Below are 71188 nucleotides of genomic sequence, written 5' to 3'. Positions count from 1 at the left end.
AAACCTTCTAGAATCTAGGGTAGTGTATGGCCGGTCATGGCACCTTAGATTTAGATTTAATTTTTGGTTTTATTTTCTTTAGAAAGGTGGCTTAACATTTACGTCCACCTAGCCTATAAATAGGGAGGCTATTTCATTGTATTGGACAAGTTTATTTGAGTATTGTTATGCTGCCCATTTTGTGCACTAGCTATACTTCTCCTAGAAATCTAGGCTATAAACTTCACTCCCTTCACCTTTCTTCATAGAGCTGGCCGAACCTCTCTAATTCATACTCATCATGCACCTTCAAAGCCATCACAACTCCTAGGAGGGCTTTGTTTCACTCACCCATTGCTTTCGCATCCATTTTACTACTTTGATTCAAGAAGAACACATGAAATGCCATCAGGACATCCACCCTATTATCTGCCACAAACGTTCGTGGCGCCTTGAGGGTCTCCTGGATGACCGTCCTCTGCCTTCCCCCCTTGCCTGAGTAGGCCAGCTTAGCGAGCAGGTCAGCTCTGACATTCTGCTCCCTTGGGACGTGGACCAACTCAAATGCCACGAATGCTCCCTTCAGGACCTGGACGTACTTCAAATATGCCGCCATCTGCGGGTCCTTAGCTTGGTACCCCCTAGTTACCTGCCCTGTGACCAACTATGAGTCGCTCTTCACCAACAGACTCCGCGCGCCCATCTCCTTAGTTAAGAGCATCCCAGCTATGAGAGCTTCGTACTCTGCTTGGTTGTTGTTGGCTTTGAATGCAAACCTCAAGGCCTGCTCAATCAGCAAACCCTTTGGCCCCTCCAGGACCACGCCGGCTCCACTTCCTTGCTGATTGGATGACCCATCCACCGAAAGCATCCACTGCGAGCCTACCTCCACCTCTTGCTGTGTGCTTCCTGGCGAGAGTTCTACCAAGAAGTCAATGTATACTTGTCCCTTGATGGGGCCCCTGGGCTCGTACTGAACGTCAAACTCAGACAGCTCTACCGCCCAACGAACCATCCTTCCTGCGACGTCTGACTTCTGCAACACCTTTTGGATAGGGAGGTTCGTCATCACCACTACCGTAAAGCTTTGGAAATAATGGTGGAGCCTCCTAGCCGAGAACACCGCCAGAGCCGCCTTCTCCAATGATTGATACCTCGTCTTCGGCCCCTGCAAGACCTTACTGACGAAGTATATGGGCTTTTGAGTCTGGTCTTGCTCTTGAACCAGCACTGCACTAATCGCCCACTCAGTCACTACGAAATACAACCTCAAGGGCACCCCCTCCCGTGGCTTGCAGAGCACAGGAGGAGCCGCCAGATATTCTTTGAGCTTGAGGAATGTCGCCTCGCACTCCTCGGTCCATACGAACCTACTATTTTGCTTGAGGCATTGGAAGTAAGGATGCCCCTTGTCTCCTCCAGCTGAGACGAATCTAGATAGTGCGGTCATCCGCCTTGTCAGCTGCTGTACCTCTTTCACCGAGGCGGGACTCCTCATGACTAGGATCACCGCACACTTGTCGGGGTTCACCTCTATATCCCGCTCGGTGAGCATGAATCCTAAGAACTTTCCCGCCTTGACCCCAAAAACGCACTTCTCCGGATTCAGCTTGAGGCGGTACTTAGCTATCATGGTGAACAGCTCTTCCAAGTCAGCTGTGTGTCGCCCCTTCTCCTGGGAGGTCACTACCATGTCGTCGACGTAGGCCTGCACGTTTCTACCCAACATAGGTGCAAGGATCTTATCCATCAATCTCTGGTAGGTGGCGCCTGCATTCTTCAACCCGAACGGCATGACCTTGTAGCAGTAACTACACGTTTCAGTCATAAACGTCGTTTTGCTCTCATCACGTGGATGCATCTTGATCTGATTGTACCCCGAGAATGCATCCAAGAAGCTCAGCATTTTGCAACCCGAGGCGCTGTCCACTAACGCGTCGATGCTGGGCAAAGGATACGAATCCTTGGGGCACGCCTTATTCAAGTCCATAGTGAGATGGTGGCACAAAAAGTCGGGGTCGATGCCTGGCATGTCCGAGGCGGACCATGCAAATGCGTCCAAGTGACGCGAGATTACCGCTGCCACCTCGTCTTGCTCCTCCTGACTCAGCAGTCACCCCAGCTTGAAGACCTTACCCCCAATTTTCCTCGCCACCACATTCTCCACAGGCTCGGGTCGCCTATCTCGAGCGCTCTCTGCGCGAGACTCACTTCTGCGGCCTTCTCTTATAGGCATCGCCTCAGCAAGCCCTTCCTCCGGGGGCGAGGCTTCCCCGGGTACTTCTTCCATGGGCGAGGCCTCCCCGGGTACTTCCTCCACGGGCACGGCCTTGACAGGCGTCTCCCCCGCGGGTACCGCCTCCTCTAAGGGCTCCACCTCCATAGGCGTGTCCGTACTGGGCAGGCGTTCCCACACCATAAACACTCCCCTCTATGTCTTAAGGCTATTCTCGTAGCACTTTTTCGCCTCTTGCTAACCGGATTTGATCACGATCACTCTGCCACTGAGGTCGGGCAGCTTCTTCTTCATGTGGCGTGTCGAAGACACCCCCCTTAACCTGTTCAAAGCTGGCCTCCCCAGCAGGATGTTATACGCCGAGTTAGCGTTCCCAACTAGGTATCGAATGCTCTCGGTACGTGACGTCGTTCCATCTGTAAATGTCGTCCTTAGCTCCAGGTAGCCACATACCTCCACTTGGTCCCCTGCGAACCCATACAGACATCTCGTGTATGGTCTCAATAGATTAGGGGACAACTGTAGCTTGTTGAATGTGGACTAGAACATGACGTCTGCGGAGCTGCCCTTGTCCACGAGGACTCGGTGTACCCTTCTCCCAGCTGTGACGACCGAAATGACCACAAGGTCATTATCATGGGGGACGATATCGCGTAGGTCAGCCTTTGTAAACACAAGGTCTGTTTCCCACGGGTCATCCATTCCTTCTTCAGTTACTGAGTTCACTGATCGCACGTACCTCTTGCGCTGAGAGGCAGTGCATCCTCCTCCTAAGAAGCCACCAGAAATGTTGTGCACTTCCCCATGGATCGGCATCTCGTGTGCCTGATCCTCTTCTGGTACTTCCAGGGCCGCGGCCATAGAAGACCCAGCCAGATAGTCCTTCAGAAACCCATTTTTCACCAGCTCATCCAACTGATGGCCCAGTGCTAAGCAGTTGTTGATGTGATGCCCGAACGCTTGATGGAACTCGCACCATGCGTCCTTGTGAGATCCTAGTACTTTGTCAGTCTTCGCTGGTGCCCTCAGCCTGTCTGCTATGTTGGGCACGGTGATCAAGTCTTTCAACTCCACCACAAAATTATGCCTCATCGGCCTATTCCCTTCCGTTCGCCCCCTCGCCTCGTACGGGCGCTTCCTTTCTTGACTTTTCCTTCCAGTCACGGCCTCGTTCACCCTGGCGGGTTCTGCTCGGGACGGCGCTCTGGGGTGTGCTAGCAACACTCGTGCGCTTCTCGCACTCCTTGCCCTCTGTTGCGATGTGCTCCACCGCGCGACACCTGATTTCTGCAAAGGTTCGGGGGCGGCTTCGGATGATTGATTCGCAGAATGGTCCAGGGCACATCCCTTTCCTGAACGTATAGACAGTCATCGGTTCCTCCGTGGTACCAACCTTCACCACCTACGCCCCGAAGCGGTTGATATACTCTTTCAAGGTCTCGCCTTGATACTGCTTCACATTAAATAGATCATACGACACCGGTGGAGGAGCCTGGTTCGCTGTGTACTGCTCCCGGAATAGCTGTGAGAGTTGTGCGAAGGAGGTTTTGTGGCCATCTGGAAGGCTGATAAACCAATCCATTGCCATTCCTGTTAACGTGCTCATGAAGAGCTTGCATCTCACGGCGTCAGAGTCGCCAACCAATATCATCTGCGTGTGGAACGCAGTGAGGTGTGCCTCGGGGTCCTCCATCCCCGTAAACGTCACCTTCGGACCTACGAACGTGTGAGGAATTACCGCCTCCATGATCGACTGCGAGAACGGCATGGGAAACTCCCTAGGTGGCGTGTAACACTCGCGGTCTTCTGCTTCACGACTCCCAGGGTGATTGCGCAACCTGCAGCGCAACTCCTCGTTCACGCGACATAACTCTTCATTCCTTGCCTGCGACGCCGCCAGATCCGCCTGTATACGCTCTTGCTCAGCCTTTGATGCCGCCATCGCTTCCTGCAGACCTTGTATCATCTCCATGACCTGCTGCATGGTCATGTCATCACTCTCAGCGCGCGTTGAACTCTGCCTTGTCGTCCTCATTCTGCGTAATTTCTTGGAGAACTTCGAACTGTAACCGTGATTCTTGAAAAATCTTTCGGTGAAAACCGAGCGAAAACACTAACGAACAAAAGAAACTTGGTGAAACTGAGCAAGATCGAAGAGAAACGGTAGAAACTAAGCCAAACTGAAAAACGATCGGTGAAACTGAGCAAAACCACGAACAAACGGTGGAACTGAGCGAAACTCCAAAGACGAACGGCGAAAACTTGAACGAGACCGAAAACAATCGGTGAAACTTCGTGAACTTCAAGATGAACGATGAATCTTGCAAGATTCTTGAAAATCCTCCATAGAGCTCGCTACTGAACCTCCAACAACTTGCGGTGGGACAATCGTTTTAGAACGGGCCCCACGATGGGCGCCAAATGTTCCTGCCGGTTGACCAGATCGTGCTTCGTGCGCAGCTAAGACTTCGCGTATCAATGACTCCTTCTTCTTTGTTCCAGATCACCACCCTTCGCCGCCGTGAGTACCTGAAACAGAGGGAACAAAGGGCGCCCTAGCGGCCGTTTGCACTCCGACGCTCAAGTCAGTAGGCAGAAAACACTATGCACCACCGTATCGGAACACCGTAACTGTGGTGCTCTGAAGGCGCGTAACTGTATTCTAATGAACTTTTCTCAAGTGCTCAAATCACTCGTGTGTACAATGTGTAAGCTCACAAATGATTCAAGTGTGTGTAAGAATGTGAGAACGTACCTCTTTAAGCTTTCAGGAAAGCTTATATACCTTGGGTTTCAGTGCTACTGCCACGTGTCACTTATGACTTAAGCGCAACTCCATGCGGAAGGCCTTACGACGCTGTAACCCAACTTAGGGAAATCCCAGCGCGTAAGTTTTCCCTCCTCGAAGTGCATTCGACGCAGGGGGTGACTACCTGGGTGCCAATTCATGCGCCCCAGCCTCTAGTCATTCGCCCTGGGAGTATCTCAGCCTTCCTCTCACACCATGCACGTAGATCACCCTTGGGACGTGGCCCTCTCCCGGGTCGTGTCTGTCCCAGCAGTTCTCCAAAGGTGGGATGGGTACTTCATGAGTCAGGTCGCTCCCTGCTGGTACTGGAAATATGGCCTTGAAGCCACCTTTCTCTTCTCTTTATTACTGTTCTTATGTGCCAAGGCCTGAGGCCTCTACGCCCGTACCGTGGCCTCTCACTGTTTCGTCCCCTCCACGATCTTCCCTACCCGTGGGTATCGGGGGGTGGCACCATCTGGCCCAACCCACACTCTCAGAATAATGGGTCACGTCTTTAAAGGTGGGCGATGCCTAAACTTGCCGACGCCCAAAGCTGGCGACGCCCATACCTGGCGACGCCCAAGGCGGTCAACACTAACTTTCCTCCTTGGATCCCCTTGGTGGGTCCCATCGTATGTTTGACTTTGGTCAACGCCCGAGGACGAGTCGGTACAGTTTTTGTTTGAATCTGAAAAATTTGTTGATTTGTATAGTTGATATAGTGTAAGTTACTTTTGAAGTGAAATGACTTATTGAAATTGTTTTTGTTTGACTATGAATGATGAAATTAGGCATAGTTATGCATATTTCTCGGCATATCTCGCTTAGGCGAGCTAATTCTCGCTCAAGTGAGAATATAATGGAAATATGAGGTGCTCTCGGGTTCAATCTTGCTTAAGCAAGAGAATTTTTGCTTGAGCGAGACCCATTCTCGTCCAAGTGAGTAAATTTTCGCTGAAGGTGGACTTTGTTAAAAAAAACTTAAAATTTTTATTTTTGTTTTTGCAAGCTAATTTTATTGTTGCTTATTGTTTTTAAGTGAAAATTCTAAATTGTATTTAAAAATATGATTAAATAAACTTAGTTATGTATTTAAGTGAAATTTGAGATATATTTGGATTTTTTTAGAAAGTTTAAAACATGTTGTGATTGAATGGTGTATTGATGTGTTAAATGAAGTGTGCAATGATGTGAAAGTGTGATCAGAACATAGTATTTTCAGGATAGGAAATACCGTGTTGAGATTGTTATTAGGGTGTATTGATCTGTCAGGTCCTATTAATGAGACGATCTTGACTCTACTGATATAATGGAATCACATAGATGAAGTTATTCAATTGGTGAAAGTCGAAGGAGGTTTATATGACTTTGTTTGCAGTTTGAAATATAATATGGTCTTTCAAGTCATATGAATTTATCCTATCATACCAGATGATGAAATGATGAGATATTGAAATGTTTATGCGCATGGTTGTGTGGATTTACAGCAAGTAGTATGATATGTGCAGGTCTCAGGATGCTAATTTCAATACACGAGTCTTATGGAAGAAGGATCAAGTATCTGTTGAACAAAATGCTTTGATGTCTCCAAATCCTAGTGGAAAGCTTGAAGACCTTGTTGTTGTTGTTGTGTGTGTGTGTCTAGTTGTTTAAAACTTGTTAATTCACTCCTTAAGTTGATCCAAGCTCAATTGAATCTTTAACATTTTGAAAAGATGGATTTTCTAAAAGGAAGTGAAATTTCAACAGGTTGAAATTCCGATTTAACAGGTTGTTTGACACAGTGGATTTTAAGCTTTGTCTTTGCCTTTGCTGTCAAACAAATTTCAACAAGTTGAAATTTCGTTTTAACAGGTTGTTTGACACTTAGTAGATTTCAAACTTATTTGGAAAAGCTTTGTCTTTGCCTTTGTTGTCAAACAAATTTTAACAGATTAAAATTTCGAAACAACAGGTTATTTGACACTTAATGATTTTGAATGCTGTCAAAAAAACATTAAATCGGTTATTTCGAAAAATCAACCGACTGTTTTGCTGAAAACCTTAACAGAATGTTGTTAGGTGGTTTTTTTGTTTTGAATGATTCCAACTGCTTTTGGGCTTTTGTTGTAAAATGTTTTAACCATTTGATTGAAAGATAAAAAGGTGTTTTTTACGCTCCTAGGTTTGAACTAAGAAAAAGAGATCAATCAAAAACAGTTTTGTAGTTTTGAAAGAGCTTTGGATCATCTCAAGTGTGGAATAGGATTGGGTCTCGTATTCTGATCTTTGATCTTGTGATTTACCTAGGTGTTTTCTATTCCCTTCCTTCTTAATATTTGTATTTTTGTACTGGTGTTTCCAAAAGGTGTTGTGTGTTCTTGAGGGGATCAAGATCAACATTCTTGGAGTGTGAAATCCTGTAAAGTCAGTGGGATTCTGGCTTGAGGTGTGTGGTGTTGCAAAGAGGGTGAGTGGGCTTTGTGGGATTCAAAGTCACCTCTTTGTGGTTGTGTAATTTGTAATCTGTGATTGATTACATAGTGAATTCTCAGTGGTTTCTGAGGACTGGATGTAGATCAGGTGTTGAGTGAACCAGTATAAACATTCTGTGTGAATCTCTCTATCCTTACACTCTTTAAATTTGTTTTGATTAAACTGCTGATAAAAACAACCGGTTATTTCGTAAAAACAATAGGTTGAATTTCTGCATCAAACTTAAAACAGTTTTATATTTGGCTGAACAGTTTTTCCATTGATTAATTTTTCATAGCCTTTCACTGTACCTTCAATACTTGCGAAAATCTTTCAAAAAGGAATTCACCCCTGTACCGCGTAAGGTGGATCCCACGAGCGCCATGGGTCAGTGTCTCGCGAGGCACGTGTGCCAAGGTACCGAAGAGTGGTCAGACATCGATCACCAGGATGTGTCGATGTGTCAGTAGAGAGGTCGGACATCGGTGACTCGAACAACAAATCTGGGCCACGAGAGTTGGATCCCAGACCGCAAACGAGTTATCAGTTAGGGAGAAGCCAAGGACACGAGAGTCCATGCATGTGGTGAGGATGACGTAACACAAGTAAAGAGCCATTGGAAGAGATACGACTTGTAAGGGTCACATTCTAGGGGTGAAGCTGCACGCATGGCACGTGAGCAGCTAGAATGCTCCTAGGACGGGTGACCCCAGAGATCAGGTGCACGAGGTGGCATCCAGATGGTCATCCCGTCAGAGGTCGCACTCCAGTTAGGGAGCCCTACGCGTTAGGTTGTCCTAAGAGTGGGTAATAGCGGCACTAGGGCCCACCCTCAGAAAGCCTATTTTGGGTAGTGGAAACAGTAGAAACCCTGGACTATATAAAGGGAAGTAACAAACCTAGTAAGGTACGTTATTCATTTGCGCCACTTCACGCATACAAATTACACGGGAGCCTTTTACAGCTTACTTTGGTGTTTCCTAGCCCCACACTGACTTTAGCGTCGGAGTGCAAATGGCCTTTAGGGCGCCCTTTGTCTTTGAGGTTTCAGGTGTTTGAACGAAAGAAAAGCATGAACGAAGGCATAGAGAATCGGGTGTGGGAGTATCGTGAGACGTACGAAGGCCCTCGAGTCAACCGGCGGGAACAAGCCCCCCTCTTGTTTTAGTCCTATAATTCTAACAATTGGCATCAAGAGCAAGGTACTTGAAAGTTATTCAAGTTTTGATCCTAAACCTTTTTTAAATGGCTGAAAAATTACCCTTTGGGGAAGGTGCTTCAATAAACCGACCACCTTTGTTTTGTGGATTGGATTATCAATTCTTGAAGGTTAGAATGAAAATCTTTGTTGAATCAATTGATAGAGGAATTTGGGATGCTATTGTAAATGGACCTTTTGTTCCTAAAATTGAAAAAGATGATATTTTCATTGAAAAACCTTGGTCCCAATGGACTGAGAGTGAAACTAAAAAGGCTCAATATGATTGCATTGCTAAGAATATCATCTCTTCTGCCTCAAATTCCAATGTGTTTTTCAGGATCTCAAAATGTGTTTTTGCAAAGGAGATGTGGGACATCCTTGAGGATTTCCATGAATGTGCAATTGATGTGAAGAATAGCAAGGAAAAAAACCAGCCATCAAATAGGTACAATACCAAGAATGTTAATGAATTTAATTCTACAAACTGCACTTGTTTTGGATGTGGTAAACAGGGACACATCAAGGTTGAATGTCCAAGCAATGTGAGCAAAGAGAAAGGGAGTTACAAGAAGTATAAGATGAAAGGCAAATCAAGAAGATCATACAATGATGATTCATCTTCAAGTTCTTCATCAAAACATGATGAGGAAGCCAATCTGTGTTTCATGGAAATGGAAGAAATCTGAATCAAGCAATGTAAGTTCAAGCTCCTCCATTAATATTGAAAATTACAATGAACTTCTAGAGGCCTTCAATGAGACTCATGAAGAAGCTAATAGGTTAGTCCTTTTGAACAATCGGTTGAAAGGTTTAAACAACTAGTTGAAAAACAGAGTCAAAACTTTGGAAGAAGAGTTGAACAATTCAAAAACAGATTTTGAAACTTTGGAAATGATTTACAATAATTCTTCTTGCAAGTGTGATTCTAGCTTTTGTGAAAATTGTGAATCACTTGAAAAGAAAGTGCACTACCTTTTAAAAACCATGGACAAGTTTTCCAAAGGCCAATCCAATCTTGAAACTGTTCTTGCTTCTCAAAAATGTGTTTTTGGTAGGGTTGGGTTGGGGTTTAATCCAAACAACAAGAACAGATCTGTTTCAAAACCCTTTTCAAGTTTCTTTGAAAAACAACTTGTTGTTTTTTCGAAACAACCGGTTAAAACTTGCTTTTACTGCATGAAAAAGGGTCATACTTGCTTTTACTCCATGTTTGTCGTATGTCTTTGTGCAAGATATCAATCAAATCCAAAGGAATCTCACTTCAAAGATGCAAAGAGGATTCTTAAATATCTCAAAGGAACAACCAATGTTGGTTTATGGTATTCTTCTCACTTTCCTATACACTGAATTGGTTATTCAAATTCTGATTTTGCAGAGTGTAAGCTAGATAGAAAAAGCACAAGTGGCACTTGTCATCTTCTTGGATCAAGCCTCATCTCTTGGCATAGTAAGAAGCAAGCTTGTGTGGCTCTTTCTACTGCAGAGGCTGAATACATTGTTGCTGTGCACAAATTCTTTGGCTTAAAGAGCAACTTGCAGATTTTGGATAGAAGATCAGCAAGGTTCCTTTGCTTTGTGACAACACAAGTGCTATAAATCTCACCAAAAATCAGATTCAACATTCAAGAACTAAGCACATTGAGATTCACCATCACTTCATACGAGATCATGTGAACAATGGAGATTGTGAAGTGAAATTCATTGAAACAAAACTGCAACTGGCTGATATCTTCACGAAACCACTACCAAAAGAAAGGTTTTTCTTCTTAAGAAATGATTTAGGTATTCTTGACTCCCAAAATCTCTCTTAAAACAGTGCTTCAATTCTATTTGTGAAGGGGGAGAATTGGTTGGTGTTTGTGTTGTATGTTCTTTACAACATGTTTCAAACTGTTAAAACTCTCAAAACTCTGAAATTAAAACTATTTTCTGCTTCTGCTGACAGAAACAATCGATTGAATCAAAGAAACAACCGATTGTTTGTCTGATACAGTGCTTAGTAATATTGCTTTTCTAACCTGCTGCCATAGATGCTGTATATTGCTTAAAGATTGTTTTGCAGGAACTGCTTCATATTCAAACAAGTCCAACACAAGCAACCAGGGATTTGTCTTCATCAAATAGGGGGAGAATGTTGAATCAAGTGTGTTCAAAAGCTTTGAAGATTCCAAATCCTGTGTTTGATGGAAGGTTGAAGTTGCTTGGAGTTGTTGTTGTGTTTTAGAGTAGGATCTGGGTAGTTATCTTTGTAATCCACTCTTTGTTGAATCTAAAGCTTAAGTGTTTTCAAATCTTTTAAGTTTAAAGTGTTTTTCAAACTAAGTGAAAAACAACATGTTGTTTTGTCGAAACAACCGATTGTTTTACACTTAGGTGTTTTTGAAAAGGTTGAAAACTGTTTTGGTTGGTTGACTTGCTGTCAAACCAAAACAATCGATTGTTTCGTGAAATCAATCGATTGTTTGTTTGAAAATCTTAACCGAATTTGTTTTGTTAGTTAAGTGTGCCTTAAATGATTTTCAAATTGAATGTGCTCCTGTTTTAAATGCTTTGACCAATATTTGAAAGCTATAAATAGTTTGTTAATGTTTTATAACAAGCAAGAAAAGAGAAAAACAATTTTGAGTTTTTCAAAGATTGCTTTCAAGATTTGAGTTTTCACCTTTGAGCTTTGGTTTTCTCAAGAGAGAGTGGAATAAGATTACATCTGTATTGATTTCAGTTCATTCTGTAACAAGTGTAATTCGTTCTGAATACTTTGTACATTGTGGTGTTGTAAAGCCAAGAAGGGTTGTGTGCTCTTGAGGTTGTCAAGATCAACATTATTGGTGGGTGTGCTGAGCCAAAGGAAGTGTGTTTCTTTAGGGGATCAAGGTCACTTCTTTGGTGGTGTTTGTGTGTAATCTGTAATTGATTGCTTAGTGGATTGCCCAATGGATTCTGGGGACTGGATGTAACTCTTGGTTTAAGAGTGAACCAATATAAATTGTTTGTGTATCTCTTTCTTCTCTTAAACTCATTTAAATTCAATTGTTATTGTTTTACTAGTATAAACAACTGATTGTTTCGCAGAAACAACCGATTGTTTTTTTGGTGCTTTGCTGTTTTGAGCTTTGTTTCTTGGCTAACTGAAATCCTAATTTGGTTTCTTGCAAAGAATTTCATTCTAGCTTAAAAAGTTCGCAAAAATCCTCTTTAAACAACATGTGATAAAGCTCCTCAACGAGAAGTTGGAGGATGAAAATGCTTATTTTCTTTTGAATATTTGTTTTAATTTTATGTAAATATTTAAAGTCCTATAAAGATATATATATATATATATATATATATTTTGAAACAGTATATAAAAGAGTTATAAACATATTTTTATTATGTTTATATATTTATTTTGATATTTTCATGCAGATTATGGCTATTAGATATGAGAAAAATATAGGATTGTTACAATGAATTTGTGAGGAGGATCAGAGAGAATGTGTGAGGTTGTTTGAATCGAGAGATGTTAGAATGAATTTGTGAGATGATTTATTGAAATTTGTGAGTTATTTGATAGTTGAGATATAATTTAAAAAATTATTTTAAAGATATAAAATGTAAGTTTACAAATTTATCCTTATTATTAAAAAATATTTGAATTATGATTTTTTTTTTGTAAGTTTGAGTTAATTAAATTTTTTGTAGTATATAATACCTCTAATTACTTGTATTTTTTAATAAAAAATTAAAAAATAATATAAAATAATTTTGTATTAAATTAAAATAATATTATTAAATATATTAAAATTTATGAAAATAAAATTTATTGTTATATTTTTTTTAATTCATATAATTATATACTTTTTATTGATATTATAATTTTATTTTATTAATTTCATTATTTATATTATATGTTATTATTAATAGTATAATTAAATATTTTTAAATTTGTTAAATAAATTTATTAATATTTAATATTTTAATTATGTACGTTGTATATAGTATATATATAATTATAATAGTAATAAAAAATAATTAATTCAGGGTACAAAGGGTGATGTCACATTATGTAAACCCTTGTTGAAACGATGGAACAATAAAAGATAATGATAATTGAAAGAAAAAAGTGACAGAGAAGAGAAGAGAAGAGGAGGGCATGGCAGAGATTCTAAACCTAGGAGCCCCCCCAAGCTTAAGTACGAGGAAACACTCATGCCGTTCGCATTCCCATTTCATTAAGCATGAGTCCATCAGCCAAAGCTGGTCTTCTTTGCAGCACAGCCTCAAGTGCAAAGGCAGATTCCTCTGTCTTTTCTCCGATAACAGAAAAGAGGTATTTCTCACAATTTTTCTTTCTTCCCCATTTCTTATTCGTCTTCTGCATCTCTGCATTACAATTCAACCCTTTTACTGTTTGTTTTGCCTTATCCATGCGTCTTCTAATTGGTTTCCACAACACTTGCTGAATTCTCTTTCTCATAATGCATAATATGCCGGGCACTGCACAATTCAAACTATTTATTTTCTGTCATCATTTTCTGTCCTTTTTGAATGCTCATTTCTCTATCTTAATATACTTATTTCTACTATAACGTCCACCATTCACAACTATAGACTATAATTGATTGTATAGTAATATGTTAAAACTTCTTTTTCAACTTGTTAGATACTTTGCGGTCACAAATGACGCTTATTACCTTTCTCCATTTTAACTACCTGGCTTGTATCCTGTGTATGACCTCTTCATTAATTTCCTCATTGTTTTATAATATCCATCCTCCATACTTAAATATAGAAACCTGTGGCTTCTCCAATTTTACCTCTCTAAGTCATTTTCTTTTTGTTTCTTGCTAAAATTGCAATGTATATATTCTGTTTGCAAAAAAATCTTTCATTTCAATGTTTGTCTCCAAAGCACGGGTTTTAGAGTTAATCTTTATCATTAATATCTCTATATCATCGACACACAAAATAACATTTAGGGATAATCTTTGACTTAATTGCTCTTTGGTTGCACTCCTTTCTCACTTCACGAATTTTGCACCAGTTTTTTTCCATGAATTTAATGCCCCCACTATTTTAATCGTACAAAAATGAATACACAAAAATAATCTAATATTTAACAAAATCTAATACGATAACTCAATCTAATATTTAACAAAAATGTTGACATGACACATCAACACATCCATGACCTGACACTCTATTGCAATGCTACACTTGCATTTCTGTTAAATATGGATACAAATTACATAATTAAAATAGTGGGGATCAAATTTGCACCATGCCAAATATAGTTTAGTCTTACTTCCAAGAATTCTCACTCTAATTTTATTGTTTTGTCTTGTATGACTTAGATACAAATCACCTGAATTCCTTTCTTCTCGAAAACCTTCTGTGCTTTTATTTGCAATTCTCAGTAGCCCACGAGAAAAAGGCCACCTTGCAACTCATTGCTAGCACCAGTCAAATGTGAAACCAGAGAAGTGATCTCCAACCATCTAAACCCAGTCTTTGTTCTCTTCTCTTTATCAGTAAACAGGCTACAGATGTGAAACAGGATTTTAATGGTGCCCAACATCCACTTGCCATCATGAGCAACTTTAATACGGATTGGCAACCCAAGTCACAGAAGAGTTAGTCTCAGCTGGCCTTGTTGATGTCTCCGAGTACAACATCTTCTTGAACATGGACCCTTTTTGTGCGACCAGTTTCAGTGATTGCAAAGCATTGAAAATTGACAATTGACAAAACCATTTTTCTTCTATTGCTGTCTCCCATTGGTAGAGCCTATTATTAGCCAAACCCAACAAAGTGGATATTGAAGAATCGAACAATGATCTCTTTTGTCGTTGGTGCTATTCCTTATTCTGTTCAGCAAGCTCCATCTGGTCTCAATGTTAATTTGGTGAAGCTTCAAAATGTGGTTGTATGTGAGTAGTTAACCCAAGACATGATATAAAAAACCAAAAAATTTTCCCTTTCGTTTTCCTAGACAAGCCTTTCAACATCTTGTTTTTCTTCTTTGTTTTTTCTCCCTCCACATATCTTCTAAAGTGCTGAATAAAATCTTGGTGTGTTGGAAATAAATTTAATTTTCCAAATAAATAAAGATGGAAAGTCAAGAGATACAGTCCAAGAGGTGGTGCATGTATCTTGACTTTTGGAAAAACCCACTAAGGGCATCTCGATTGTATGGATCATACTCAGAGTTGTATGTTTATAACCGGGTCTTATAAGGTCCTTCCATTGAAGCGTGCTGACCTGACATGAACTTAAATAAGACCTTGGGTCATAAGAATAAAAAAATACCTTTGTCTTAAAAGAAAAGCAACTCTTTTCCCAAGTGAGGGCTTATAAGACTCTTGAATTGGAGCAAAAGTTAGAATGTAATGGGATCTTAAAATTTATGTGGCACATTGGGACTCACAAAAGGTAAATTAAGACCTCCCGTGACCATTGCAATGGAGATGACCTAACATAATGAAAGACTATGTTGAAATGTGAGACAAGTGATAAGGACCCCCAAGTCATATTCATGAATGGAACCTTGGATCTTTTCATATATAAAAGGGTCATGTGAAGAAGATGAATCATCTCTAGAAAAGCAAGAGAAGATAGACAGTGTATTAGATTCTCTGGTAGTGAGAGTGTGCTATCATTTTCTTGTAACTTTTATTAGGGTTACTGTAGTTACTAGAGTGATACACAATTCAGGGTGAGTTACAAATTTGTAATTATATTTGATATAGCAAAATAGTTTTGAGATGGTTTCAAGGAGGCAAGAGGTGCCAAACCATGTCAATTATTGTGGGCGATTTCATTGGTGTATGTTATTTTCCCCAACATCAATTTGAGTATTGAATAATAATTGGGCATTGAACCCAATCATGTTGTGTACTTGTGGTCTGAGTGTGCCAAGGTTTTGAAAGCTTAAATCCATCTTGAAGGCCTTGCCTTCAAGCATTTTGATATCTTCATTGTCAAGCTTCTTTCTACCTTTTCAGTGTTTTTAAATCCTTCAACCTTGGTCCAGTCAATGCTCTAAAATATTATCAAGCTTTGCCCACTCTCAGCCTCTAGGTTCCTCATTTTTTCTTCATCTGAATCTGCTGTGAACTTTTTTCTTGCACAAGTGAAGCATCACTTCTTGGCTCCTAATCAAGATAGACACTTCTTTAAACTGTAACTCTGCCGATGTTATATCTTCAACCACAGTCTCAGCCTTTCTCCTGTCATCTTCAGCTGTAGAATCATTGTTCTCTACACGAGATATTTGATAATATGTCAATTTGGTTCAGGATACAAATGATCCTCAGTTGTTGAGGCCAAAGATTATAAATCTCAGAACAAGAGAGTGGTTCCGCAGAAGTAACTCGGAATATTGAAAGAACAAAAAATGCTGATATAAGAATGATTTACATATATTTATAAAATACAATGGAAGCTAAACTATAACAGAATAATGCATGCAGTTACAATTAATTGGCTTGAGCTTATGCGAGTTAGTTTCTATTACTTGTCACGTGACTATTAGATGTCAAGGTGGTTCTATAATGAAATGCTGTTTTTCAATTCCTTTTTCTTTTGGATAACATTTGGAAGATGCCTTAATTAACATAAATTGTTTTATTTGTTATTTAGTGTCATTATTCTGCTGGCCTCGTCATGTTGTGCAGGTACAATTTTCATGAAAAGTATAAAAATTGAATCATACTCTCTTGTTTGTGAAAGAAAATTATATTCTCACTATCAGCTTATATTGATATAATAATAAAATTTTGACCTCAAATTATCCATGGAAACAGTTTATCACTAAAATGAGTAAAATCTATTTTGAATCTTTAGATGATGAACTATGTTTAGTCCTTGATGCCTCACAAAACTGGTATGAGAGGGAATACAAAACTGAAAGGGAATTTGGATTGCAGGAGCAAGCTAGAAAAGCATTGGAAGGTGCATTAAGTGGTAAGAAAAATGAATTTGACAAGTGGGATAAGGAAATTAAAAGAAGAGAAGAGCTGGGAGGTGGGGGTGATTCCGGTGGAGGTGGTTGGTTTGGGTGGGGTAGACGGTTTGGCTGGTCTAACGATGATAATTTTTGGCAAGAAGCAAAACAAGCTGGTCTTACTATACTTGCTCTCTTTCTAGTAGTAAGAAGTTTCCTCATTCCTGTCTTAACTCACTTTCTAATATTCAGAATTCATAATTTATGATAAGTACCACGGACCCTACAATAAAAATTCTACTTTTCCTTCTCTGTTTTTCAGTATCTCCTAGTTGCAAAAGGTGATTTGTTCCTTGCTATCATTCTCAATCCATTGCTATATGCACTTCGGGGAGTGAGAAATGGATTTAGTTTCATAACATCTAAAGTCTTGAAAAATACTTCTACCAGCAATCAGGCTGATTTTGATGGACTTTCAAAGAAGAAATCTTATCAGCAAACTTCTGCCAAGGAGAAAGTTGTGAGAAAATGGGGTAGTGACTAACGAGTCACTCATCCTTTAAAGGTTTGGCATTACCCCCTTGATGCATAATGTTATTTACATCACGTTTGCTCCATGCAAATATTAGTGCAGCGATTTTTGTTGTAACTTAGTTTGTTTATTTCCTTTGCACCTAAACAATGGTTAAATTTTGTTTTCCTCTTTCATTATCCTGAGAAGTTAGTTAGGATTGAAAGTGTGGTTACTTTTAAATTTTATTAGCAGCTGCTGCTTGATTAGTTTCATATTGCATAAAAAATTTTAAAAGCACGTCGTGAAAGTTTAAAATTAAGAAAACAGGTTTTCCGTTGGCTCGAACACTAGTTTACTGTTCATTCAAACACCTGAAAAATGGTCCCCAAAAAAGATGCCTGGTGCATCTTCAGTTCTCTGTAAACCTGTGTTTTTATGATTATTATTGTTTTTCTTGATTATTTAGAATACAGTCCTTACATTGTATGGCCTGTAATTGAATCATTTGCTCATTTCATTTTCATATGAGCTGTATCTCACAATATCATAATACAAGCATTTAAGACCCACCTTCTGCCTGTGGTTAATTTCTGTCTCAATCAACCACTGAGGGATTCATGAGAACAGGAATATACTAAGTTAGGGTTTAGGATGACCTGTGAGCCTGGACATCCCAGATCTTGAAAACCGGACTGTAGGTAATGAATTATTTTTTTTCTTCCAAAGTTTCAGTTAATAGAAGGTAAATTCACATGAATATTTTTTTACTTTTATATTAACTTTTTAAGACTGTAGATGCAAGAATTGATTGTCTTCATCATAGAATCTATGCTTCCTTTGATAATTTTATCCCGTGAATAATACTTTTTATATAAGCAAAATAAACCAGTTTAACACTTGTTAACAATGGTAATTAGGTCCATTTGATATTCTTGATTTTATACCATATAAGAGCATAGTTCTAACTTATCCTCGATCATATTTATTAGATATTATCCCTATTATTAAATAGAAAGTTATTTTTGAATAACAACATTAAATAAAGCTTTGAGAACTGAAATTGACCCCAGAGGTAGAACTGCATACGTACATAATGAATTTAGCTCATGAAGTTTTGAAACCACCTCTCTCCAATCTCTGGCAAGCTAGACTGCAGAAGACTTTTCATTGTTATTACCAACCTGATTAGCAAATAGAATATTTTTAGTTTGAGTCCTTTTTTATTAAGCATATTTTATTTAACCAAAAAAAGTCCATAGATTATTGTGTACGGTTGCATTAAATTCTCTACGTGAATATTAAATCAACTGATGAAATTGTAGTTGATTTTGTGACAATTTTGAATTGCTGATTTTTAATCAGCAATTTTAGTAGAGCCAAATGCAGATAATTTTAACCTCAATAATTTCAGAACCCGATTTCAGCCACCTAATTCTAATCATAAGCACGATGATACCCATTCTGGTGAGATCGTGTGCTTTCTAAGGAATCAGAATAATTGTAAGTGCATTTGAATGTGCGTCCCAAAGGTAATACATGCAAGCAAGACTATGTCAGTTCTATGTTTTCTTTCTGCCCTTAACAGCGTGTGTGAATGTGTGTGAGGAGCTTAGTCTGTGTTTAAGGTTTTTGGAGAAAAAGTGACCACGACCACCTATTTGTGGGAATATTGTGAAACGAACGTGTTTTTCACAATCTTTATTCGATGAACGTGATGAACTTGAATACTTGATGTTTCCGAACTTCAATAAATAAATCTGTTAAAAAATAATTATGGAAAAATTTTATTCCTTTGAATAGTTGTAATACATTGTTTAATTCATGTTTTCAGCGAAATGTAAGATTGCACGCAATCATCTGCAATACTGGGAATATCTTGCCCATATATGTCATCTGCAATAATGTCATGTTTTAATTTTTTAAATGGGTTGTATTAGAAAAAGTTATTACATGAAAATATGACACGTGTAAAATTATATGCAATGCTTTTTTTTTTCTATTATTAATAAAAAGAATTACACGTTAAAAGAATCATTATCACTTGTAAAGCATTGACTTCAACTTTTAACAGTGGCGATAAATCCATTTTGAGATATTGGACTATCAAACAAGCTTGCCTTGACAAACCTACATCTTAATTGTATAAATTTAAACTTTAAAAGGAATTTATAAGAAATTGTTAACATGAAGATCATCCGCACAAGTTTTGAAATACTGGAGTTAAGAAAGAAATTAAAGTTATTTCTAAATCTGTACATAAAGCTCATGGAAATTTTATAATATATAAGCTTTTTATCCGACATTTTATTAGCAATGAGATAGGTAGAGCGATTTTTTTTTAATTAGCTTTTTATTTCTGCCTAAGTATGTAATTTGGTAGGAGAAATACAAAGACTTTATTTTTCTTAAGTTCCAAAAGCCAGCCATATTTAAATTATACTGGTATAATTTTCTGTTTGAAAGTTTCTTCCATATAGATGATATATAACAATTGATATAATGCATATTTTAAAAAAATAAATTAAAAAATGAATAATTTGATCATATGTTTGTTATTAGATTTTTATCATAGTATCATGCTTTCTAATTTTTAAAAATAGAGTGGTCTATTAATCGTGGGTGAGTTGATTGTGAATTTTGTGAACACGTCTTTACAATAATACAAGGATCGTTTTGCCCTTTCTCTGAACCTGTTTTTTTCTTCATCATATAACAACATTGCGTATTAAAAGTGAGAGTTTAGAAATTGAGACACAAAACATTGTTATACTTATTTTTATATCATGCCATAAACTCTAAATGAGTAATGATACTTATTTTGTTGATGTGATGTAAAAACAATATGGTAATGAGTGAAATTATGACCAAGAAAGGGAAGATGGAAAAAGGAAGCCAACAATTTAGTTTTAATTAAGGTTTTTTTTATTAAAAGCTTTTATTATTTTTAATTTTAATCTAACTAATGTAATAGTTTGTCTCATTTTTCTCTAGAAGAGTTATGTCCATCTAAAACATAATATATAATAGTAAAATAATAAATTATTATTATTATAAGTGATTTTTTTAAACAAAAGATAATACTTTAACTGTCCTGATGATACACAATTTGACTTGACAGTTTTAAAAAAATATAATAAAAAATAAATTTATAATTAAATAATATAAAAATTATTAAAATAATAATATTAAGAGTTAAATGGAGTGAAGAACTCCATGTTAACTTCTTCACCCAAGTAAAACTAAAACCAAAACTCAATACTCAAAACTCATTCGATTTTTTAAAATAAAGTTTCTAAAAGGGTATCATATATCACTCTTTTTTTTGGTTTGTTTTATATATGCTTGGTTGGATTTGTTGGTTACTATCTTGGGTTTTAGTGGTATTTAAAAATAAAATAAAAAATATTTTGAGTTAGTGCTAGAAGAGTGACCTTCACGATGGTGATGATGATGAAGAGGAGGAGGAGGAAGAGTCTCTCCCATTTTTGTCGTTGAATATTTGTGATTTTCGGATCACCACACGACCATTTCCTTCTCTTTCACCTCTCTTCTTTGCCTTCTTGCTGCAACACTCATTTTTTCAATCAACCCTTTCTTCTTCAACGCTCCTCACTCCTCTCTCTCTCTCTCTACCTTAACACAACCCTTTTGCAAGTTGGAGCGGATTTCAATTCTCTCTGATCCTGTGTCTCTAGCTAGCTAGCTAGGTGGTGGTTCTTGTGAAGCTGCCATCTGGGTTTCGCCACCGTTGATGTCTTTGGCCATTGGGGTGGTTTCCAACGGCAAAAGCATGGGTTTTGATGAGAAAGGCAAGGAGGGTGCAGCAGACGTTCCTGAAACGCAGCACGCCGGAAAAACGGCTCATGGGGAGGAAAGTGGCGATGAACGAGGGACGAGTCTCAGTAGACACATGAGTGAAGGTTCCATTGCTGTCACCGAGGATGAAGAAGAGGATGTCGAGAGGAGGATTGACTTGGGTCCCCAGTGCACTTTGAAAGAGCAACTCGAAAAGGATAAGGTTGGCTCTTATTCCCATTGCTTCTCTTACTTCTCTGAAACCTCTATGCTTTTTGTTTATTCCTTCCATACAACTTACATGCAATTCTGAGAGGCTCATTATGATTCTTTCACTTTTATTTTTCAAGATAAAGATTTTCATTACGATTCTACGTAAAATTTTCCTTATTTTGATCTCCTGCGTATCATTTATGCGTGTGCTGTGTTTTCTGCTTGAGATCTTAGGACGATGAGAGCTTGAGGAGGTGGAAGGAACAGCTTCTTGGAAGCGTTGACATTAACTCTGTTGGTGGTAATTACTTGTTCAATTGCTACCCTTTAAAGTTAAACCGCGTTCAGTTTCTTTCTGTTTTGTCCAGATTATCTTGAGACAAAACATGCGTTGAGTATTCAGAAATTATCATTACATGGAATTAATATCCATGTCATATATCATTGAATCTTAGACAACGTGATGTAAAAAATTTATTCATGTTAATGTAAAAACTTATTTATCATAACCATATGATTATCTCAGACAATGTAATAATTTTCCAATGCACGATAAAAAAAAACAAAAAGGGAACAATTCGTGTATGTTTTACTGTGAATTGATAGAGACGAACAAAGAATCCGTGGCATCTCTAGACACATGACTAATTCATTTCAGTTGTTACTAAAAGTTTGAAATGGGTTCTTTATACTGTTAAGTGGTGTTTTTTTATTTTTGGTTTTAGGAATAACTTTTGTAAGCTGTAACATTTTGTTTGTCTGATCAATTTCTAGTTAAAGCCTAGTGTTCCATGTTTTGTTTCTTCCTTAGGCTATATAATTTTATTAATCAGTTATAGACTTAACTCTTGACATGTTTTTATGAATGTGATTAAGAATCTCTGGAGCCAGAAGTGAAGATCCTGAGCCTTGCAATCAAGGCAGCTGGTAGAGAAGACATTGTTCTTCCCATACCAGAGTCAGGAAATCCCGAGGGTTTATGGTTTACTCTGAAAGAAGGAAGCCGTTACAGTCTGATGTTCACTTTCCAGGTCAGCCATAATATTGTTTCAGGTCTCAAATACACAAACAATGTATGGAAAACCGGCCTCAAGGGTAAGCTCTCTCCCTCAAATCATGCCAACCAAATGCTTCAATTTGAATAAATCCTCAATTTCATCCCTTAAACTGCTACTTTTTCCCATAAAAATTCCTCTGAAAAAAATTGTGAGGTGGTAAAAGTATGAATCATTATCCAATTTTTAACTTGATCTGCATATCTTGTTACAGTTGACAGCACTAAAGAGATGATTGGAACATTCAGCCCTCAAGCAGAACCTTACACACATGAGATGCCTGAAGAGACAACCCCATCAGGGCTCTTTGCTAGAGGAACATATTCAGCTAGATCCAAGGTAATGTTAATATTTCTACATATTGTTTAGTAAAGAGGGTTTCAAAATTGCTTTTTCGCGACTTCATGATACAAGCCTGCATTGGTCACGAGATCCAGTACCAGTGCATTAAATAACCAAAACTTAGCCTATCCTAAATTCTTGTCTGTCTACAACTGTCAGAATTGATGTTGTGACTTGTTTTGGAAATGAAGTGAGCACAAATTAATCTCTTTGGCATCAATCATCTCACCAATAAATGCTCTCATAAATTTGTTGCCAGATTTCATGTGTACTCATTTAATCACTCACTACTAATTATAAATTCAAATTCAGGAAACACATTTCAATCTAGTCCTCAAAGTTATACATGACTGAGACATTCTAACTTCTGAGATTAATTTAAAAACTTTTTTCGCTTAATTCTTAAATTTACAAAACAGTAATGGCTTTAGCTTATGTTGAACATAGGAAGATGTTAAAATGTTGACATATATGTGTACAATATCTCATGAATTCTCAACTCAAGGAGTAGTAATTTCATTTCTTTAGTTACAGTTTCATATGGGTTGATGCATTATTTGACCTTCTATTTTGTGTGACGTTTTTCAGTTTGTTGATGACGATAACAAGTTGTATTTGGAGATCAACTACACTTTTGATATTAGGAAGGAGTGGCTTTAGGAGTAAACTCACCTCTTCCACGAGTGATGCTTAATCCGTAGTTATTGTTATTTGAGCTGAAATCGCCTTCACTGTTTACTTGTTTCTTTCTTCATTGTTTATTTATCTCTAATCCTGTTTAAAACCAGTAATTTTAGCAATAACAAAAGGATTTAGTTTGGAGGAAGAAATTGATATTCATTTGGCGGATAATTTTGTCAATAACATGTAGTTTGCCTCTTTATTGCTTGCACAATTATGCTCAGTTAATTGTTTTCAGTCTCGCTCTTTGTAATTACGAAGCTAATAAGGAGCATTTTTCTTAATTTGTTTGTGTCCCTATGTCTTGTCATGTTCTTCGAATTTTAATGTGTTTCGGTAATATTTTAGAAAACAAACGTTAGGAAGACTGTGACAACTTTAACTTAACCTTCACATGTTGCTCTGGTTAATTTGTGTTTGTTATTGCTTTTTTTCTCAAGAAATTGGAACTTTAAATAGTATGATGAAAAATGATGGTTTAACAATTTTTTAAAGATAATATAATAATAATAACATTTGAATTAACTATCTTTATATAAACAATATTGGTTATAAATATATAGGCATTATTCAAGCAATCAAAGCAATGACTTGGAAGTGTTTTCATGAAGAATGTCTTTTATCTAATGATGGTGGTGTTTCTCAAGAGAGTTGTCATGGTACAAGTACAACAACATCAACACACACCACTTAGAAAATGTCCCAATAGAGTAACAATATTAAGAGCAAGTATATGTTAGCGACATTTGTTTTCAAATGTTATTATACAAGTACATTATTCATGATCATTGTCTAAACTTTACTTAATCTTGCAACTGTCATCTCACGTTATCTTAGTTTTAATTTTCTAATATTATGTACATTTGGGAGTTATAAAATGAGCAAAAAGATCTTAGCTTATATTTGTATAGAGTATTTTAAAGAAAAAATTTCTTTGACATCTCATACACTAAAAACATACACTTGACAGCATATTATAATATTTAAAATTAAAAAAAAAAATACACTTGACAGCATATTATAAGATTTAAAATTAAAAAATAAATTAAATATAATTAAAATATTATTTTATTGATTTGTGAAGTGTATGTTTTTTAATGTTTATGGTTTTAACATATCACCACCCTATTTTAAAAGGGTAATTCACTTTATTTTATAGAGAATTTAAAATGCTTTATGATAAAATATTTTGTTTGGATAACAAATTTTGGAATTTTATTAGAGTAATTGGATTACTTAAAATTAAAGACTTTCAAATTACATTTAAAATCAAATAATTTAAACTCTTCATACTCAAATTCATATTTTAGTCTTTCTAGTTTTGGTTGATATGAGCACAAGTTGATTCGGCTCAACCTGAGTTTGGGTAGACTAGACTCAACTTGTCATAAGATGATCCAACATAGTTTGACATGGTTGTGACAAATGTCTCACCCCAAAATATGTCCAACTTGACTTGGTCAAGCCTGATGGAAACCAAGTAGAGGAAGCCCAAACCCAAAGGATCACTAGGAGCATGGCTAGAGCATTGGGTGAAGAGCATCATTTCATGACTCTTCTTGTAATTACTCTTGTATAGTTGTAGGAGGTGTGGATATTAAATAAAGGAGTGTGAATATACAAAATAAAGTCACATTGTCCATGTGACTTGGTCAAGCCTGCCCAATTTGTCTCGGTCCCACCTAGGTCCAGCCCGACCTGTACTTCACTACAAGAAAAATGCGAATTATATACGGAATTTTGTTCTCGATTCATGGCGCCAAAATTACATACGAAAAAATCCGTATGTAAACCAAAGGTAATTACGATCCGTATGTAACTCTGGCACTATGAAGTAGAAATTAAAAAAAAAATAAACAATGGATGGGATTCAAACTCAATTTCCTTCGATGACTAAAGAAACTTTAACCACTACATTAAACAAATTCTTTAGTATTATTATGATTTTTATTATACTTATTATTATTAATAATATGAATAGTATGAAGAGTATTAATAATACTAATAATACTATTAGTATTATTAATATGAATAATATGAATATAATATTAATATTATTATTATTGTTATAATTTATATTATTATTAATATAATTTATATTATTATTATTAACATAATTTATATTATTATTATTAATATAATTTATATTATTATTATTAATATAATTTTATTATTATTATTAATATAATTATTATTATTATTATTAATATAATTTTATTATTATTATTATTAATATAATTTTTATTATTATTATTATTAATATAATTTTATTATTATTATTATTAATATAATTTTATTATTATTATTATTAATATAATTTTACTATTATTATTATTATTAATATAATTTTATTATTATTATTAATATAATTTTATTATTATTATTAATATTAATATAATTTTATTATTATTATTAATATTAATATAATTTTATTATTATTATTAATATAATTTTATTATTATTATTAATATAATTTTATTATTATTATTAATATAATTTTATTATTATTAGTATAATTTTATTATTATTATTAATATAATTTTATTATTATTAATATAATTTTATTATTTTTATTATTATTATTATTAATATAATTTTATTATTTTTATTATTATTATTATTAATATAATTTTTATAATTATTATTATTATTATTATTCAACTCAGTTTGGCTTGGCTCAAACTGACTTGACTCGACCCAACTTGACTTGATCTTGATCGGGCTAGGGTCGAGTTGGCCTTTATCGAACTACGATTGACCTGAGCCTAGCTTAACTCGATTGAACGTGGTTGGCCCCAACTCGGATGAACGTGGACTCACCTCGACTTGATTGAATGTGGGACTAATTGACTTATCTCTATCTTGGCTTAGGTTGACTTAGCTCAACTAGACTCAGATTGACTACACTCAACTTGGTGTTGAGTGTGAAGTCAGGACCAATTGGGTTGGGCTGACTAGACACCATGTTTTAGTGAATGAGCTTAATTATTGTTTGCCCTCTATAATCTTTATTTAAGAGATCTTTGTGCTTGTAATAAAATTGTAACAAATAGAATGAAAACCTAATTAGTTGTCCGTGGACGTAGGTTGCAAATTGGTGACCGAACCACGTTAAATCCTGTGTTGTTTATTTTCTGCAGTTGATTCGTGATTGTGTGTGTTGTTTCCACGTGCGTTTTTTTTCCATCACTTGGGACCAGGCAAATTCGAATCGATCAAGCTTGACTTGGCCTTGATCGGGCGAAGCTAACCTGATCTTGATCGGACTATAACAAACACCAACCTAGTTCAACTTGGTTGAACATGGATCAGCCATTACTTCACTGGATATGTTTTTTTCGACTCGACTTGACTTGGGTTCACTTGACCTAAGCCTAGACTCACTCAACTCAACCTAGGCGTTAGCCTAGTTGACTCAACCTAGATGTATACCGACTCAACTCAACTTGAATTCAAGTCGACTTGGCTTGACTCTAACCTAAATTGACTCAGTGTTATCTTACTTAGTTCTGACCCGATCTAGCAATTCATAAATTAATAATAATCTTATTCATATAAATTGAGAAAATCTTTTAAAAATATAAAATGAAAAATCTTAAAAAACTTTTACCAAAGAACAACATCAATCATCATCTACTATAAAAGATTATTAATATTGATATTTTTGAATTTTAAATAATTATTTAATATTCAAATAATTTTTAAAATTTAGTAATAATTAAAATACTTTATCTAAACAATAAATTTAAAATTACTAATTTAAACGGTATTATCTAAAAAAACATTTACAAAATAAAATAATTTGAAATGAAAATAATTTAAATTTATTGTATTTAAATATTTTAGAAATTATAAAATTTTCTTAAAAAAGGTTAGAGAGGTCATCATGACCCTCATCCAACTTTCTAAGATCAACCATCGAATTTTGACCTTTTTTTAAAAGAGTTTCCAAATTGATAGTATTAATAACTAAAATCACATTTAATTCCTTTTTTATCTTTTAAATGCAACCAAAAATTTATTGTTTAACCATTATTTTAATGCAAAGCCTCATTAATTAAGTGTAAAAGTAAAAATAAGAATTTTGATTGAAATTAAAGACAAATAGTTTTGTACAGAATTTTCACATCCCATAAATTTTTACGAATAAATGTTTTTCTATTTGTATTATTAGTGAGTGAAGGTTTTCGTGACACTACTTTACATTTTTAGATAAATAAGGAGTTAATGGGGTGTCCGCTATCCAACTTTTAAAAATATGAATATAAATCAAACTTCGTCTAATTCGTTTTATTTTTGCAAAAGTAACGTGCATTTTTTCTAGATTACCAAAATAGAAATTCTTTTAAAGGTAAGTGATATTTGGAAATTCAAATTTATAAAAAATAGTCATATTTTCAAATTTTTTATTTTTTATTTTCATTAAAAAGTCGTATGTGTATATGTAAATTTTTTTATTTTAATCTTTTAAACCCATACCTGGTGTTGTAATATTTATTAATTTACTGAAATGAAATCGTGTTTTAATGAAGGACTTCGGTTATTTTATTTATATTAAAATTATGCTCACACCTTTTTTCATTTTTTAAATTAAATGTTGATAATTTAGAAATTTTTTATATTAAAAGTAAAATAAACTTTAGTAAAAATATTTCAACATATATTCATTATTTACATAGAATATTATCATAGTTATAATTTTCAATTTGAGAGAATGAACATTTTTAAAATTATTTGGAACTACTTAATTAATTTCATTTTGAATGAGAATACCGATAATTTTTTTTATGGAGGTTATTTTTTTAATGAAATTGATCATTTTTTTTTTAATTTAAACAAAGCAAAAGTTAAATACGATTCCTAAATTACCAAAATTTAAATAAATAAAAAAACAAAAGTTCTGCTTTTTAGTATATATAAATAACCTAAAATTGTGCTTACCAAGTCATTGCAATCACAAACAATTTAAAACAGTAAAGTTATATATACATTGATCCACTTTTATATGCAATGGTTACAAAAATTACAATAAATAAAGTCATGTATTATGTTTTAACAAAATTAAGAAAAAACTAAGATCCTATTTGAAAACACGACTCTCTTTTTTAGGTCAATACCTAAATACATATTTTTAATATATATATATATATATATATATATATATATATAATATCCGGAAGGAAGATAATCTTTCTAACAAATCATAGAATGAGGCATTTATAAGTTGAAAAAATCACTGGTATTTTTTTATAAATAAATAAGAAACATGGCATAAATGTTGACAATGTTGTGTATGCATCTTCTTAACATAACATTTATTTTCCTAAAAAATATGACTTTTATTACATATAATTTTTTTATTGCGTATTATTTACTACTTTGAATGTTTCATTCTTTTAAAATGTTTATCATTTTAAAAATATAAATTAATTTACACATCAATGTCTTAATTTATTATTTTTTAATTTTCTAATAAGGATATATTTATCAAATCGGTTAAGGATTATTACTTAAGATGTTGGGAGAAATAAAAAGACAAATTTAAATTTTTACTTCCCTTCTCATTATGTTATAAATAAAGAACTAAGATAAAATAAAGAGAATTGAGATATTATACTTGTAGGTTTAGTTAAAGAGAACTAATGTAAAATAAAAGTAAATAAAGAATATAAAACAAAAAATATTAGCTTTCTTCTAAATGTATTGTATCCATATCTTTTATTACATGAACTTCTGATTCTTAATCTATTTCATTTCTTTTCAACTGTCATGTATTTACGGAATTCCAAAAAATATAAAAAATAACATATTGAAACAGGACCATACATGTTCAACCTCTTCAAGGTGATTTGAAGCACAAAACTAGCATAATTGAAACACAAAACTAGCGAATATCTCCTTAATCGTGAATATCTCCTTAATTATACATCATAATCAAATGGACAATGAAATAAACAAGTTTTAAGGCATTGCATCTTTATGTTATGCTTATAGGATTAGAAAGATTGTAGGTTTTTTTACTTATAAAGATGGTATAATTTTATTTATAATTTATTGGAAATAGATAATTTTATTTTTAAAATATAAAAAAGGATATGGAAAATTTAAAAACAAAAATTCAATATACAATTTTACTTTCAATGTATTTATTTTTTTTAAATTAAGTAAAGAAGTAACGTATGGAAACACGATTTTTTTTTTTTTTAAATAAATTGCAGTTTCATACACGACTTTTTTTTAATATTTTTAAGTAAAAATTAAACTTACTTGCAAGATATATATGTGTATATATATATATTATTTTTTTCTTTACATTCTCTTATACTTTTATACACGTCTAATATTTAGTTTTGAGTTTCATTTTAATTACAACTCTCTTTGTTATTTTCATGAGTTATCCTGACACCGATTATATTTATTTTATATTTAAGGTAAACCCGGCATTTATAAACATGACTGCAACAAAGATGCTGGTTATTTTCAGTTATTGAAATGAACCGATGTCAATGAGCTTGATTTTTCGACGAACCATTTTATAGTTTAAAATTTTGAATAGAGGCTGGTTACTAGGTAAAATCGTTGTCTATAATTTTGTTTTTGAATCCTAAATAGAACCTGTGCCATTTTCGCAAACTTCTTCCCTGCACCTTCACGGCCTGCGTTCTTCCTCCATTGTTGTTCCATTGGTTCTCCATTTCTGCTCTATTCATTCTTCCTCCATTGCTACTCCATTTTCGCAAACATTACAAGGTATTTTCAAAGTTGCAGCGTTCTCCATTACTCCTCCGCTTCTGCTCCGCCGCCACTACTCCTTCATCTCTGCGCCTCTTGAGCAACTGCCCACCATCACAATTTTTTTTTTGGTTATATATTTATTTATTATTAGTAGAAATTAAAATTTATTTATTGTTATATATTTTTTAATATTTTTATATATTTATTTATTTTTAATAGAAATTAAGATTTATTTATTGTTAGTAGAAATTTATTTATTGTTATATATTTATTTATTGTTACTAAATTATGGAAGAATTGTGACATTTGAAAAAGTCAAGGACATGATTAATTAGATTTAATTGGGTAGTAGCCATTGCATTACATGATATATTTTGAATTGGATGTATTATTTATTAGAGTTGTTTATTTATTAAATTGCATGTATAATTATATATATTTGTTAATGTTTTTGAATTGCATGTATATTTATAATTCTTTAATATGTGTTGGTATTGAGTTTGAAGGGTGTTCGACCCTCGAAAAAATGTTAGATTTTGGACTGGATCCAAATTTAGTAAACTTTCATTGACAAATCATTATAGAACATACATATGGATCGAGATTGAATTAATTTATTTCACATAAGTGATGAGTATGAAAGAGGAGTAAAAGAATTTATACAATTTGTGCAACATAATGTCAACCGGGTGATGGAGTAAAATTTAGGTGTTCGTGCTTTAATTATTTGAATTGGAGGAGATTGAATGTTAACAAAATCAGGGAGCACCTTCTATGTGATGAGTTTCTACGACCTTATACAACTTGGACATGTGAATTATTACATTTACCAAGTGTGACTGTATCCCAAGAATATGTTCAATCCATCATGAATGATGTACATGATGATCAATTGGAGGACATGATTCGTAATGTTGGAGTTGAGTCTTTTGCAAAAGCGCATGGATACAAAAGTATGTCAAGCGATGTACTGATAAATGGATCAACTAACTTCACACGATTGTCAGCAGTGTTAAGATTGATGAATTCAAAGACAATAAATAGATGAACTGATAAAAGCTTCACGGGATTATGACATTAATAGTCATCACCTATACCCTTTTATGAGTATATTATGATATAATTTTACGTATGAAATAAGCATCGGTTATTGAAATAATTGGCGCCTTTATGACATTAATAGACTACGGTGCATAATCATCGTCTATAAGTCAAAACTATAGACGACATGCTCATAAACTATCGTTGTAAAACTAGTGCTTAAGGGCTTTAAAAACTGTTGTCTAAGAGCATTTTTACACTAGTGGAGTGACAAACAAACTTTATTTTATTTCTATTAAGTTGGATTTATATTAGGAGCAATAACCTTTGCCAACTGTGCTTGTTTGGACTTATGCTCTTTTGCTTGAGCTTCTCTAAATTCACTCAGCATGAGTCAAAGTAAAAATAATAGAAGAAATACAAGACAATTCATAATAATTAAGTAAAAAAGGTAAGTATTAGAAAATAGAAGAGTAAAAGCATGTAAAACCCTTCTCACTTTCATTATTTATCTTTTTCTTCTCTCTCCTTCCAATTTTCTCTTTCTTTTCCTCTAAATTCTTTTTACTTTGGTTCATTCATAACAAGTCTCTTTTAGAATTTGATCACACTTTTTAATAGTAGGGGAGTTAATGATCATTTTCAACTTATCATTTTTTTTAAATAAAGTAAGTTTCTATTTACTTTGAAGATTCTTTATTTACTTTATTTCTCTTGAAATTGTCATCAATCATAGTAGAGTTGGTTGAGAAAAGTTATAATCGTTAAATTTACATTGAATTTTTATTATATTTTGATACTTTACTTTAGATATCTAGATTTTAAGTTATTCTCTTGCTTGAGCAAAACTTTATTTAGAACAAGAGATTATAGGTAAAGGAACTATTTATATTTTTTTATAGAACCTTAAGATAAATTATCCGAATTTGAATGTGACTTGGTCACAAGATCTTAATTTCTATGCAAATATCATGTTTTGATTTGAAAATAATTTGAATGCTATTTGAGTTTTTGGTTGATATAGAATTGTTTTAAATGTTTTGAATTTGTACTCTTGTTGAGATGTTGATATAATGTTTAAATTATGCATCTTAAAGTATAAAGTTTCTTTGAGGGTTGAATATAGTTTAAATGAGTAAAGTTACTTTCCTGTAGTCATATGTTTGTTTATGAGTTTGATGTAAATATATATATATATATATATATATATATATATATATATTTTGAATGATTAAAGTTGAATTGAAATAAACATACGATGATATTTCAATAAATTATGGTTGTATTGGTCATTTGAATTTGTTTGAAAATTGTAGTTATTAAAATGGTTTTGAGAAAAGCTTTTGAAGACAAATTTGGTTCTGCTACTGCATTTTCTTATATTTTAGTTAAAATGAAGGATTTAATAAAGCAACTCAACCTTTATTTTTGGCCATATTTTACTCAAACAAAAAATAAAGTTGTAACTCAACCCTTCTCTCGACTAAATTTTTGTTAAAATGAAGAAATTTTCACTCAAGCGAGACAATTTTTTATTAAACTATATTTTTTCTTTAATGGATTTGATGTGATTGTTAAATACAAATGTAAATAAAATTTTAATTTGTATATTTAATTAATTCGTGGTTTTGTTTAAATAAGTTATGTTGTATGAAAATGATTTTTGAGAATGATAATAATTGTATGAATTTGGGGTCACACACTTTGGATGATGTGTGAACCAATGCTTGATTTGTGTATTAAGAAAAGACAACTATGTTGTAACAAATATCTAAGTCATTTACTTCACTTATAATCCAAGTCATATATGCACTAAGATATCAAGTGTCGAGAAGTTGAGAGAGGAGTTCTTGCACACTCCGCCATGTGTAGATGTGCAACTTGGATTGTAATGACCTTACCTTGATCCATTATTCTTAGGTTCGTTGGTTAATCTAAGTCTTGATTTGGAGCATATTTTAAGGTAGGATATGATTAATATGAGTCTTTTGAGAGGTGTCAATTGATATTCTATTTGTTGAATATCTTTTGAGATATAAATTCATATGATATCTATATTGTTTTTGTATATTCGTGTTTGATGGAATTAAATTGTTAGTCAAAAGATATGTCCTTTTATATACATTTTTTTTCACATTTGAAATTTTATAAGGGGCAACATCTATAAGATATTGGAGTTCTATTTAAGAATTTAAAAAAAAAAATTGTATTTGTGTAGGTTCAAGTTGTATTATAAAATACTTAATACTTTGTATGAATCCTTTGTTAGGTTTATAATAAAGATTATAGTTTCGTGAGGTTATTACAAAGAACACATAATAAAAAAAATTAAAAGAGAAATTTGATTATTAAAAAATATTATTTTAAATTTTTAATAAATTTAAATATTTTCAATTAAGTTATTATTAAAGATTTACATTATACTGAATATTAAAAAATTTATGTTTTTTAATTGAGTTTTATCCACAATTGCAGTGATATAATCATTTGATTTGCCTTCTAAAATCAATTAAAATTTTCATATAATTTTTCTTCCTTTTTTTCTACTATTCAAACATCCTATTTTTATTTTACTCCTTCTCTTCATCGTTACAAGATTTTTGGGATCGAAGATGAAACTTCATTTTTAATAACAACATTCTATATCTTGCTGTGTTTTTCGAGCCTCTCCAACAAGTTGCACTTCATGTATTTGGGTTTTTTTTTCTATTAAATAAAAAACAGTTGTTATTAACTTTTTAAAATAAATAAATTTAAATAAAGTCACAATTTCTTTTTTTAAATAGTTTGTTATATTCTCGCATTCTCATACTTTTCTAGTGCAATATTTTAAAAAAAATAGTTTCTTCCTTTTAATGTGTTTAAGAGAGTTGAGAAGAAAATTTGTTATATTATTACTATTTTTTTAATTTTGTACTTCAATTTTGCGTATTGTTATTTTTTGGGTTTTGTAACTTCTAAAAAATATAAAAAAAATTACCACTCAAAAATATCACAAAACTTATTTTAACCACTAATCAACCACCACAACTACTTGAAAATGAAGAAAAATGCACCAACAACCACATTCTCCATCATACTTAACAATGTATTATTGAAATTAAAAGAAAAATGTTCTTACAAAGGCCTAGAAGCAAACTTCTTCTTCTTGGATTTGCTAACTTCTTGGTCCCCCTTCTCGATTTTGGGCTCTCAGTCTCCTCTCACGGGTATGTGTGTGTACCTACAAAGCGCTCCAATGTCAAAGTCAGAATCAGTTTAAATAGTTATCAAATAAAATTACTTTGCTTACCTCTTGAGTTGATCATCTATTTATAATGTTCTTTTATTGGGCTCAGATCCTGTTTAGGCCTTTTCTTTTTGTACCTAATATTTATTAAACGCACACTTGTACATTTGGGCTTGTTTTATGGGCTTTGCTACAATAATTAATTTAATATTATTTATTTATTCTTTGCATATAGACTTGCGGCCTAACCTTTCGGTTTGACCTTTCGGCCTAGACAACCTTTCAGTTTTACTTTTCGGCCTAAACAGTACACTAGCCCCCAAGCATGATGATTTGGAAAAGACGTTATGCCTATTAAGAAATGAAAAGTTGTACTTAATGCTTGTGATAAGAAAACATTTTTTGAAAATGGTTTTATCATTCAACGAACAACGAAGATTGTAATGTTCTTGCAGTACTCGGTCACTTATCCCATAAGATTCCTACTCACGCTTTGTTACAACTGTACACTTCTAAAAGGCCACGAAAAGATTTCATTGGTAGGTAATTTTTTCAAGTTATTTCTTTTTTCAACAAGAGAATTTTAACTTTGCTAAATCTTTTGTTGATTTTCAGGTTTAATGATGGCTACTAACCTAAAAGTACGTGCTTACTTCTAAAAAATTCTTAGCAAAACTGGAGGTAAAAGACTTGAATCTTTAACTACACGAGTTAGAGAATTATCAAATGTGAATGCTCAACACAAGGCCAAGAAGGAATTACTAAAAGATGAGATTGCTAGTTTGATTGCCGAGAGATTGAAACTTCATGATGAAAATCAACAACTGAAAGAAGGCTTATCTGACTTGTCTTCCGCAAAACAAGCTGATGTTGAGAATATTCATCATTTGCAAATGGATATAAGTCAGCTAAAATCAAACGTGTTAAAGGTTGAGGGCTACGTTATTGATCAACATAAGTTTGGTTTCGAGAAAGCTCTTCAGCAAGTCAAGTACTTTTACAAGATTTCTTTAGATGAAGGAAACTTTGATGTCGGCAAAGATTTTTATAATGGTGAGCTGATCCCAGTTGACGAAATCCCTTATGATGATACACCAGAAGAAGGAAATGTGCATGACCATGATCGTGTTGATGCCGAGAAATGAGTCGGCTTTTTCTTTGATTTTTTGTAATAGCTCCCCGTTATAAGTTATCGGTTATTTTACATGTTTCATCTTGGTCTTTAATGTCATTTTTGGTAGTACGAAATTGAAATATGTATAATGTCCCTTTCGGTTTTACTTTTCGGCTACCTTTTTTATCATTTAATTTTGAAGTTTAACTTTTCGGTTTATATAATAATGAGTGTGTTTTAAATTTATACATTGAAATTATAATAAGTTTCAAATTAAGATTGAAAGAAAAAATTGATTTGTATATAATATTTTTGCATATATTCGAAGATTTTGACTTTAGTTTGTTTAATATATTTCAAAAAATTTGAACATCTTCATCAATGTTTCAGTTTTACCTTTTGGCCTAGACAACCTTCTCGCCTCACCTCTAGGTGCAACCTTGGCCCAACCTTTCATTTTGACCTTTCGGTCTCACTTCTAGGTGCAACCTTGGCTCAACCTTTTGGTTTGACCTTTCGGTCTTACTTCTAGGTGCAACCTTGGCTCAACCTTTCGGTTCAGCTGACGTATTAGCTAACCTATCAAAATTATTATCTTATGAAACGTTTATCTCTCGTTGTTAAGTCATACCTGCGTTGGTCGTCTTTTAAAAATTTATGCTATTAAAGATGTGAGAAGTAAAAAACAAATGTAATTTCGTTTGGAATTTCTCTTGGAGTAAAGATGTCCCCGAGAATTTTATAATTTATATGCAATAAACTCCCGGGAAGGATTTCACCTAGAGTGAAAGCATCTTAGGCCGAGAGGTTTTGTAATTTAAACGAGACATTCTCGGGAGGGATTTCACCTAGAGTGAAAGCATTCTGGGCCAAGAGATTGTTAGAATGGATGGCTTTAAACTATAGGGGGTGAATGGTTTAAAGAGGGTTTTCACAAACTTTTTAAGTCAAGAATGAAATTATCTCAAGAAACAATTGATAAGGAATCCAGTTTGCCAAAACAATAAGACAAAACAACGGCACCAGAAAAACAATCGGTTGTTTCGCGGAAACAATCGGTTGTTTATACCAGTTTACACAATCAAAACTGAATTTAAAGAGTTAACGATAGAGAGAATGTACACAGATGTTTATACTGGTTCACTCTAAACCCAGAGCTACATCCAGTCTTTTCATAAACCACTGAGGAATTCCACTAAGCAATCAAACCTAGATCACTTACAACACAACCAAGAAAGGGACCTTGATCCCCTCAAGACACACACTTCTCTTGGCCAACACACCAACACTAAGAATGCTGATCTTGATCCCTTCAAGAACACACAACACTTCTCAGCAAGCACACAGAAGAAACTTGTTCAACAGATACAAGGATTACACTTGTTACAGAAGTAAATCTGAAATCAATACAAGCAGAAATCCTATCTCACACTTTTTGATCAATCTCAATCTCTAAGCAATCTCAACTCTTTGAAAATCATAATCTTGTTGTTCTCAAAAGATTATTATTTCTTAAATCTGTTTTTCTGAATTTATTCAAAGATGTTTGTTATCAAATCTTAACAAACTTATTCATTGCATTTAAAGATTGGTCAAAGCATTAAAGACTGAAGCGTAATCAGTTAAAATCATTTAATGCTCAGTCAAAGCACAAAATAGTTTTTCTGTTATGGTACCAAAACAAACAATCGGTTGTTTCCTCGAATCAATCGGTTGTTTTGGTTTTAACAGCTCAACCATTTGAAAAACAGTTTTCAATCTTTTCTAAAAACATCTAAGTATAAAACAATCGGTTGTTTTGACAAAACAATCGGTTGTTTTGACAAAACAATCGGTTGTTTTGACAAAACAATCGGTTGTTTTTCACTTAGTTTGAAAAACACTTTTCTTTTAAAAAGATTGAGAATGCCTATGCTTTGGATTCAATCAAAGAGTGGATTACAAAACTCAAACTACCCCAGATCCTAACTAAGACAGCTCAGCAACAGCAAGCACAACCAAGCCTTCAACATCCTTCAAAGGGGTTTGGATTCTTCAAAGCTTGAACACCACTTGGTTCAACAATCTCCCCCTATTTGATGAAGACAAATCCCTGATGCTTGTGTTGTACCTGATTGAATCTGAAGCAGTTCCTGCAAGATACAATTTTAAGCAAAGCATAGAACTTCTGATATTTGGTTAGCACAGAAACAAGTATAGAAATTCAGAGCATAATATCAGAGTAAACAACAAATAAATATAGGAGCAAAAACGTATAAGGTTTCACTCATCCAAACTGTTTTGCAGGTAGAAAATAAAAACTGAAATCAAACACAACATATATCTCCCCCTATTTGTCTTCACAAATAGACGAAGAGAAGAGATAACACAATATAATTGTTTTGAATACATCAGAATTAAACAACAAAAGCAGCAAAAAGAAAAACTGATACATCCACCAAAAAAATAATTGGTTGTTTCGATACATCAATCAGTTGTTTTTCTTCATTCATCATCATCAGCATATTGAAGATCAAAGATTTGATTCTGTACAACCTCGATCTGTTCATCTAGAGTCATGAAGCGTGCATCCATGTTGTCAAACCTGTTATCAATCCTCTGGAAATTGCTGACACAGAGATCATGGAGATTCCTTTGATTCTCCTCAAAGCTATCAAGCCTATTCATCATGAGTCTCTCAAACATGGTTTGCATCCTTTCTTCTTGATTCCCAGCACCAGCACTAGGTCCAACATCTTGATGTGCGTCAGGTAGATCTTCATGTTGAAAATCCATATCAGCAGGTTCATCTTGTTCATGATCAGCAGCAACATTAGATGAGGCACCAAAGTCACCATCTTTGCTAATCCATTTGCTACCTACTTTGGTAAAACCCATTTTGCTGAGTGATCCATTGTTCAACTCTTGAGTTAACTTGACCAACTCAGATGTTTCATCCTCTAGGTTCACTTCAAAATAGAGTAGAAATTTAGATACCAAAACAGCATATGGATATTGATAGTCATTTAACCTCATTGCCTTTTGCATGTGCTCTTTGATGATGTGGATCCAATTGATTTTGATCTTCTTCATAATGCAAAAGATGTACACCAGATCTTCCTCAGTAAGAACTGAATGATTGCTCCCCCTTGGTGTTAGAATCCAAGTCACAATGAGGGCTAACAACCTTTCATCAAGCTTTAGGCCTCCAACCGAGCAAGTCCTAACTTGAGCATGTTGGTTCTTCAAGCAACTCTTGTAGTATTGGATTTTGTTGAAATCCTCCACTACTCCAAGGTTTCCCTTGTTAATCCTGAGGCCTAAGTACTTTAGACCAGCAACAACAGCCCATACCTCATGGGTTATCTCCATATCTACACCTTTTACATGAGAAACTAGGTTGTTTCCCTCAAACTTGAGATTTGTGTAGAACACCCTTATTAAATCTGGGTAGATGTTTCCCTTCATCTCCAGGAACTTTCTGAGAGATTGATCTTTGAGCAGCCTCCTTACATTGTCCAGCTTTTGGCTTTTCAGCCAATCAAAGCACACAACCTTGGGGTTGTTTATCACTTTGGTGCTTGTTTCAAACCTATATCTCTCAATTAGATCATTGTCTCCAGAAAACCATCCTTCTAGCCTTCCTCCAGACCTTACAGCTCTGGTTTTGACTCTTTTTGAGGTGGGAGGAGTCGAGTCCATGATGGCAGAGAAGAAAACAGAGAAAAGCTCACTCACAGATTTTGCAAGAGATGTTGTAAGAGATGTTGCAATTGGTTGTTCTTATGGAAGAGATCAGCTGCAACAGATTTTATAACTGTAATAGAATTAAAAAACATTCAATGTCATGAGTGGGTACCGGATTTTCAGAGAGAGAGGACTTGACCCTGCCCTGCACAGAAAACGTCAGAAAAAGCTGAAAATCACACGGTCTTCACATGTGATCTTTGACTAGTCATTAAGGCTCTTGAATTTCCAAGATTTTGGAATATATTCCTTTATGACTGTTGTAACTTCTCTCTAAACGTGATCAACTTTCAACACAAGTTCATTGACCAAGGATTCTCTCTTTAAATTGATCTGCAACGAATAGAAATTCAAAATAGAAATTAAATTGATTTCTTTACAATGCTGTCAGGCTCAAAACAATCGGTTGTTTCGAAGAAACAATCGGTTGTTTTTCTGCAGCAGTTAAAACTGATTTTGAATTTTAACCATGAGCAGAAAGAGTTCAAAGCAAATGAAGTTAAGCATGTTAAAAAAAGATATTTAACCATGAGAAAGAACTTTAAAACAGAAATTAAGAACAGAGAAAGGAAGGTCTTATCCTTTATGTTGTTCTTTCAATGAGCCATGTGCTTTGTGATCAAGAAGCCTATTTTAACTGTTGAGGGCCTTTGGACAGATGCATAACATTGATTCAACTTCAATGTTGGTCTTTTTCTTCCAAAAAACTTGATCAGATGACTCAGTCCTTCACACTTCTTTAGAATTCCTGCACAAGCATGAGTTCAAGCAACAAGATTTGGTCCCTTCACAAATGTGGGTCCAATTGATTTCTTTTTCTCATTTGGAACCTCACATCCTTTAGGAATCCATTTCATGTAGCCTCTAGGAACAACGAACTTTCTTATTTTGCAAAATCTAACTGAATGGCCCTTCTTCATGCAATAAAAGCATGTAACAACCGGTTGTTTCGATTTAACAATCGGTTGTTTTACTGGCTTTCTTAATTTTTTTTTGAAAACTTATCTTGTTGGTTTTGTGGATTGAAACCTAAACCAGCCTTTCCAAAAACACAGCTTTGAGATGCCAAGACATTCTCAAAGTTAGATTTCCCTTTTGAAAGCTTGTCCACGGTTTCAATAAGATAATGAACCTTTTTCTCAAGATTTTCACAATTTTCGCAAATGAGAGTGTCACACTTGCAAGAAGAATTTTTGAAATGATTTTCCAGATTTTTGAAATCATTTTTAGATTTTTCAATCTCATCTTCAAGTGATTTCACTCTCTTTTCCAGCAGTTGTTAAGTTCTTTCAATCGGTTGTTTGAAAGAACCAATCGATTAACTTCATCATGAGTTTCTTGAAAAGCTTCAAGCAATTCACTATAATTTTTTTCATTTAAAGAAGCACATGAACTTACCTCACTTGAGCTACAAGATTCATCATCTTCTTCAGCTATCAAGCAGATGCTTGCTTTCTCATCTTCACTTGATGAAGAACTTGATGATGATACCTCATTTTCATCCCAAGCTATGTAGGCTCTCTTTGTCTTGCCTTTCTTTTCCTTGTTGCTAGGCTTTTTCTCCTTGCTCTTGTTTGGACAATCTGCCTTTATATGACCTTGCTCACCACAGCTAAAACAAGTATAGTTATTGGAATTAAAATCATTTGATTTCTTGTTTCCATACCTATCTTTGTTGTTGTCCTTGTTGCGATTCCTCTTCGAGAATTTGTTGAACTTTCTTGACAGCAAGCTAAGGTTTTCCTCATCACTATCACCACTGGATTCTTGTTTTCCTTTGTGCTTGGAAGCTTTTAAGGCTATGCTCCTTACGTGCTTGTCTTCGCTTTCTTGAACATTGAGTTGATTCATCTCTAACTCATGTTCCCTAAGCTTACCAAACAAAGAAGCCATACTCAAGGATGTTAGATCTTTAGACTCGGAAATAGCAGTTACCTTGGGTTGCCATGCTCTATCAAGACATTTCAAGATCTTGATGTTTAGCTCTTCCTTTTCAAAGGTCTTGTCAAGGCTCATGAGATGATTGATGATGTGCGTGAATCTTTTCTGCACCTCAGCAATTGTTTCACCTTTGAGCATTCTGAACATCTCATACTCTTGGATTAGAGTATGCTTCCTAGCTTTCTTTACCTCATTTGTACCTTCATGAGTTACTTCCAAGGTGTCCCACATTTCTTTTGATGATTTGCATTGAGAGACCCTGAAAAACTCATCAGAATTTAAAGCAGAGGTTATTATATTTTTGGCAATGCAATCGAATTTGGCCTTCTTGCTTTCTGAATCAGTCCATTGAGACCAAGGCTTTTCAGTGAAAGATCCATCTTTTTTAAACTTTGGGACAAAAGGACCATTTTCAATTGCATCCCAAATTCCTTTGTCAAGTGATTCCATAAAGATTTTCATTCTTCCTTTCCAAAATTGGTAGTTCAAACCACAAAACAGAGGTGGTCTGTTGATTGAAGCTCCTTCCCCAAAAGGTAATCTATCAGCCATTTAAAAACAGTTTTAGGATCAACTTGAATAAATTTCAAGAACCAAACTCTTGATGCCAATTGTTAGAATGGATGACTTTAAACTAGAAGGGGTGAATGGTTTAAAGAGGGTTTTCGCAAACTTTTTAAGTCAATAATGAAATTATCTCAAGAAACAATTGATAAGGAATCCAGTTTGCCAAAACAATAAGCAAAAACAACATCACCAAAAAAATAATCGGTTGTTTCGCAGAAACAATCGGTTGTTTATACCAGTTTACAAAATCAAAACTGAATTTAAAGAGTTAAGGATAGAGAGAATGCACACAGATGTTTATACTGGTTCACTCTAAACCCAGAGCTACATCCAGTCTTCTCAGAAACCACTGAGGAATTCCACTAAGCAATCAAACCTAGATCACTTACAACACAACCAAGAAAGTGGCCTTGATCCCCTCAAGACACACACTTCTCTTGGCCAGTACACCAACACTAAGAATGTTGATCTTGATCCCTTCAAGAACACACAACACTTCTCAGCAAACACACAGAAGAAACTTGTTCAACAGATACAAGGATTACACTTGTTACAGAAGTAAATCTGAAATCAATACAAGCAGAAATCCTATCTCACACTCTTTGATCAATCTCAATCTCTAAGCAATCCCAACTCTTTGAAAATCAGAATCTTGTTGTTCTCAAAAGATTGTTATTTCTTAAATCTGTTTTTCTGAATTTATTCAAAGATGTTTGTTATCAAATCTTAACAAACTTATTCATTGCATTTAAAGATTGGTCAAAGCATTAAAGACTGGAGCGTAATGAGTTAAAATCATTTAATGCTCAATCAAAGCACAAAATAGTTTTTCTGTTATGGTACCAAAACAAACAATCGATTGTTTCCTCGAATCAATCGGTTGTTTTGGTTTTAACAGCTCAACCATTTGAAAAACAGTTTTCAATCTTTTCTAAAAACATCTAAGTATAAAAAAATCAGTTGTTTCGACAAAACAATCAGTTGTTTTTCACTTAGTTTGAAAAACACTTTTCTTTTAAAAAGATTGAGAATGCCTATGCTTTGGATTCAATCAAAGAGTGGATTACAAAACTCAAACTACCCCAGATCCTAACTAAGACAGCTCAGCAACAGCAAGCACAACCAAGCGTTCAACATCCTTCAAAGGGGTTTGGATTCTTCAAAGCTTGAACACCACTTGGTTCAGCGGAGATTTTGTAATTTGAATTAAGTATACTCTCATAAGGGATTTCACATGGAGTGAAAGCATCTTGGGCCAAGAGGCTTCAAAGTAATATTTCGAAAGATTTATGCTTGTGAATATCTTCTTCATTAATGATTTGTTCTTGCATGAAAGTTTCTTTATACAAGGAAAAAAATTTGTGTCATGAAGTTTCATACAAAATTTTGATTTTACAATGTACTTAGTTAAAATAAAACTTCAAATGACTTGAGTTCCATGTTCTCGGTATAATCTTTCCATCTAACGTTTCCAATCTGTAAGCTCCATTTTGTAGACTTTCCATTACTCTGAATAGGCATTCCCAATTAGGTGATAGTTTACCTTGTTGTGGGTCTTTTCTAGCATAAGTTCTCATCCTCCACACTAAATCTCCTTCATTGAAACTTCGCAGTTTGATTTTGGCATTAAACCTCTTACATGCCATTCTCTTTACTATTTCCTCTTTTATCGTTGCTTTTTCCCGAAGCTCTTCAATTAAATCTAAATATGTTCTAAAACATTCATTGTTGATATTCCAATCTTCTATTTGTCTTCGCAAGGTTGGTTCATTTACCTCAACTGTATCATGGCATTAGTACCATATGTAAGGTTGAATGGAGTTTCACCGGTTGTTGTTTGAGGTATGCATATGTATGCCCACAATATCTCTGGTAACTTCTCGGCCCATAATCCTTTTGCACTCCCAAGTCTTCTTTTTAGTTGTCTGAGAATGAATTTGTTGGTAGACTCTACTTGTCCATTTGTTTCTGGATGCTCTATAAAGGTTGTCACAGATTTAACTCCCAAATCTGCATAGAACTCCATAAGGTTTTTATCAGTAAACTACCGGCCATTATCAATTATAATAGTGTATGGGATACCAAATCTACAAATTATATTTTCCCACACAAAAGTTTGGATTTGCTGAGATGTTATTTTTGTGAGAGCTTCAACCTCTATCCATTTCGTAAAGTAGTCAACTACCACAATTAAAAACTTTGTTTATCCTCGTTCCAAAGGAAATGGACCAAGAATGCCCATCCCCCACTTGGCAAATGGGCAGGGAGAAACAGTTCCTTGTAATTCTTGAAAGGGTATATGATTAAGACTACCAAACTCTTGGCATTTCTTACAAGATTTCACATATTCATTACAATCTTTTCGTATTGTCGGCCAGTAGTATCCGGCTCGCAAAACTTTTGTTGCCATGGTTCGTGCACCGCAATGTAATCCACAAAGTCCTTCATGAAGTTCTCGTATCAAATACTCAGCTTGCTCTTGAGAAAGGCACTTCAACAATGGATTTGAATGTCCTCTTTTATATAACTCGTCCCCTATGATGACATAATTGGTTACTTTCCTTGCTATTTTAACATCATTTTCAATGCCTTGCTGATACAAACCAAGTAGCTACGAAGATGACCAAGGAAGCAAAAGACAAAGCACATGGTGAACAGTCATCTCAACGACCAATTCATAACCCCACTAAGGATCATATGGACCTCACCAGAGGACCTGAGCATAAACCATCACACCAACTATTTTTCCTTTTGGTCTTCTTATAAGATACAAATATGTTGTAAATAATTTGGGCTCTCTTTAGAGGTCTAAATAACAAAGATAGGCTAGAATAAGGTGCCTTTAGCATAATAGGGGGTGTGGGTAGCATTTTAGCTTGTTCCTAGCCCTTTTGACCTAGTTTCTAGAAGGACAAGCCTAGGATGCGGGTTTGACTTAGTCAAACCCTAAGGCTGCCCATTTTTTCCCTTTTCCCATCCTACCCCTTTAGCTTGTTCTCCAAGGCTCCTTCACCTATAAATAGGAGGCCTACCTAGTGTATTTTACAAGTTGAAATTAATAGAAGAAGAGTTATTCTACAGAAATATTGTGTGAGCTTGAGTGAGTGTTATCTCCTCTCCCTTGGTCTTATCTTGATGAGAATGAAGCTCTCAAGTGGCAGCCTTCCACTCATCTTGATATTTACCACCCATCAAGTGGCGTGATCATCACTCTCATTTTCCATAAGTTTTCTTATTCCATTCTCCTTCATTTTCACCTTCCATTTATGTTCTTTGTATTTGTTTTTCTTCCTTGTATTGCTCTCGGTTTTTTCATTATCAATTGAGTTTTACATCCATTCTCACCATATTTTGTCTTTTGATCTTTGCCTTTGTGAAATGTGTTGGGTTCAATAGTGTCAAAGTTCAAGAGGGGGGGAGGGTGAATTGACCTTTTAAAAGTTTCGCACATAATCAGATTTTGTCACAGTACACAGAAAATAAATCGATTTATTTAGTAATGAACAAATTTATTTTTATACTGTTTATGTACTTTAAGATGTTTATCCCAGTTGAATAAACTTTGATTTTAAGATTGAGTTAGATGATCTGCAGGCAAAGTTCAAATTGATTTTTGCAGAATTAAAACAGTGAGCTTCAACAGTTAATCACAACTTTTGAATACAAAGTCAATGCTCGTTTTTTTTTTAAAAACACTTGACAGGTTGAATTAACCTTCACAGAGCATGAAATTCACTGATGTTTCACCACATCTAGATTTATGCAGAAGTTCTTTAGAAAATCAAGAACAGTATATACGTGCCCAGAAAGAACAGATTCAATTACAATTGACCAGATTTAATTAACCGCTTGGTTAAGTTAATGTCCAGTGGGAATTTTCCTAAGGTCTTCACTCTTAAATTCCTAAAATCTCAATCTAAGTAAAGTGTCACACCATAAAATGAACAATCATAAAATCAACTCACATCACTTACTCTTGATTCTTGATTACTGTATATATTTTGATCAAATCATCTTTTTGTTGTTGTGATTGCCGAGCATTCTTCTACTCCAACTGTCGGACTATTGAGGGTCTGTTGTATAATGGAGTTGTGTTGAGTCTGCCTCCGTTGACTTGCCAGCTTGGATAGTGAATCTGCTTTCGTATTCTGTTCTCTCGAGATGTGCTTAATTTCGGCAGTAGTAAAGCATTGCATAATGTTTAGAACTTTATGATAATACCTTAGTAACAATGGATCTTTTACCTGATACTCACCTTTTATATGTCCGACTGTTAATTAAGAATCACTTTTGCATATGATATTTTGAACTCCCATATTTCTGGCAAGAATTAACCCTGCAATTAGAACTTCGTATTCAACTTGGTTATTCGAAGTTTTGAAGTCAAATTTCAAAGCCATCTTTAGATTAAAACTTTTAGGTCTTTTTAGTACAATTCCTGCTTCGCTTTCCTTTTTGTTTGATGATCCATCAACGAACAATACCCATGTTTCGTGATCATTTATTTTTTTCGGCAATTGGATAACAAAATCTGCAAGTGATTGTGCTTTGATTGCTCCTTGCGGTTCATATTTGATTCCAAACTCTAAAAGCTCCACTGACCAAACTACCATTCTACTTGCAAGTTCTAATTTTCTCAAAAGTTTTGCTATCGAACAGTCAGTCCTCACAATTATTTGATGATTCTGAAAATATGGTCGAAGACGTCTTGCTGTATACATAAGGGTTAAGGCTCTCTTTTCAACTAAATGGTATCTGGTTTCGGCATTTTGTAGGGCTTTACTCACAAAGTATATTGGCTTTTGTTATGGATTTCCTGGATCAAGGCTGCTCCTATGGCTTCATGTGAGGTTGCTAAATAGACAATGATGGGTTGGGTTAACACGAGTTTAACTAGGATGGGAGGTTTAACTATCATTTCTTTGATTGTTGAAAAGGCTTGCTCACATTGTTCGTTCCATTTGAAAGTTTCAAATTTTTTCAACAACTTTACTATCAGTTTTGATCTCTCGGCAATAATTGGCAAAAATCTTGCTAAGGCATTTAGTCTTCCAACTAACCTCTGCACCTCCTTCAAATTTGTCAGGTTTCTCATTTTTAGAATTGCTTCACACTTATCAAGATTCGCTTTAATGCCTCTGTTGGTCAACATAAATCCTAAAAACTTTCCACCTCTCACACCAAAAACACATTTCTCAGGATTCAATCGTAGATTGTATTTTCTTATCTTTGTAAAGACCTCCTCGAGATATTTTATGTGTTCTTCCACCATACACGACTTAACAATCATGTCATCAACATAAACCTCCACATTTCTCCCAATATGCTCTTTAAACACCTTATCCATCAATCTTTGATATGTAGCTCCAACATTTTTCAAGCCAAAAGGCATGACTTTGTAGCTATAGTTTGCCATTTCAATGGTAAAAGTTGTCTTGGGTATATCCGGCTTGTACATTTGTATTTGATTGTAACCAGAGTAAGCATCTAAGAAACTCATCACTGCTTGCCCGGAAGCTCCATCAACTAATCTATCTATACTCAACAATGGATATGAATCCTTTGGGTATGCCTTATTTAAATTCGTGTAATCAATACACATTCTCTATTTTCCATTTTCTTTTTTAACGAACACCACATTTGCTAACCAAGTTGTATACTGAGCTTCTTGAATGAAATCATCTTGTAACAATTTCTCAGTTTCTTCGAATGCTGTTTTCCGTCTTTCTGCCCCTAACTTTCTTCTCTTCTTAGTTATCGGCTTTGCTTCCCGACAAATAGACAACTTGAAATGACATCAAGATCTATTCTTGGCATGTCGGCTGCCTTCCTGGAAAATAAATCCTTATTTTTCCTTAATGTTGCAATCAATATGTTTATCAATTCTACTACCATGCTTCCACCCACATACGTGCATTGTTTTTCATCTTCACCTAATTGAATATGTTGTTTCTTCTATTGGCTCCATTCTTTCTTCATCATTCATTCTCGGATCTAAATCCACCATAGCCACCATATTTCTACCATCTTCTTTTTGTGTCATCATTCTTGAATCTTGTTTCAATTTTAGCCCTGCCACATAACATTTTCGGTAAACTCTCTGATCAACATAAATAGTTGCTACATCTCCTCTTTCAGTTGGAAACTTCATGACCAAGTGTGGTGTTGACACTATGGCTCCTAACTTGCTTAAAGAAGACCTTCCCAACAAAGCATTATATGAAGTGAATGCATCTACCACCAAATACCCGATCTTTATCATTTTTTTGGCATTTCTTCTTCCAAATGTTGTCAGCAAATCAATATATCCTTTAGTATTGACCCTCTCTCCCGAGAATCCAATTATTTGTTCTTGAAAGGGTACCATATCTTCTTCCTTCAGATGCAACCTACAAAAATTTTCCCAGAATAAAATATCAACCGAACTTCCTTGATCTACAAGGGTTTTCCTCACGACATATTCTGCAATTTCCACCGTTATCACCATTGGATCATCTGATTCCGGATCAATCTCTTGAAAATCTTCATCAGTAAAAAACATTGGTGGCAGGCTTCTCTTTTTGAAAACATGTTTAGCCATTCTAACATTCCTCCAATGTTTCTTTCTTGCAGACGGAAACTCTCCTCCAGAAAAACCTACAGAGATCGTATTGTTGAAACCTTTGACAAGCCTTCCTAGACTTCATTCTCGGCTTCTCCTCCTTCGCTGAGGGCTATGATAACTTCTTTCATTTCTTCTTTCAACTCTCCCTTCCCTTCTTTCGTTGTTCCTTTCGATCTTTTTATTGTCCCTTCTTTCAGGTCGTTCTTCCCTCATTTCCACATATTCTCTGCCTCTTAACTCTTGCTCTGGGCTTTGTCTCATCATCATCCTTCCATCTTTGATAAAGCGTTTCAACTGTCCAGCTTGAATCAGCTCTTCAATTCGGTCTTTCAAAGCTACACATTCTTCTGTTTGATGGCCATGATTCTTATGATATTGACAATGTTTGTTATGATCTGCTCTCTCTGGAGTTTTTTCCTTCCTTGGTGGTGGTATTATCTCTGCTGCCATTACTTCCTGTAGAATTCGTGCCTAATTAGTATTCAAAGGTGTATATTGTTGAAACCTTCGGCCACGAAGCTCCTCTTTTCCCCTTCTGAACGGATGCCCTCCTTCCTTCTCATTCATTTTTTTATCACTTCCTCCATCTACCCTGGCTTGATTTCAGAATTCTCTCAACTCTTCCATTTGCATAAACTTTGATGCACGCTGCCTTAACTCATCAAGATTAACTGCCGGTTTTTTGCAAAGGTTATCAGCAAATGGTCTTGGTTTTAGTGTTGTAATCATATGATGCATTGTGACCTTCAGACTAAGGTTGTGAATACTTAGTGCCACCTTTCCAAAGCGGTCCATAAATGCCCTCAAAGATTCTATTCTTTCTTGCCTTATGTTCACTAAAGCAATTGATGTTAAATGATGTGGTCGGCTTGTCGCAAATTGTGCTCCAAACTTCTTTACCAAAGTATCAAAACAATAAATACATAACGGTGGTAGCCGTGTAAACCAGCTTAAAGTTGCTGCTTTCAAGGTTGTTGGAAACACTCGACACATAATGGCATCATTCCATGTATACAAACTTATCTGAGTTGTATATACTGCAATATGCTCAACATCATACTTATCCATGGTTAAATTCTTCCAATTTTAGGTAATGGAGTTTCTATTATGTCATTAGAAAAGGGGTGTTTTCTGGCATACATTTCAGCAAACGTACAAGAAGCTTCTAGTAACCTCTTCCTCGTTGCTTAAAAACTTTCGTCATTGTGTACCCTTTAATGGACTTGTGTTCTTTGTTGAACAGTTTCAAACGGTGTATTTTAAATTGTTTCTTCGTTTAACTTTCGCTTCATATACGCATTTTCTGCTGTTAAAATACTCAACTCCTCTTCATTACTCTTCTTCAATATTTCGAATTCTTTCTGCAATTCCTTCAACATAATCATTGGCATAGCATTTTGATCCCCTCCGTGCTCCATCGATTGCTTTCCTCTTTCACTCATCTTCTTACTCCCTTCAATAAACTTGCTTCTCGGCCCCACGAACAAAGGCCTAAAAGCAAACTTCTTCTTCTTGGATTTGCTGACTTCTTGATCCTCCTTCTCGATTTTGGACTCTCAGTCTCCTCTCACGGGTAGGTGTGTGTACCTACAAGGCGCCTTGATGCCAAAGTCAGAATCAGTTTAAATAGTTATAAGATAAAATCACTCTGCTTACCTCTTAGGTTGATCATCTATTTATAATGTTCTCTTGTTGGGCTCAGAACCTGTTTGGACCTTTTCTTTTTGTATCTAATATTTATTAAACATACTTGTACATTTGAACTTGTTTTATGAACTTTACTACGGTAATTAATTTAATATTTTTTTTTTATTTATAGTTAGATTTGCAGTCTAACCTTTCAGCCTAAATAACCTTTCGGTTTTACTTTTTGACGTAGACAGTAAAAAAGTATTGTTGAAATTAAAAAGTATATATATGTTTTGCCTAAATTGCCTTAGTTTTTTTAACGAATTATTCATAATTATTTTAGTTTAGGAAAGTTCATTCTGAAACGAATATGAATTTCCAACATTTATTTTTAGTTTTTGTTGGGTATATCACCTTTATTTTGGAATAATATTTCTGAAGTTAAAAAATAAATTCCAGAAAGTTCCTTTTTAAAAAACTCTTTTCGAAATGAATGGAGGTGAAAAAAAAAAAACTAAGTTGAATCCTCATCAAATGCAGAAAAGTTTTAAAACCAGATTAGCCCAACCCGATTGGAAGAGTCCACCCATTTAGGTCGCTTCGACTCGGCGTGATTATGAATGAAGCGAAGAAGGAGGATCCGCAGAATGTGAAAGATGGTCAATTATCAATAGTCAATGGAATCCGAGTTGAAATGTAGAATCCCGCGCGCCAAAAGTTGTGACTGAACTAGAGTGTTAAACCCTAGACTGTTAGTTTTTGGTATTGGTGTTGAAACGTAGAAGATGTCGATTGACCTGCTGTTGAAGCCGACGTGTGGCGGATGCGGTTCAACCACCGATCTTTATGGAAGCAATTGCAAACACATGACTCTGTGCTTGACCTGTGGCAAGACCATGGCGGAGAACAAGGCCAAATGCTTTGATTGTGGCGCCACCGTTACTCGCTTGATTCGAGTTCGATCTCTGTTCCCGTTTTCATTTTTTTGTCTCTTACCGCTGCATTACCCGTTCTTGTTTTCTTTTTCTGAATCGGAATTAAACTTATTGGATTTTTTTTTTATCAGCATTAAATTTATTGGATGACATTTTAATTTGCTTTCAGTTCATTCCAGTGATGTGATTTAGTAGTGAATCTGATTAGAACTGGAGTACCCCATTCTTGTTTTTGGAAGCGAGGGATTAACGTGATTTTTTGTGACAGGAATATAGCGTTCGCGCTAGCTCTGGCAGTGACAAACATTACTTCATCGGGAGATTTGTATCTGGTTTGCCTGACTTTTCCAAGAAGAAAAGTGCTGAAAATAAGTGGTCCTTGCAGAAGGAGGGATTACAGAGCCGCCAAGTTACCGATGCATTGCGGGTATTCAACCTATCATCCAATATGCAATTACTGTTTCCACTTTTATATTCTTCATCATGACTGTTTATCATTGAGTATGTCTGAAAGTAGTTCTTGAGTTCCATATTATATAATGGATAAGATATTCCCACGGAAATGTAGTGTACATGTTAGTCATGTGGATATTGGGTAATGCATAATTGCTATTGAATTGTGATGTATCATTGTATTTATTTCCTGAATAAACTTCTTGTTGCACTACATAGGAGAAGTACAAGAACAAACCATGGCTCTTGGAGGACGAAACTGGTCAGTCTCAATTCCAGGGTCATCTCGAAGGTGCACAGTCAGCTACGTATTACCTGCTCATGATGGAAAGAAAGGAGTTTGTGGCCATTCCTGCTGGTTCTTGGTATGTTGTTTGCGTTAAAGATGAGAATTTTGTTTTTCTGTAGTAGGGATGTTCCAATGTTTATTTAGGCTTAAAGCCAAGTTTATTATGCGGTCTTTCCAAGCTAATGAAAATGTTGTATTGGATATTTATTTAAGTACATGGTAAAATAGAAGACTATTATTTTTTAAAATATTCTCTCTCTGGAAAAGGGTGAAGAGGTAAAAGATTATAATATCGTCACTCTTGCAAAAGGGTAATCAAATCAAACCCAGAAAAGGGCAAGCTTGGTAACTTAGACAAATTGACAAAATTTTCAAATTTCTTTCCTCAGTAAATATCAATGGCAGTTTTGATTCCCTCAGTAGCAAGGACTAAACTTTTTACCAAGTAGAAGGTGAAAAGAGGGAAAGAAAGAAACATAAATGTGTAGTGGGGGTACGTTTGAAGACATGAAAACAGTAGAGAGAATGATGTTGTAGAGATCTTGCATAGACTAGAGATATGACCACTGTAGTTCTTATCAGTGTTAGAATCTTCACCATACAAACTGACTTTGATGGATTGATCTAGGCTCTAAGCCAATTTCTAAGATAAAATGAAAGCCTATACTAGAATTGTCATTGAATTACCTCTATCTCTCTACATTCTCGATGTCTATTTCTTGGTAGGAAGGGATGTTGTTTTTTGGTCTCCTGCGTTTGTCCATGTTCTAGATATCTTTTTGTAAGTGTTTGGGGGTACTGGGTGTAACATCCCGAGCATTGACGACTGTGGGGAGTGATTGTTGGTGCAAAAGAGATAAGTTATGGACAAGGAGCGACTTTTGGCAGGAGGAACACACTGATTAATCGAATACACAGATACGAGTTGTGTCTATGGATAAAGTATGAGATTGTACAACTGAAGATGGCTTAAAGATATTAATTATATTGTACCTATGCCAACAAGTTTTATCTACTTTTTGGTTGTTGTCTTTGAGCAATTTGGACACGTTACCTCCCAAGATGTTTCCCAGGAAGTTGAGTGAGGCCAAAATATGTCAAAAAGTCTTCTGTTCGATCTTGGGGAGTAAGGGTGGCAACCAGTCTGGCTCACCAACAATTCAGTGGGAAGGGTGGTGTTTTCAGCTGCTCGCCCTTTTTTAATTTTTTTTTATATTATATGTGAAAAATATTAAAAGATTTATTAAAATAAATAAAAAATACAATAGTTTAATATTCAACATTGACAAAATATGCTCAGGACTTATCTCAATCCCATAAACTAACTTGAATGGTTAGGATTGTAAAATCTTTTTAAGTATTATATTGGTCATACATATCTTTCTTTGATGTAAGATCTTAACATAAATCACTAATTAATATTTATAGGAGAGACAATCGAAATAGGATGAGGGGCCTTTTAGGATAAATATTTCGTTAGTCTTAGCATGTTAATATCATTAGTGATTACTTGACTACTTTTTTAATTCTTTTTAGAAAATGTTTTTGGTAAGGATACATGTTTGAGACCTAAAGTGAGGGATACCTACTTCATTCAAGGGTTGGGCTAAGTCTGAGAATTTTGCTTGTCAAAGACAGTAGAAAAATATGTATTGTACGCTCTTTATTCTTTATATTTTTGAAATTTAGGTACAACTTTAACAAGGTTGCACAATATAAACAATTGACATTGGAGGAAGCAGAAGAGAAAATGAAGAACAGAAAGAAAACTGCTGATGGATATGAAAGATGGATGATGAAAGCAGCAAATAATGGGCCAGCTGCATTTGGTGAACGTGGGAGGTTTGATGAGAAGGAGAGCAATGTGGGCGGAGGAGGGAAAAACCGTAAGAAAACTGACGAAGATGAGGAAGGCCACGTATCAGATAAAGGTGAAGAGGATGAAGACGATGAGGTAGCAAGGAGGAGTAGACTTGGACTAAATAAAAAAGGTGGTGATGATGATGAAGAAGGCCCAAGGGGAGGAGACCTTGATCAGGATGATGATGATATCGAAAAGGGTAGGTAACTGTCTTGTTTGTACTTCCTATTTTCTGATAAAACGGCTGATGGTTATTATTTTAATGCTGGTTTTATGCAATGATGATCTCGATGCTGTGAAATTCCATGCCATGATTGATCTGAATTGGTATATGCCTCTACTGAGGTTAGAGATATATAAATTAACATATTGGAGATGATAGGATGCAATTATTTTATATTATAATCTATGCCTAATTTTAAATGAAGTCTACAATATACATCATTATAGTTTCTTGATTGTTTCATTGTTTTGGAGGTTTATGCCTAGTGTTAAATGCAAAATCAAACAAATTCTCTAAATGAATCAAACTGGGGAGTTGAGACTTCATATTGTTAGGTTTGGACTTTTGTATATTTTTCCTTTGATGGAGCTGGATTGTGTGGCTAGATGCAACCAGTGAACACTCGCTGATAGGAAAACAAAAGAAAAATAATTATTTTTTTATTGAAAGGAAATTAATTACACTCAGTCCACTACTTAATGCACCTCCCAGAGCCTCAGTTCCTGTAACAGTGTTCTCTCTGCATAGAAAAACCTTACTTCCCCATACTCAGTTTCATGCCTTCTCCTTGTCTCCTATAAACTCCTAACAAAATATCATCACTTAACTGACTGCCATACTGGCTGTGACAGGCATTTTTCCTTCTTGACTATCTTTACATATAGCAGGTCAGTAGGCCTGAATCAAGCATCAAACTATCCATCTTTTGCACGCAACTTATCAATACCTAGGGTTGTTCTAAACTTCTCCAAAAATACTAATCGAAGGAAATTAACTTCTCCACAAGCTAAAATTAACTCTTTTATAAGTTAATTTGAAGAAACTCCCTCATATTTGCTTCTCCAAAGTTGTTTTTTTAATTTATGCAAACTAATTTTAGTTTATGGAAAACTTTTTTCTTTTTTTCTACTATAAGTGTTTTTGAAGAAGTTTATCCAAACAGGTTCCCAATGTGAGTCTACTGGTTACTTTTTGGTGTGACTTATTGTTCTGAGTATCGAGTTGATTGGTCTTTTTAAGCTTATTGTCTAATTGGCATCCTTTGCTAGAATGTTCCCATTCTGTTCAAGTATTTAATCTTAATTGATCAAGAATCAGTGGCATTACTAGGTTCTTAGAGTTTAAACTCTTGAGGAAAGTTTAAAGAATACTTCACAGGTACATGCTTATTCTTTCTATTGATTATACTCGTGCATATGCATAGGTGATGATTGGGAGCATGAAGAGATTTTCACTGATGATGATGAAGCTGTTGGCAATGATCCTGAGGAAAGGGAAGATTTGGCCCCTGAAGTTCCTGCTCCTCCAGAAATCAAGCAGGTTAGTTCAATTTCCACAAATACCTGTGGGTAAGAAGCTAGATCTTCCGCAGATAATCTATGTTGTTGTTTTATGGGATTTATGTGTCATTGCTACTTCAAGAATTGGTCTTGAGATGGATGTTGTATGGATTTAAAATTGATTGGATATAGTTGCTACATCATTTTTCTCTTTTTGGGCACGCTCTATAGACTATACTCACACTTGATGCAATTAATCTGGTTTAAAAGAAAGTGCACAAAATGTGGAAATAACTTTTTTTCAACTAATTATTCAAACAACCACTTCTTGAGGGATTTTCTCTAGAAGAGTACCTTCACAGAGTAGCACAACTTATTTTTAGAATTTTAGGGCTTGACTAAAGTAGGTATTTTTTCAGGTTTTTATGTGTTCTCATTTAATGGATTCCTTGGGTCCTTATTTACATGGATGCATGCTATTTTATCCATTCAGTCATTTTGTGATACCCTTATTTGGTATTTATGATGTTCTACTCTTTTTTCTTTTTTTTTAAATATTTCATGCAGTTTTAGAAAGCAACCCTCATGATTTTCCTTGATGGCATTTAGCTTATCGAACATACAAATACAGGAGTGGAATATAAATGTTCAAATTTGGTATTTGCTACATACCTTCTTGAACTACATTTTTTAATATAATTTTAGGATGACGAGGATGAAGACGAAGATAATGAAGAAGGGGGAGGTCTGAGTAAATCTGGGAAAGAGCTGAAGAAGCTGCTACGAACTAGTGGTCTAAACGAATCTGACACTGAAGATGATGACGACGATGATGATGTATGGGTTAAGTTTTTTACTTTTTTTTCTTAAAACTCTCCGTTTTAAATTTTTTTGGTAGATCTAGTTTTAAGTTTTCATTGGGCATCTAGTATCTTGGAAGTGCATGATTAGTGCTAACTGCAATGAGTACAATCCCTTTTTTCATTTGCTGACTTCTAAAAGAGGGAATGGCTTATTCAAACAAATAGCCTAGATTTCATTTGAGCATTTTTCCTCCATTAACGGGTCAGTTGGGTTGTCTAGGTGGATGATGAGGCTGGCGTTCCTCCTGTGATTGCTTCAAAGCCAAAGGATGCACCTAAGGAAGAACCCGCTGACAATAGCCCTTCAAAACCAGCAGTAACAGGAACTGCTCGGGGAACTTTATCCACTTCAAAGCCTTCAAAGGGGAAGAGAAAATTAAATGAGGAAACGAAAGCCGCTAATGGTGCACCACCAAAGAAGGTCAAAATAGAAAATGTACGTCATTTCTTCTCCAAACTCACTTCATTACAAGTGCCATTTGTAATATTGATTTAGTTTTGATCCACAGATAAAAAAGTTTTCTAATTTTTAGAAATCAAAACCAGTTTTTATTGAGTTTATTTTGGTTTTCAGTTTAAAAAAAAAATAGTTGCAACTTTAAATTTTTTGATATAATAGTTATTGATAACGTAGAGGCTTCTCAATGCTTAAAGTCAAACTCAAATAAAAAGTCTTTTTTTAAAAGAAAGGTTAAATGGTTTTCAAATTCATTTTAAAACCATTTTAACCCCTTTTATGCCAAGTAGGTTTTATTTTTAAAATGAACTTAGAAAACTAAAAATTAACAATTCACAACCACCCCAAACGGGGCCTTAATAGTTATCAGAATCTTATGGTTCACCATTCGATATAGTTTTGGCTATCGACTGATTCATATCTCAAGATGAATCTTAAATGACTTCGTATCTTATGATACATGAATGAATCTATGTATATTTTATCACCGGTACGGTTCAATGATTCATGTTTATACTTAACCTATTTTTATGAAATAAAATATAAAATCATGTGAACTTCAACTTTTAAATGAAAAGGATTTTTGAAAACACACTTGTGAACTTATCCGAACTCATCCTATTTATTTATTCCACCTTTATTTTGTCACTCAATCGTTCATTCCTGTACTCTATTTAGCTATTGAAGCACTTTCAAATTGATGTTTCGTAACACAATCTATCTTTTGCTTATTGTATTGGAGCACCTTCAAAAAGATCTTAACTTTCAAGTATTAGAGCACTAAATTTGAAAGCAGGTTTTCCTTTTAACTGTTATTGAAATTTCTCATCCCATTTGAAAGCACTAAATTTCCTTTCCCTTCCATTGATCAGGAACCAAAATCAACTGTCAAAGATGAAAACGGGTCTACATCCAAAAATAATACCCCTTCAAAAGGGGTACCACCGACACCATCATCTAAAGGTGGTTCTTCTTCCCCCATAGCTTCTGGACCTGTGAGTGAGGAAGAAATCAGGGCTGTTCTGATGCAGAAGACTCCATTGACCACACAGGATCTTGTTGCTAAATTCAGAGCAAGGCTAAGATGTCCAGAGGTAGGCTCTACCGAAAGATTTGCTTTTTCTTTATTGAGCTGCAATTTTTTGCTTAGTGATTCTTATAACCCATGTCTGAATATGCTGCTTCTCAACGTGCTTTATGATCTTAATGGAAGTTTTTTAGCTAAATCTGTAAAAGAATAAAACTTGATTCGTAGGTTCTCGCAAATTATGCTACATCTCACAATTCTGTAGAGCTAACATTTAATACAATTTAGAACGAAATTGACTGGCTAGTGCAAATTCAAACAAGGGAATCTAACATTAACAATATTTTATGGTAATTTGAGATATTGAATCCCTAGTTCTACCATATTCATATATAAACTGTTGTATGTATGCATAGGAAATATCACACCTTGTTCTTAGCTTTGGGACCACCTAAGGAAGATGTATGGCTTTTAAAGGAGTTTGTTTTGCTTCGCTCTTCAAAAGGTTGAATTTGGCATCTGTGTTTCTTTGCTATGTGCAGGATAAGAAGGCTTTTGCAGATATCCTGAAGAGAATCTCCAAGATACAGAAGACTAATGCATCCAGTTATGTTATACTGAGAGATAGGTGACATTGTATCTAAGAAGGGGTGACGTCCTTTTCATTATATTTTATCGCACTCTCCCGGATTCTATCTTTTGTTATTTGGAACACCATTTTCATAATACATTGCAGTATTGTACACCAGTGTAATAGATTGCATTTACTCTACTGGAAATGTGAAAATAAAGAAAGAACAGCAGCGAACAATGGATAGACACGACATAGACTGAATAACTAATAATATAATTGTAATATAACATAAAAATCTTGCATTCTTCTAACAAGACCAAGCCATATATAAGATTCCAAATCCTCATAGGATTATTCTCCTAGACTTAATCCACAGCACAGTTATGAAATTTTGCGTGTCTTTTCGCCCACAATACTCTTCACCTATAATTCGTATGCAGATTCAAAGTAGTACCTCATTTCTGTGTCCGACAAGTACTCTGCTTTACTCTAAAACAAAGGTTCATGAACCATGCTTGTTTATACAACTCCATGCAATATAATATAAGACAACCATTAAAGATAAAATGCATGGGTGTTCGAATTAATTTTATCTGTACTTATTTCAAAGTTTTAATAAAATAATTTTAATTTAGAGGATCAAAACAAAGGGCACATAGTCAGAAAATCCTACTCTACTCAATCAGAGGCTTTCTCTCTACCAATCTATGCCCATGTCGTATAGCTCATGGATATTTTTCCAAATTAAGAGAGGCCCCTATAAAGTTAAAAGTAAAAGCATTTATGATAGATGTTATTGACACTTTTTAAATGATATAGATTGTTACAATGTGTACAAGTATTCCTGCCCTTTTTCTAATGACGAAATCATGATATATAACAAGTCATTTTATCACATTTTTTGTACAGGAAAAAAAAATAAAAGATTGATTCCAGCACGATTCTAGGTTTAGATCCATACCAGATTTTGTATTCAAATGATTTTAAACAATTTATTGTGTTGGATTAATAAAAACCATATTAAATTTTACTGCTATTGTATTTTTAAATAAAAATATCTAAAACATAGCAGATTCTAATAAGGGAAATTGTACCACAATTAAAAACATGTTCTTAAAATTCATGGGAGACAGCTCCACCTGAATCAACGGATAAAATTATTGCACTCCTAACAAAATAAGAAATAAATTGGGCCATTAATTTATCCCTGGTGAGAAAGTGGTATTCAATTTTTCCCTTGAGAACTTATTCAAATTTTAGAAGAGACAGAGACATGAGGGAGAATATCCACTGCGAGTCTGAAAAAGGGTTCTTCAGCAGAAGAGTCAATTGAATATTCCCCGCAGATTGATGAGTAAAACGACCCTTCACTTTGAGTGCTATAATAAGCCTCTTCTGGCGAACAAGGGTCATCTGGTGAGTAATATATGACAATATGAGGCAGCTTAAACCTCACTCTCCTCTGTGATTTCACACTTAAGGATGTCCAACTTACCATTTCTTCATCATGGTTGGTGGGTCTGTCCAAGCACAAACTGTCTTTGGTTTCAGGTATCAATGATCCACGGCATTGACTAACACAAGGATGCACCTTTTTCTTAGAATGCTTAGAAGAAAATGATACTTCTCCTGAACTCATAATGCATTCTGCCTTCAAACCAGGAGAAGCTATTAACCAATCTTCTAGAGTCAGATTTGGAACCTTCTTCTCTTCTCTCTCCACCTCCCTTCTTTTCAACATCTTGCAAAACCCTCCTTGCTTTTTTTCATTCTTGAAATTGCTGTCATCTCTGACACAGGCTTTGTTATTTTCGTGACAGAGAAGGCAGAGCTTAGCACCCATTGTAACGAGGAAATCAGCAGAATAAATCTGAAAAAAGAGAAGCGATGGGGCAGAACATAATGAGATTAGTGAAGTGATTCAGTATCTTTGAGAGTTTATAAAGGAAAAATGACACGGAGAGAACTATAGAATGAAATGGTTGTTGAGGATCATAGTTGCTTCCTGGTTATTATCAGTGTTCAAATATTTTATTCTTGGAATATGGGACAACAGAAACGTTAGTTCCTATTATTTATCTTCAGAAATACAAGAAGACAGTGTCTTGGTTAATCCCCCATCTATCAAGTTACAACACTTCTCTGTCTTCACAAAATTTGGTGTAAAAAGTTATGGAAATGGCTCTTTCTTTTTAATCTCTTTCACTCTTTTGGACATACTATGTTAATTACAATGAAATCTTGCACCTTATGCTTTAACTTAGTTGTCTCATTCCTATTATTTTCTAAATGTATACTTTGCTTAACCAAATAATTAATGAAATATAGATCCACATAGTTCTGTTAATCATGATCTATATTTAAATTGGTATGACATTAAGATCCACGTTTAACTCATTAAAATTCACTAATTACTATACAACTAAAAGTTTTTTCTAAACCAGTTTATGCTGACTAAGTTTTTATCGAAATCTCACCATTGATATATCGCTAAACTTCTTTGGTCCAGAGAAAATAAAGATTTTTTTTCGTAACTTCTAAATTATGTAAAATAGTTTTTTTAAAAGTATTTTATCGTTGTCTATACGAGAATGGACAAGTGTTTCATTTGAATCTTTAAAAAGAAAATAAAAGACACGGTTCATTTAAATTATCAATAAAATAATATTTTATTGATAATTTAAATAATTTAATGTATTTGTTATATATCATAGGCAAAAACGTCGATATAAATGCATTAACATAAATGAATTATAAAGGTTTTATAGTATATAGAGCTTACAGATAAATAAATGATTTGCTTGAAAATATATTCAGTTTTGGAGACGGATATGAAAATGTACCACATAAGAATAAAAATTATCCAAAATCACAGTGTCACATTACAAAAGAAATAGTAATGTTGTTTTATTTTATTGTTCCACTTATGAAGCTTAGATCTAAAAGTTAAAACATAATTTAATGTTACGAACCAATTATTAAAAATTTACAGTAGGGTTTAATACTTTAATTTAATGCTAAAAATTTATTTTTTTGTATAAAAATGTTGAAATAGGGACTTCATTTTTAAAGAATGTTTAAGATTATTCTGCACTGTAAATTATGATTTAATATATAAAACTAGCTATTAAAATTTTAGGTGAAATATTTTAAATTAGTGATTAAAATTTTAGTTTGATTTCATATTTTAAATTACAGATTAAAATTTTTAATTTTGGTTTAATGTGTTAAAATAGGGAATAAAGTGGTAAATATAATATATTTTCTAAAGTAGTTAGCAAAATTTTGAAGCAGCTACTAGAATTCTGTACTCTAGTTTCAATATAGGTATTGAAACTGTAAATTTTCATTTGATTTTTGTACTTCAGAATTAAATTTAAAATTATGTTAAAATATTTTAAAACAGGGATTAAAAGTTTAAATTAAGTTTTAATATTTAAACTAGGGATTAAAAAGTTTTAATAATTTAAACTAGGGATTAAAATTTAAATAGGATTTAATATTTGAAATGGTGATTATAATAGTGTTACATTTAAAAGTTAAAAGTTAAAAATTAAAATTTAAAGTAGGGTATAATAATGGAAATGAAGTTTGGAAGTTTAATATTATTGTATGTGTTCACTGCTTCTAGTTTTATAGAGGTAGATTTACCTAGCTCAATTGTTATTTTTAGTTTAAGATTTTTTTTTAAAAATTATTCACAAACCTCCTACTGATTATATACAACAAAATGTAAAAAGATGCTGATAATTGTTGTATAAAGTTTTGTGATTAGAAAATAAATAATATAAGGAAAACTTAAATTATTTTCTTATGCGTAATTATAGTTGCACATAATTTTTACTACTGAATAATAATAATTATTTAAATATTGGAAAAGAATCAATTGAATAAGTTGGTGTGGTGTAAGTAAAGGGTTAGTCTTCTTATGAACCATGACGTGTGAGAATGTGTGACATCTCTACATATGGAAAAACATTGGATGAAGTCAATTCCCTATTGATATTGATAAGATTTGAATTCATTTTTTTAGTACAATTGAGTAAAACAAGAAAAAATGTAAATAAAAATACACTACAAAAGTAATGAGAATTATCTGTAAAAAAACACACAAAAAAACGAAAAAGTAAACATGAAAATTGAGAATAAAAAAATGTCATAACTTTTCATTTGAAACAAAATGGGATGAAAATGGTTATATGATCGATGTGTAGCTGGTATATGATTGATTATGTACCGTATAATTAATTAAATATATTTAATCTTAACTATGTTTAACTAACCTTTTTTAATGTGATTAATTTTTATTAATAAACATATTTTATAAATAAGTAATTCAACACAATGGTATTTACTGTGAGTAAATCTTATTCAAGTGTCCTCATTCTCTATTTATACATACATTAAACATTTTACTACAATAATATTTATTAGAGATTAAAATTTGAACAAGACTCATAATATTTCGTTGAAAATTTAAAATGTGAATTAATATGAAATTTTCTAATGCTGAAATGTCTATATATATATATATATTATCTAAATAATCAACTACTATAGTAAGGTAAACTGATATTTAGCATTAAAAGAGAGGTTATAGCAATAAAATATATAAGAGAATTGTTATCACAAACGTTAGTTCTATATCACAAGGACATTTTACCTCAGCAAATAAGCAAATACCATTTACATAGGCCAGGTATTAATTTGGATTTAGTACCTTTAAAAGGAGGAAGCCAAGGCACTTAGTAAAATAACAAATTATATTATAAGAATTAATTAGAAATTATAGGCAACAATGTTCTGACAGATCCTGTGAGAAGCAACAGCAAACAGTGCACGACATTAAAAGCGTGTTCCAAAACAAGTTAGTAATATACTCAAATGAACGTGAATAGGGTTACACAAGACATTACATGTAGAATGTGAGGATTGATTCAACTCGGAGCCCAACAACCACCAGGACGGCAAAATTATGTTTTTTGGTTGTCATAACAATTTTAGTGCTAAGGTCTAGGCTCAAGAAAGTACCGGGATAATTATGGTACATGTCCTAGTTCTACATCGAAACATATAAATAATCAATCATCATTTTCAAGCCAATCTAAACCACAAAACTGAAAAAGGAAAAAAAAGCTAGAAGGACACAAGGTTTTCTAACAACTTATATTGCCAAAACGTATCATCTGAGAGATGCTTCCTTCTTTTCCCACGAATTTTTGTCACTGGCTTTTTGGTTTCTCAATCTTCACATAAGGTACACCCATTAAATGAAGAACTTTTGGAGACCACCCACGCTGTTGAGCCCGGCAAAACATCAAGAATGTGTTGGCAAAGTAGGAATTGAAGCCCATAAATACATGCCACAACGCATGGCCCTGAGGGTTAATAGGCCAACTGGAAATCTCCTTGCAGAAAACACGATCACAGAACCCAAACAAACTGCCGAATACAAAAGTAACTATAAACAGCTTTGCAAGCCGCTTGGCAGAAGCATCTTGAGTGTAAATATAATACTTGTACATTCTTGGAATGCAGAGAAGAATGAGAATGATATAATGCACTTTGAAGCCAATACCAAAATGAAACACTGAATGAGCAGCGGCAAAAAGAGCACCATACACGAAGAGGAAGATGGGCATTGTACTGCGATAATGCCAATCTGGAGAGTAGAGGATGTACATGTACAGCAGCACCTCCCATACCATAGGAGTTTCATCACTTTGCTGTTGCCTGAATTAAAGCGCAACATCTGAACAATAAATAGTCATCCAAAACAGACAGACATTGAATTATTGACAAACAAATTACATAATTAAGCAAACGATTTTTAAAAGAGACAAAAATTCAAACCTAGTAGTACTTGTTCAATAGAAGAAAAATGTCACCAAAGATTAATTCCTAGGGACACTCATGAATATATCAGCAAAAGCATGGTTTTTGTGGTGAATAGATAAGCAACAGGTCCCTGGAATAATTAACCATCTAGACCTTGAATTATTTTAGTGTGTACGTCAGGCATCTAAATTCATGAGACTCGTATCACACTAATCCTTCTCGTATCTCACTTTAGTTCTTAAGAATGACTGACATGACATTGGCTTTATGAAACTCAAATACATAAATAAACGAAAGACTAAAACTGAAAGATAGTTTCAGGACTAGTAATTTCATTTATTTATGTATATGTATATATCAGTAAATACAGTGACATCATCACAAGTACACACAACAAATGGGGGCTGCTAACCCAACTTAGATTTGGTAATAAACCCAATCCTTTTGTATCTAAATTAAACCAAACAATAAGCAACTATGGGGGATTGATAACCGAGCTTAAATCATGTTATAAACCCTACCCTTATTGTAACTTAACCAAAATGGTTCAACATTCAGTTATAGCACAGCTTCATATTCAGCATTCAAGTAGCCCCAGAGAAAAATATTCCCTTTCTCCAACTCCAAGCAACAAAAAAGGAGTATAAAGTTTCATCCACATACCCAAGCGCAAACACACAATAGTTAGTAATACAAATTGACTCACAAATAAGTCAATCACATAACACACTATTAGTGTATGAATGAAAGTATTTTTCTTCCACTTTCATGGCAGCACCAGCACCCACCATGGATTGGATGAAATTGTGCAAATCACCATCATACATCCATACTTCTGGATCAGTATTTCATCATGACAGAATGGTGATATATCCCTCACAAACAGTTCTATAAAATGCCAACCTCGTTTTGTACTATGCAAAATGACTTGAAACAAAATGAAATCTAACATAAAAGCAAACATTAATTTATGTATTTTATTGCGAAAAAGAAAATGATGGAAATACTTACACACGCTGCAGCGTGGCATGGTACAACATGCTTCCAATGGCAAGTGTCATGTTTGATACATGAAGAACACTAAATCTTTTCTCAAACCGCTGTCTTAATGCATTTATAAGACCGATCAGAGCCAAAAGTATTGTTGGAATGTTGGATATTGTGTTATAAAACTCAGCAATGTAAGATGAATAGGCATAGTTCGTTTCACAACACTCTTTGGTGGATGTGACTGGACCCCAGAAGCTAGATATAGATTCTGCCATTCTTCTCTACAGCCTGATTATTGGTATATCTATATTTCGGAGCTGCAGAATTAAAAAAATCCTGCAAAACCATGTAACAATATTAGAAAAAGCCATTCTCAAATATCACAGATACCAACTGTGTCCACGGATTGCAGAAAGCCAGTAAACAACTTCATCATACAAAGGAAAGCCTAGCATGCAAAAGCAGAAGTTGCATGGTGGCTGAAATAGAAGCATGAAAAGTAAAACTAGTTTCAGCACAGATACAAATCATATTCTATAACAATGTACTAAAAAATATCAATAGAAAACCTGTAAGGATCTACATTTAGGTGACTGCATTTAAATGATAATCATAACTACATCATTTACAAACCATAGAGAGACCTCAAAACCGCTGAAATCGGCAACTCTTAAAGCTTAAAATACCTATCGAAATAGGCACATACTATTTATATTAAAAACATAAACATCAGACCTCTGAATCTGAAGAGAAATTCAGTTTTCCAATTTACAGAGCTAAGCCGTGCAAGAAATTGTGCATTAAATCCCAATCCCAAGGAAGAAAAAATATCAATGCAATTGATTAAATTGAAAGGGAACCGAAAGATGGAGTAAATAACAGTCTTCAAGTTAAAGTCGAATTCCGTTACTAGAGATGATGAAAACGGATTGAGAGTGAAGTATACGGAATCAGGAATCCATAGGAATAGATTTGCTCCTCCGGTAATAAGCAGAGCGAATCTCCGATCGGAAGGTTCAGAGAGGGAGAATGGAAGATTGATTGTTAGAGAGAGTATTGGAAGTGAGAAAAGTGAAGAGAATGATTAGATTTAGGGTTGGGAAAATTGGGCGAGAGAGAGAAAATAGAACCAGAAATAGAAGCAGGAGTGGTTAATTAAGTTATGGTGATAGTTTAGAATGTAAATCAAGTGGAAAGGGAAGAGTAAACAAAAGATACCTTGAAGCCACGAACAGAAGCAATGGCCGCGAAACACACAAGGATTTTGATAATGCAAGTGCCGTCAAATCTCGACGAATCACAAATCCATACAACTCATCGGAAAGTAACGACACCAACCCTTGCCCTATGCGATGAGATGCCACGGATTTTGATAGTTTAGTTATTTTTCCTGCCATTCCATTTCTGTATTTAAAATTATATAAAGTATGTATCTGTATCTATCTACGTAAAGTCTACCTTGCGTCGCCAATCAAAAGGCCCATTTTCCTTGGCCTCACATTTCTGAATTGGGCCTAAATTTCGTCCAACTCAATCTAGACTATTTCTTCATGCACCTCCGTATGTCTTTCTGGCACTCCATATAAAGTATAAAAATATTTTTTCTCCCTATAAAGTATGAAAATATTTTTTTTATTTTTCTTGTGTTACTTCCATATTTTAAATTACATAATTCAGAATGATATTTTGGATTATATAATTCGAAAGTCTGGATTTTATAATATTTTGTGGATTATGTAATCTTCACACGCAAAATAAATTTTTGAATTATATAATTCAAAAGTTAAAAAAATCTTTATGGATGTGAAAAAAAATTTCTGAATTATATAATTCAAAAATTAATTATGAATTTGAAAAATAATTTTTGGATTATAGGAAATTTTTTTAGAAATACGAAAATATGGAGATGAAAGAAAAACATACTGTGATTGAGTCCTCAATCTAATGCGCTTTTGCCGACTAATGTGCTTTCACGTTTGAAACCGCGTTTTCCTCTTTTCTGTCCCTGTATACATAAATGGAAACTACTATTATTTAAGCTTATCTGTATATAACTTGAAATTAATATTTTACTGTGCACATTTGACTTAAAATTCTTATTATATCAAGCACATATAAAAATTAAAAACAGTATTTTACTATAGAATAAATATATATTTTATACAACTGATATTTACAATATAATTTTTTTTAAAAAATATATAAATTATAGTATCTATAATTAAATTTTAAAATGAATTTTTGAATATATAAATTAAATAATTTATACTTTTAAATATTTATGTTTTTAATGAATAATCATTTTTAAAAGATACTAATATTCAAATTATAAATGAAGATATAAAAAATAATAGATTAAAACAGATGTAAGAAACTATCAAAATCTTAAAATATACGAATAAAAATATTCTTTTTAAAAAGTGATTTGCTAAAAATGATAGTTACAAAAGTATAATTTAATTGACTTAACACCTTTTTAACTCCTTACATTAATTAATTTCAAATGATAACATTTTTACCATGTTTTTCTTTATCTTTTAAATATCTTTATTTATAATTTTAAATTTCATTACTTTCTACTAGCATTGAAAATATATCTTGTATTATAAATTATTAATGTAAATTTAAAATATAACTTATATGTTAAACATATTTATTATATAAATTTTAATTAAATAAAATTAACGAAAATACATAAATTGTCATGTCTATGTATTTCTTTTTTAAATTTTATTAAATATTGTAATTAGAAATTTATTAATAAAATTAAAATATATTTGAAATTTTCTTATTTGTTTGTTTCACGTAAGAAATATTAAAAAATAAAATTTGAACACATATACCAATTAGTTTATATTATACTTTTTTATATAATACATTTATTAATTTTAAAAATATTTAGTAGGGTATTAAATATCATTACATTAGAACTGAATTATTTTCTTTTCTTGTATGAAAAACTATCATCCTTCTTTTTCAATGTTTTTGCTTTATCTTCTATTCACCTCATTTCTTCACACTAGTGCAAAATAAATTTTTTTATAACAGATTTATAAAAAAGTTTATAACAACCTTTTATGATGATTGTTAATATTATAATACAATAATATATTTGTAATTATAAAAAAAATTATTATGTGAAATCTAAAATAAATTGAAATAAGTAATTATTATGATGAGTTATTTTAATCAACGTAATAAGTCTATAAGTTTTGTGTTAGATTAAAATTTTAAAAACAATTGTTGACATTAGTATTAGTTTCATTCTTCTTTAGTTTGACTTGTGTGAGGAAAGATGAAAACAGATATCTTTATTCTTTGAAAACTTACTAAAAGATAACTTTTTTCTAAATAAATAAAATATAATATCTCTTTATTTTTTTAAAATTATTATTTCACTACAAATTGTTATTAAATATAGGTTAATTTAGAAATAAAAAATATTGAATATTTTATTTACTAGAAAATACATACTTTTACTAATTTTTTTGGAAAATTTTCATTAGAAATTACTTATAAATTTGTGTTGTTATGAAGTTGCCTTCTATTTAATTGTTGATAAATATGTCCAATATTAAATGCTGCAATTTTTGTTTATTAATAATGTATTACTAAACAACCATTATTCATTATTTCCGCAATGTCCTACCACTACACCATTTTCTATCTTTATTAATATTTTCAAAATTATATTTATTTAAAATGTCACAATACATAATTTCAATTAATATAATAATTTTTTTACATAAATATCATTATAAATAAAATAAACAGAAATATTGTTACATGTTGCAATAAATAAATTTAAACTAGCATGTAGTATTTTGTTTTTATTTTTCAGAACTATTATTTCACTAAAAAAATCAATAAACATAGATTCATTTATGAAAGTAATACTATTAAAAATGCATACATTTATTATTTTTTAGAAAAAAAATTCTTATGAAATATTTATAAATTTTACTATCAATAATAATTTACAATAAAATATTACTAAATTTACTTTTATTTTTATTTATTTAAATTTAAATATTAAATTATAGGATTTTAAAAGATTTTTAAAACTGACATAGAAAGTAAATTCTTTTTATGTTTTTTTATCTATGACGGATCTAAAACCGTCATAAAAATAACTATTTTAACTGTCATAAAAAATCTTTACATTAGTGTCAATTTTACCTTCTTTCCAAAATTTGATGACTCTGCATTGTATTTGGAGAGCTATGTATCATCCTTAATGGAACAAATTTTAGACAAAAATTTAAGTATGGAGCAACATCTTCCATAAAAAGAAAGTTTTCGAAAGGAAAAAAAAATTTAAAAAAAAAAATTAAGTACTAACATGAAAGCTTTTATTTAAAAAAAAGAAAAATTTAAGTAAAAAACTTACTATAGTTAAATCCTAGTAAGTATAAAGGTGGTCTTTTCTTGTAAAGTCCTTGTAACATTAACTAGAATAGTTAGAAACTAAATTTTTGGTACCTAATGTTATAAATCAATTTATAAACTAGTTTATAATTTTTTATCAATAATATAAACTATTTTAAATTCTAATATAGTAACTAATATTTTTTGTCTTTAAAATTATTTGTTATTTAATAATTTTCATGTATTGGATATTCTCTAGTGATTTGATAAATTTGTAGGACTTTGGTTGCATCTGCGACTGAATTGCTCGAGTTGCTTATAAAACTGAAGAACCTTTTTTGCATGTGCATATGATGCTCCTAGTAAGCATGCAGGCTTTGAGCTTCAAATGTGCATGCATTTAGTAATTTCAAGATCATGTTAATTCCTAGGCCTTTGATCTATATGTCCAAACAGGATTCATCCATAAGTGTCTAAATCTGGACCTTTATCTTAAGTCATACGTAAGATTAATTCTTGTCTTTAGAAAGGAAAAATCTAGTGTTTAAGATTAAAGTATGTTTTTGAAATTAAAGGAGATAGCTAGGCTTAAGTGACAAGGTTACTACTCAAATTTTATCTCAATAGTTTTAGTGAGATATCATCTGATGCTCTCGCTCTAATGAAGTGCCATTTGACTCACTCTATTTAGTGTTTAATCTAATATCTAGCAGAACAATTTTCGTTCAAGCGAAACTATCATCTAATATATCTAATTAAATGGTGATTTACTATGCTGTATATGCATGAAATGACATGATTATGTAGGTGTGGTTTTGATATGACAAATTTGGGATGATGTATGGACTAAGGTCGTTTGTGGGTATTAAAAGAATATCTATGTTATAATATGTTATAATATCTCTATTTAAATGGTGATTTACTATGTTGTATATGCATGAAATGACATGATTATGGATGAAATGTGGTTTTGATATGACAAATTTGGGATGATGTATGGACTAAGGTTGTTTGTGGGTATTAAAAGAATATCTATGTTATAATGTATATTCGATAAATTTATTGATGGTCTAAATCACACAAACTAAGACATGTAGTGGTGAGAAGATGAAAAGGAGTTATTGTATTGTCAAATCACATGTTGGAGTTTAAAAGAATATATCAGAACACATGCTAAGGTTTGGGTAAGGATATACTTTAAACTTAACCTTTTTTCTTTTTTTTATCAGCAAGAAACAACTAAAATAAATTAACCCACTTAAAGGGTGGTTCAACCCTCATACAGAGTAAGAATGAACAAAAGTACCTTTCCACCTATACATTTAAAATCATAAAGAATCTCCTATTGTCTTCCCCAACACTACCAACTAAAGAAGAATAATTAAATCGAATACATACATACCAAGGGTTCTAGACACCATTCAGAGAACGAAAAATTCACTGACGGTATCTTTGAAACGATCCAAGACCAAACCTTAACCTGTGCTAGGGAAAAAACTTTAGAATGGTTAACCACACCACCTTTAAATAAACAATTATTCCCGTGTCTCCAAATTTCACTAACCAATGTTATCCAAACATTACCCATAATGAGATTAACTGAAGTATATGCATCTAGGATTTTGAAATGTTCAAAATGTGACCTAGGGAATATATGATCAACTGAACTCACTCCTAACCAGTCATAACAAAGATTCCAAATTTGCCAAGCAACTCTACATTCGAAGAATAAATGATGTTAACTCCTCTGACTTCCTGCATAAGCAGGAAAGATTGCTCTCGATCCCAATCCCTTGTCTCTCCAGATTTACCTTGGATGCTACCTTGTTTTCAATCACCCTCCAAGCTGTAACGTGAGCTGAAGGAAGCGCCTTAATCTTCTAGAAAAAAATTTACGATCTCGAAACTTCCTCTCCTTCGTCTCTCCTTAAAGACCTGTAGACTTGACTGAAAACGTTGTTGTCTCACTATCCCTCCAAACCCATATGTCCTCTGACTCCATCTTGAGCTTTTGTTAGAAATTATCTCTAGGAACTAGCTTACTTGATCACCCTCCCAAGCAAAAAAAAAACCCTTATCCACATTAAGTTCCACTCCCTGACCCCGTTAACCCAACTTCCAAAATCACATAGGTATGCCTCCTTAAGAATAGACAAAGAAAATAATCTCATAAATTTGTTTTTCAAAACTCCAGAGGCTACCCAATTGTCAGACCAAAACAAAATATCTCTCCCATTTCCAACCTCCCAATTAAAACGA

At 33.7% G+C, this 71188-nt stretch overlaps 8 protein-coding genes across 12 annotated transcripts; 3 read left to right on the top strand and 5 right to left on the bottom strand.

Moving 5' to 3' along the window:
• Positions 1-2755: 2755 nt before the first annotated feature.
• LOC137839165 (uncharacterized) lies at positions 2756-3307 on the bottom strand. The gene has a single exon (XM_068648291.2). The coding sequence runs from the start codon at positions 3305-3307 to the stop codon at positions 2756-2758; it is 552 nt and encodes a 183-aa protein (XP_068504392.2).
• Positions 3308-12713: 9406 nt separating this feature from the next.
• Positions 12714-17293, top strand: LOC137806754 (sulfate adenylyltransferase subunit). The gene is made up of 3 exons (XM_068607020.2): positions 12714-12970; positions 16569-16790; positions 16908-17293. Exons 1-3 carry the CDS (start codon positions 12794-12796, stop codon positions 17127-17129), a joined length of 621 nt encoding a protein of 206 aa, XP_068463121.1. The 5' UTR covers positions 12714-12793; the 3' UTR covers positions 17130-17293.
• Positions 17294-20408: 3115 nt separating this feature from the next.
• Positions 20409-23469, top strand: LOC137806753 (rho GDP-dissociation inhibitor 1). Its single transcript, XM_068607019.2, has 5 exons — positions 20409-21117; positions 21342-21408; positions 21984-22202; positions 22377-22501; positions 23093-23469. Exons 1-5 carry the CDS (start codon positions 20851-20853, stop codon positions 23162-23164), a joined length of 750 nt encoding a protein of 249 aa, XP_068463120.1. The 5' UTR covers positions 20409-20850; the 3' UTR covers positions 23165-23469.
• A 23998-nt stretch (positions 23470-47467) lies between these two features.
• On the bottom strand, positions 47468-48592 carry LOC150028720 (uncharacterized). The gene is made up of 2 exons (XM_090300072.1): positions 48262-48592; positions 47468-48174 (listed from the first exon to the last, which is right to left on the bottom strand). The coding sequence occupies exons 1-2, from the start codon at positions 48590-48592 to the stop codon at positions 47468-47470; spliced, it is 1038 nt and encodes a 345-aa protein (XP_090156198.1).
• A 153-nt stretch (positions 48593-48745) lies between these two features.
• On the bottom strand, positions 48746-49210 carry LOC137839166 (uncharacterized). Its single transcript, XM_068648292.1, has one exon. It carries the CDS (start codon positions 49208-49210, stop codon positions 48746-48748), a length of 465 nt encoding a protein of 154 aa, XP_068504393.1.
• An 830-nt stretch (positions 49211-50040) lies between these two features.
• On the top strand, positions 50041-57907 carry LOC137806755 (transcription initiation factor IIF subunit alpha). Its single transcript, XM_068607021.2, has 9 exons — positions 50041-50727; positions 50975-51133; positions 51379-51524; positions 53138-53508; positions 54737-54852; positions 55518-55649; positions 55896-56111; positions 57005-57226; positions 57702-57907. The coding sequence occupies exons 1-9, from the start codon at positions 50557-50559 to the stop codon at positions 57789-57791; spliced, it is 1623 nt and encodes a 540-aa protein (XP_068463122.2). The 5' UTR covers positions 50041-50556; the 3' UTR covers positions 57792-57907.
• Positions 57908-58807: 900 nt separating this feature from the next.
• On the bottom strand, positions 58808-59822 carry LOC150028719 (uncharacterized). Its single transcript, XM_090300485.1, has one exon. The coding sequence runs from the start codon at positions 59574-59576 to the stop codon at positions 58983-58985; it is 594 nt and encodes a 197-aa protein (XP_090156611.1). The 5' UTR covers positions 59577-59822; the 3' UTR covers positions 58808-58982.
• A 2765-nt stretch (positions 59823-62587) lies between these two features.
• On the bottom strand, positions 62588-65966 carry LOC137806756 (alkaline ceramidase). Of its 5 annotated transcripts, none has more exons than XM_068607022.1 (3): positions 65780-65966; positions 64583-64897; positions 62588-63466 (listed from the first exon to the last, which is right to left on the bottom strand). In XM_068607022.1, exons 2-3 carry the CDS (start codon positions 64834-64836, stop codon positions 62956-62958), a joined length of 765 nt encoding a protein of 254 aa, XP_068463123.1. In that variant the 5' UTR covers positions 64837-64897; positions 65780-65966; the 3' UTR covers positions 62588-62955. The 5 variants fall into 5 exon arrangements, with proteins under 5 accessions (XP_068463123.1, XP_090156445.1, XP_068463124.1 ...); XM_090300319.1 differs by having other exon boundaries at positions 62588-63485; positions 65780-65961; XM_068607023.2 differs by having other exon boundaries at positions 65472-65790.
• Positions 65967-71188: the final 5222 nt, after the last annotated feature.

The sequence above is a fragment of the Phaseolus vulgaris genome, chromosome 3 (assembly GCF_051622355.1).
Source record: "Phaseolus vulgaris cultivar YP4 chromosome 3, ASM5162235v1, whole genome shotgun sequence".
NCBI lineage: Eukaryota > Viridiplantae > Streptophyta > Magnoliopsida > Fabales > Fabaceae > Phaseolus > Phaseolus vulgaris.
The sequence above is the reverse complement of the archived record's forward strand: the minus strand, read 5'-3'. Positions and strand labels throughout refer to the sequence as shown.

What these genes read in the sequence shown, in the direction of transcription:
- LOC137839165 (XM_068648291.2), bottom strand. Translation starts at nt 3,307, where the DNA reads ATGAGGCATAATTTTGTGGTGGAGTTGAAAGACTTGATCACCGTGCCC.
- LOC137806754 (XM_068607020.2), top strand. Translation starts at nt 12,794, where the DNA reads ATGGCAGAGATTCTAAACCTAGGAGCCCCCCCAAGCTTAAGTACGAGG. An exon ending in TCTCCGATAACAGAAAAGAG is followed by an intron (nt 12,971 to 16,568) that starts GTATTTCTCACA and finishes TTTGGATTGCAG; the next exon opens with GAGCAAGCTAGAAAAGCATT. An exon ending in TACTTGCTCTCTTTCTAGTA is followed by an intron (nt 16,791 to 16,907) that starts GTAAGAAGTTTC and finishes TCTGTTTTTCAG; the next exon opens with TATCTCCTAGTTGCAAAAGG.
- LOC137806753 (XM_068607019.2), top strand. Translation starts at nt 20,851, where the DNA reads ATGTCTTTGGCCATTGGGGTGGTTTCCAACGGCAAAAGCATGGGTTTT. An exon ending in TGACATTAACTCTGTTGGTG is followed by an intron (nt 21,409 to 21,983) that starts GTAATTACTTGT and finishes AATGTGATTAAG; the next exon opens with AATCTCTGGAGCCAGAAGTG. An exon ending in ATGGAAAACCGGCCTCAAGG is followed by an intron (nt 22,203 to 22,376) that starts GTAAGCTCTCTC and finishes ATCTTGTTACAG; the next exon opens with TTGACAGCACTAAAGAGATG.
- LOC150028720 (XM_090300072.1), bottom strand. Translation starts at nt 48,592, where the DNA reads ATGGCAGCAGAGATAATACCACCACCAAGGAAGGAAAAAACTCCAGAG. An exon ending in TGAAAGAAGAAATGAAAGAA is followed by an intron (nt 48,175 to 48,261) that starts GTTATCATAGCC and finishes CGATCTCTGTAG; the next exon opens with GTTTTTCTGGAGGAGAGTTT.
- LOC137839166 (XM_068648292.1), bottom strand. Translation starts at nt 49,210, where the DNA reads ATGGATAAGTATGATGTTGAGCATATTGCAGTATATACAACTCAGATA.
- LOC137806755 (XM_068607021.2), top strand. Translation starts at nt 50,557, where the DNA reads ATGTCGATTGACCTGCTGTTGAAGCCGACGTGTGGCGGATGCGGTTCA. An exon ending in AAGTTACCGATGCATTGCGG is followed by an intron (nt 51,134 to 51,378) that starts GTATTCAACCTA and finishes TGCACTACATAG; the next exon opens with GAGAAGTACAAGAACAAACC. An exon ending in AGAAGGTCAAAATAGAAAAT is followed by an intron (nt 56,112 to 57,004) that starts GTACGTCATTTC and finishes TCCATTGATCAG; the next exon opens with GAACCAAAATCAACTGTCAA.
- LOC150028719 (XM_090300485.1), bottom strand. Translation starts at nt 59,576, where the DNA reads ATGGGTGCTAAGCTCTGCCTTCTCTGTCACGAAAATAACAAAGCCTGT.
- LOC137806756 (XM_068607022.1), bottom strand. Translation starts at nt 64,836, where the DNA reads ATGGCAGAATCTATATCTAGCTTCTGGGGTCCAGTCACATCCACCAAA. An exon ending in CATGCCACGCTGCAGCGTGT is followed by an intron (nt 63,467 to 64,582) that starts GTAAGTATTTCC and finishes GCTTTAATTCAG; the next exon opens with GCAACAGCAAAGTGATGAAA.